At 45.2% G+C, this 65397-nt stretch overlaps 1 protein-coding gene across 1 annotated transcript; it reads right to left on the bottom strand.

Moving 5' to 3' along the window:
• Positions 1–4755: 4755 nt before the first annotated feature.
• NUP160 (nucleoporin 160) lies at positions 4756–56647 on the bottom strand. Its single transcript, XM_066583295.1, has 36 exons — positions 56489–56647; positions 51992–52100; positions 49867–50077; positions 48119–48341; positions 47957–48032; positions 46007–46121; positions 45765–45923; positions 45600–45677; positions 45402–45505; positions 44296–44380; positions 43584–43652; positions 41011–41094; positions 40033–40203; positions 37068–37167; positions 36450–36615; positions 34217–34344; positions 33817–33977; positions 31522–31655; positions 28984–29057; positions 27947–28103; positions 25667–25736; positions 24949–25047; positions 24499–24618; positions 22343–22438; positions 20837–20931; positions 20022–20118; positions 19847–19952; positions 18500–18660; positions 17282–17342; positions 17098–17205; positions 14619–14742; positions 11722–11823; positions 10124–10265; positions 6819–6944; positions 5840–5944; positions 4756–5033 (listed from the first exon to the last, which is right to left on the bottom strand). Exons 1-36 carry the CDS (start codon positions 56583–56585, stop codon positions 4944–4946), a joined length of 4203 nt encoding a protein of 1400 aa, XP_066439392.1. The 5' UTR covers positions 56586–56647; the 3' UTR covers positions 4756–4943.
• Positions 56648–65397: the final 8750 nt, after the last annotated feature.

Here is a 65397-nt window from a genome sequence, read left to right as displayed (position 1 = left end):
ATTACGAGCGAGGCCTAAGGGCCATGTTTGCATGGGCTGCGAACTGTCCGATCCAGGTTGAATTTTTTCGAAATATGGATTTTTTCATATTTGGTGCAGAATCATCACAGATTTCATCCCCTCACCTGAAGCATCGAAACCAGCGGCAACATCTACTCCAATTGGTGTGAATGTTTCTGTCGCAACAAATCTGTCATATGTGAACAGACCCTTAGGGCTCCCACCCACTGGCGATATTTTCTTTCTTGCGCTGCGAGAGAGCGAGAAAAATCTCGCATCGCAGCGCAAGAAAGAGGCCGGTATAGAACCGGCATATCGCAAGTGCTTTCAATGGGGCTAGCGGCAGCAGCGCTAGCCCCATTCAAAGCATAGGGAGAATGCCGCGGACTTCTGCCACATATCTCTTATGACACATATCTCTTAGCTATTCATTCATGAATAGCTAAGGGCTATGTGTGATTGGCTGAGCGCTCAGCCAATAGCTAAGCAGTAGCTGCTATTGGCTGAGCCCTCAGCCAATCTGCACAGCCCTTTCAGGAGGCGGGGATTTTTAAATCCCTGTCTGCTGAAAGAGCTCAGTAGCAGTGCCGGGGAGCCAGCAGGAGGACGCGGCTGAGAGCAGGAGAGGTGAGTATAATTTTTTTAAAAATTTTTTTACACTTATTGATGATTATTGGGGAAGGGCTTATATTTTAATCCCTTCCCCAATAACCATTCCACGGGCTTGCCAAAGCAGTGCTTTCAATGGGATCGGCAGCTGTGCCGATCCCATTGAAAGCAATGGAATAGAATGCCGGGGACTTTTGCCACAGCTGTGACAGAAGTCCCTGGCATTCTCCATGTTTTTTCAATGGGGCTAGCGCTGCCGCTGGCCCCATTGAAAAGACTAGCGATATGTCGGCGTCATGCTGATTTTTTTCTCGCACTACGATGCGAGACTTTAACTTTAGAATCGCATCGCAGTGGAGAAAATATCGCCAGTGGGTGGGAGCCCTTAGGGTGCATTCAGACGGCTCAGTTGATATGCAGTAAAAACCACATTGAAAATTGCACCTAAACTTGCATAGGTTCTTGCTGCAGTTTTTGATGTGGTTATTCCAGAAACCCGCAACCGTGCGATATGGGTGACAATGGAGGGTGTAGTACCCTGTTGTACCGCCTCTAGCTTAGATAGAAGATTTCATACAAGCGGGCATGGCGGCTCTAGTACCTGTTGGGCCTCCTCTAGCTTGGAAACAAGATGTGATACGGGCAGACATGGAGGCTCTAGTACCCTGTTGTACCACCTCTAGTTTGGATACAAGATGTGATATGGGGGAACATGGAGGCTCTAGTACCCTGTTGTACCACCTCTAGCTTGGATACAAGTTCTAGGCTGGATCTTGGAGAGTCTATTGATCTCGTATATCTGGACTTCTCTAAAGCATTTGGCATTGTGCCGCATAATGGGCTGATATATAAAATGAGACAGCTCGGATTCTGTGAAAACGTGTGTATCTGGGTAAAGAATTGGCTCAGAGATAGAAAGCAGAGGGTGGTAATAAATGGTTCGTACTCTGATGGGGCCACCGTTGCTAGTGGGGGGCCACAGGCCTCAGTATTGGGCCCCATGCTGTTCAGTCTATTTATCAACGACCTGATAGAGGGGCTGCACTGTAAAATATCAATATTTGCAGATGATACAGAATTATACAATATAATTAATACAATGGAGGACAAGGTACGGCTACAAACGGACCTGGATAAGCCGGGGGCTTGGGCAGAAAAATGGCAAATGAAGTTCAATGATGATAAATGTAAGGTTCTGCACATGGGCAGCAGAAACGGATGTTACCAATATACACTTAATGGGGTACCGGTAGGGAAAAGTGATATGGAAAAAGACTTGGGGGTATTAGTGGATTGTAGACTTAACTGGAGCAACCAATGCCAGTCAGCTGCTGCGAAGGCAAATAAAGTCTTGGGATGCATTAAAAGAGGTATAGGGGCGAAGGACGAGAACAGTATCCTCCCATTATATAAGGCACTTGTCAGGCCTCACATGGAATACTGTGTACAGTTCTGGACACCGGTGCTCAGGAAAGATGTCACAGTGCTTGAGGGGGTTCAAAGAAGGGCAACTAAACTAATACATGGAATGACGGGACCAGAATACCCAGAGAGGCATCAAAATTGGGATCATTCACCCTGGAAAACAGGCGGCTAAGGGGCGATCAAATAACTACCGTGTTTCCCTGAAAATACGACAGTGTCTTATATTAATTTTTGTTCAAAAAGGTTTAACTTTTTTACATGTATAGCTGCCTGGACACTATTTAAATTGACTTTTTTAATTAACTCTTAGCAGGGCTTAATTTTGGAGTAGGGCTTATATTTCAAGCATCCTCAAAAAGCCTGAAAAATCATTTTGCATCCTCAAAAATTCTGGAAAATCATGCTATGTCTTATTTTCAGGGTATGTCTTATTTTCAGGGAAACAGGGTATGTATAAATACATGAGGGGACGATACAAGGATCTCTCCCAGGATCTGTTTATACTCAGGACTGCAACGGTAACAAGAGGGCATCCGCTACGTCTAGAGGAAAGCAGGTTTCATCGCCAACACAGAAAAAGGATTCTTTACTGTAAGAGCAGTTAGACTGTGGACCTCTCTGCCTGAGGACGTGGTGATGGCAAAATCCGTAGAGGAATTTAAAAAGGGACTTGAGGTCTATCTGGAGCGGAAGTATATTACAGGATATAAATATTAGGTTAAGTGTCAATCCGGGTATACAGGCAGGTAGGAACTATTAGGGGTTGATCCAAGGAACAGTCTGATTGCCATTAGGGAGTCGGGAAGGAATTTTTCCCCCAAAAGGGCTAATTGGCTCCTGCCTCTTGGGGGTTTTTTTTGCGTTCCTCTGGATCAACAACGTAGGAGGATAAACAGGCTGAAATAGACGGACATTGTCTTCATTTGGCCTTACATACTATGTTACAAGATGTGATATGGATGGGCACGGAGGCTCTAGTACCCTGTTGCGTCACTTCTAGCTTGGATACAAGATATGAAATGGACAGGCACGGAGGCTCTAGTACCCTGCTGTACTGCCTCTAGCTTGGATACAAGATGTGATACAGTTGGGCTGGAGGCTCTAGTACCCTGTTGTACCACCCCTATCTTGGATACAAGATGTGATACGGGCGGGCATGGAGGCTCTAGAACCCGTTTGGGTCAACTCTAGCTTTGATACAAGATGTGATGCGGGCAGACATGGAGGTTCTAGTACCCTTTTGGGCCACCTGTTGTTTGGATACAAGATGTGATACGGGTTGGCACGGATGCTCTAGTACCCTGCTGTACTATCATCGTTCACTGAATGGAGGTGAAGCGCGGCAAATCTCTTCTGGCCGTCCGCGTCCATTCACTGTGACGAGGCCGTCTTTTCAAGATGAACGGCTGCCTGTATAAATGAAGCGAGAGCTCGCTGACTGGTTTCTGTTTGAGTGATTTTCCGGTGGATAGTTGTCCTGTGTGAAGCCACCCTTAGGTTGTATTCCCATGGGGCGGCTGAGGTCCGGTTTGAACTCACATCGAAACTGCACCTAAAGAGCCACGTATGGTTTTGTAGTGATTTCCTCTGTTTTCGATACACTTAGGGCTCCCACCCACTTGTGTTTTTTTAATGCTGCAATATCGCTGCATTTTTTTTCTGCAGGGGTCTATAGGACTTGTAATGTTAAAATTGCGATCGCGAAAAATCGCAATTTACCGCGAAATCGTAGGTGAGGTTTAGAACGTTGGACATTCTGAACCAGGTGTGATGTCATCATAACTGCCGATGTTATTCTGTGTAGCCAGACTAAAGCATTAACCCCCTTTAGTGACTAAGCCTGTTTGAGCCTTAATGACCACGCCAAATTTTGGAAATCTGACGTGTCACTTTAATGTGCTTTTTGCCACGTACTGGCGGATATGAATTGCGTACTCCGTGGGTGGAGGAAAAGAAAAAAATCGCAGCGGGCCACCGAAAATATGGGAAGTCACAGGCCACTGCAGCCAATCCAAGACCTCAGTGGTAGAGGGGAGCCAGGAGAGGCGAGTAGAACGGAATTTATTTTTAGTCACAGGCAACAGAAATTAAAAAAGCACGACCAACAATCATCATTCAACAACCAACCAATGCGGACAAGTCCTTACTTTAAAAGGTGAAAAAGAACCCCCACAACACCCAGAAGGGGTACGAAGGAAGTTATGAGCTGATAGTTTAGTGGCCAGTTATTACTGCTGTGGATGAAGCACCTTGCGGTCTCGATCAGCTATTACTGGTGTGTAAACACCCGGCTAGTGAAGTATCACAACCACCGAGAAATAGGAGAATGTTAGTCCGTATTCACACGGGCGAGTACAATTTTGGTCAGTGAGAAACTGACCATTTTCCATGTGATTTTCATGCGTTCACTACATGTTTTTGCGATTTGTGTTTTTAATTGATCTGCACTTCCTGGTTCTTTTTTAATTTTTTTTCCCCCATGTGATCCCCATAAGCTCCCATAGAAAATAATGGGCAATTCTTGAACAAGATTCACAAAACAGTAGGACATGCAGTAATTTTTATCTGTCAGATCGAAAAATAGTATGTGTGAATTAACCCATTCTGAGCTCTTCTTCCGTGCACGTTCTGTCCATCTTAGACTTGAACAGAACTTGCATGTGAATATTGCCGCTGTGAAGACCCCCGACCTGAAGAGAGTGAGAGCGAAGAACGTACTGCATATAATAACCAATAAACTTTAATAAACTCCGTAGCAATGTGGACCATTTTGAATACAACCAATAGAAAGTAGAAACATTAAAAAGTCATAACAAAAAGGGGAAAGATTTTGCAGAAAAAAGGTAGAAAATATTTAATTTTATTTTACAAAAAATAACAGATTTAACAATAAAACGAGAACTCCAGAGCTAGTTCCTATGGAGGCTGAGAAAATGTGTGGTGGTGGATCCAAGTACAGTGAAGTATTCGTCAAGCTTGTCAGTAAGAATCTCAAGTAGCTGGAAAGAAATCAGAAAGGGCATTTAAATACCTGGGTGTACGCAGCGGTCCCTATATTTCCTGATCCCATAATCCATGTTGACTAGAGATGAGCGAGCATACTCGCTAATGGCAATTACTCGATCGAGCATTGTCCTTAGCGAGTATCTCCCCGCTCGGGAGAAAAGGTTCGGCTGCCGGCGCGGGTGAGAGAGAGATCTCCCCTTCGGTCCTCCCCGCTCTCCCCCACCCGCAGCCGAATCTTTGCTCCCGAGCGGGCAGGTACTCGCTAAGGGCAATGCTCGATCGAGCAGTTGCCCTTAGCGAGTATGCTCGCTCATCTCTAATGTTGACCCCACCTACACCTCAAAAATATGAGGTCTCTAACATACAGTATTCCCTTTTCGAAGTCTCCTTCACGCCCCCAAGAACAGTCTACATGGAAACATGCAGGGTTTACACTGTGGGGCAAACATATGTCCAAGGTTTGCTGTGCAGCATTTCGTCACTATCAGTCCCTGGAGGACATGGCCAATTTTTATTTTTTTGTTTCTTTCATTCCCATCGCCATTGCTATGTTTCTGTTGACGGCCACATGGGGGCTTGTTTATTGCCAGAGGGGTTTATTTTTGAATGGTAGCATTTAATGCATCACATAATGTATTGCAAAACGTTTAAAAGTATTTCTAAGTGGGATGAAAGACAAAGATAAATGCAATAGGGCCTTTTTGGGGCTGGAGAGATTTGTTTTTATGGTGCGATAAACTTTAACTTTATACTATGGGTCAATATGATAGAACAAAAAAAAAATTAAAATTTTGCTTACATCTTTGTTCAGTTGACTGTTGCTATTGTCCCTCAATGTTTTCAGCAGATGATCGATGGGGGTATAGGGCAGCCAAACCAATGGAGACACTGCAGACAGAGGCCGCTAAAGAGAAAGTAAAGATAGGGGCAATTTTATCAATTCAGTTGTTTGTAAATACAACATATGCAAATACATACATTATTTAAAAAGTTTTTCTAAAAAAATCTATATCCATCCATCCATCCATTGATCAGCTTAAAGTGCCAAGTTTTCCGTGAATCCAGCAATCTGAATGACTTCCAACACGGCCAGGTCATCAGTGCTAGACTAGCTAGGACTAGGAACCTTGTGGAGTTTTGGCCCCTTCCATATCTGCACTTATTTATTGATACTGCTGGCATTAACTATAATGGGGTCTTTTTGGCTTCCGACATGTGAATGTGGCTTCTTTCCAGCAACGGTGTTGAGAGTTTACAGAGTTGATGTGATCAAGTCAAAATATCCAGTGAAAGTGATAATAGGGGTCAGAGGAGGATGTCAAGAATCGTTCTGATGAACAGACTGTGCACAATCAAGCAACCTGTCGCTAAATGCAGCATTGATTAACACGAAACTCCCCAAATTTTCAAAAATGTCTGTGACCTCCGAGGAGTGTAATATGTTCTGAATCAGCTTTGGTTTAGGGGCAGCTGGAACACGCTCGTACACCCTATAGCTGCTGAAGCAGCCCTTCAAGTAGAGAGGGAGCACTACATGTTAATCAATAGTTGGCACAGAAGAAGGAAGTTTCTGCAAAAGCAATCTGTAAAACCCTGCTTCTGCAGGAAGAGATCAGCAGCGCCCACGTAGTGCCGTTACGCTCTGTACAATCGTCAGGTTCCGACATCGGATTGTGAGGTTTATACAAATATTTACAGACAAGTCGATGGCCATTTTTCACAGACATGTAATATATATGTAGGTTTGTATTACGTGAACATTTCTATTATCCTCTTACCTCTATTCCAAAGTTTTCGTGACCTTTCCCCATTACGGCATCTACGTATTCCAGCACAAGCTCAGCTGCCTCTGCCAGGAGATCGTACTTCAGATAAAGTCGAAGTAATTGTGCTGCATCCTCTTTCTGATCAGGAAAGCAAACGTAAAATTTAACAAATCTCGGAATAGTCTAACTAAGCCAGTGGTGTCTGAGGATTAGTATTATGCTGAATCTATACAACACATCTTAAAGGGCCACTCTGGCAACATATTACTTTTAAAAAAAAATCACCTTTAGGCTGGATTCACACGAACGTATATCGGCTCGGTTTTCACGCCGAGCCGATATACGTCGTCCTCATCTAAGTTCCAAGAATTAGCCCCGCCCCCGTCTCGCCTCTCCCCATTGCAAATAGTGCAGAGCGGCGGAGAGGAGGAAGAGAGGGGGCAGGAGCTCAGTTCCTGCTCCTGGCTCTTCCATCCTCCCCCCTCTGCAGATGAGGACGACGTATATCGGCTCGGCGTCAAACCCGAGCTGATATACGTTCGTGTGAATCCAGCCTTAAGATGTCACTTGTCAGATATGGATTATTTATAAAGCTTTTCTAGTTCTTTCTAACGTCCCGTAGAGCTATTCACTGGTGTACACTTCAAATGCTAATTTTTTTTCTAAATTATTAATTATTTCTTCTTTGTATGTTATATAGCCCCCCCACCCCCCGACCCCAAGGACATTTCTCACTGAACCCTTGATTGATGAATTAAGTTAAAAAAGTAACGTGATCCCAATCTAATATACAGGTCTAACAATGAGCCACATATATAAATAATCAAAGTCTCACCCTATTGATGCCCTGACAAAGGGGTGATCCTGCACTGGAACCTTCCATCAAATACCCGAAATTCAGGTCGATCACATCGGAAGAGTGGGTATATAGCAGGGGCGTATATAGAAGTCATGGGGCCCCATAGCAAGAATTACACTGTCAGCTTTCACAGACTTCTGAATGGCATTTTATCAAATTTTTAATGGTATGCCATTCAGAAGCCTGGGAATGCTGGTGACCACCCCTATGTGATCTGGTGAGCATACTGGTTATCCCCCAGCTTTCCCACCTGTCAGGATACGACAATCCAATGTGTGTACAAGCACAGCACACGCCAACAGCATCTAAGCAGCCCTCTCTGTGTAGGCGTGGGCTTGACAGGAGGTAGAGCCATTCAATGTAGCCGGCCCCCCTGCACTCTGGGTCCCATAACGACCGGGTGGTCTGCCTACATTGTAGGCATGCCACTGACATAGGTATAGCTACAGAACGAACTATGAGCTACTGAGAGATATATATATATATATATATATATATATATATATATATATATATATATATATATATATATATATATATATATATATATTAAAAGGGCTTGTCCCACTTCTAGCTATTGATGACCTATCCTAAGGATAGGTCATCAATAGCAAATCAGCAGGAGTCCACCACATGGGACCCTCAGCGATCAGCAGTTTTTCCCGGGTTTATACCTCTATGTACGGAGCTGTTTGGCTGCTGGAAGCAGGCATCTCCATACATTTCACAGTGGTCCGATTTGGTACTGCAGGCCAAGTCCCACTGAAGTAAATGGGACTCAACCTGCAATACCAATTCAGGCCACTATGCAATGTACAGAGCTGTCTGCTTCCTACAACAAAACAGATCAGTACACAGAGACACTGACTGACCTGGGAAAACAGCTGATTGGCAGGGGGTCCTATACATAATGTCCACGGTTGATACAAAAAAAAAAAGAACAAGATACTTGTGAAAGGGACTGCAAAACATTAGCTGTGTCACATGCGAGATTAAGTGTTGCGTACCGACAACATGAGTTTACCCTCCTGCCACAGGACTATACTGAGATGCTCGTCTATCGAAAAGCTGCATCACTCAATATAGCTATAGTTTTCATGACTCGGGCACATAATTATCATTTGTATATACATTATTATAGTCAGATGATGTGAGCAGTGCAGCTCTTTTTAGATATTGGACATCATGACTGCCTACGTGAAAGTTGTGCATACGGTAGCCTGGACTGGCGGTATCCCTTCTGGTATTGTATAGTACATATGCCTGTGTGGAACTGTAAGTATGGAGATATATATATATATATATATGTAGACGATATAAGCAGTGGATTTGTGTTTGGTTAGTGCACTAATCCGTTAATACAAGGCATCATAGCTACAGTACATGCCAGTATTATCCTCCCTGATGAACTTTGTGTTGGCATAGCTAAGTGACACACGTTGGGGGTGTGACCTGTTGGCGATCTAATATTTCAGAGGTGTGAGCAGACTGTAGATATGATGCATCTGAGCTTAATCTAAATGTACCTTTTTTGTCTCAACAGCAGACTTAGGCTGGGCTCACACGAGGCGGAATTTCCGTGCGGAAATTCTGCCAGCAATTTTTATCCCGGGATAAAGCAGATAATTTGACGAGATTTGCAAATATCTCCTCCACACGCTGTTGCCAGGCCGTGCTGAACTGGACATGCCGCGTGGAATTCAAAGTTACGGCATGTCAATTTTATCGCCATTTCTCCTCTCTATGGGGAAGAGCTGGCCGCAGCGGAATAAGGTGCTTGAAAACCCACGGGACTTCAAGCTGTGGAAATCTCGCGGAATTTCCTGCGGTCCCGCTGTGCGATCTGTGCATTGTGACACAAAATTCTCACAAATATGCAACCAATAAGGTTTTCCTGCATGACACATTGTGGCATGTCCTAACTTTCTGTGATATTGCCCACTGTTTGCAATGGGGCCGGCAGCAGCAGCGGGGCCGGCACCTTTGAAAAAACCAATGGGTCTTCACCAATGGGAGAAATCCGTGATCATCTGCCGTGTCGGGGGATTCCTTCATCTCCACGGTGATGCGAGGCTGTTTTCAAGTGAGACCACCTTGCATCCAAGGGTTTCACATGACGGTGAGTGAGTTTCACATCCACAGCGTAGTAAAAAATGCTGCGAGAACATTCCCTAAGGGCTCCTTCACACTGGCAGGGGCGATATCGGACCATAAATCACAGCCCGATCACCCTTGCCAGTGTGAAGGAGCCCTTAGGGAATGTTCTCACAGCATTTTTTTTACTACGCTGTGGATTCCAACTTGGGGTTGCGTCACAACTGCCAAAAACGGCATTGTGATGGAACCCCCAAACTGAACCATTCCCTGTCATTAGTAAAATCACCATCACTCTGATGTCCGTGTGACTGGGCTTCCATTATATTTGGAGCATAGAATAATGTAGTAACATAGTACAAACCTTATAAATGATGGATAACCAACTAGGCAGAGGAATGCCGTGAGACAGCAGCTTGTCAATTACACAGCGATGGTATTGCAGGTTCTGCGAAGGGTATTTCTCTAGATAGAAAGTCAATAACCTCCATGCTTCATCTGTAGCACTAGAGGAAAATAAAGTTAGAGATTCGGTTGATTAAAGGGGGCTTTCAGAATGTGTTACCTGGGTTGATCTGCTGATCGCCCCAGATCCAGCTAAGTAACAGATTTGGCTGAGGGATGTGATGCCCAGCTAGGCAGGAACCACTGCTCTATGACACTCATATGTCCTACGGTAATAGTACATACGAACAGGGTTTGTAATCTTGACACAAGCCCTTTAAAAGGGATTCTGTCACCAGATTCATGACGTTTGACTTGGAACGGAGCTCAGAGTGATTGAGGCGGGCCGTACCGGCTTCTCCCAGCTCGCACCTCTTCTGTGTATAGGGAGAGATCTGTCAGTCTGCATGCTGAGGGCAGTGAGGCCAGCTCGGCCCACCTCCGTGACTCGGAGCTCAGCTCAGAGTCAATCATCATGGACCTGGTATCTCGACTCTCCCCCAATGGTAGAAGTCAGGGGAAAGAAAAGTCATATTGCAATCCAGCAAGCCAGTTCTTTTTGTTCTCAGGGGAAGTAAACCACCAACAGTTTTCTAATGCCGGTGACGCATGAGCATATTATGGACACACTTATGCACCTGTAATACAGATAAGTGTCCAGGCCTGACTACTTTCTTTCCAAGCTCAGAGTTTGGGTCAGGATACCTGGGGTCAGCTTGTGACATGCATGAATATTAAAGATGCATAAATGTAACCGTAATGCGTTTGTGTGTCACCAGCCTGCAGTGTATGGGCACCCTTATGCTTAATGCTTTAGGTTTGAAGCATGCACCTGTGGCCTTCTCTCTTAAAACAGGTGACAAGGCTGTACCTATAGAATACACAGTGTCACCCAGTGACTAGGCCGCTCATGATCGCATGGCCAGATTGGAGTTAGGAAGGAATGTTTCTCTTAAAAATAGGGAAAATTGGTTTCTACCTCTGCTTTTTTTTTTTTACTTCTTCTGGATCAACATTAAGGAGGTAATAGATTTCACTGGATGGACATGTGTCTTTTCTCAGCCTTACGTACCACGTTACAATTACAGATGAGGGAGCATACTCGCTAAGGACAATTGCTCCATCGAGCATTGCCCTTAGCGAGTACCTGCCCGCTCGGGAGCAAAGATTCGGCTGCCGGCGGTAGGCAGGGAGTGGCTGGGGAGAGCGGGGAGGAACGGAGGGGAGATCTCTCTCTCCCCCGTTCCCCCCTGCTCATGGCCGCAAGTCACCTGTCACCCGCGCCGGCAGCCGAACCTTTTCTTCCGAGCGGGGAGGTACTCGCTAAGGGCAATGCTCGATGGAGTAATTGTCCTTAGCGAGTATGCTCGCTCATCTCTAGTTACAATTCAATATTATTTAAGTTGCTGTGTAATTAACCGCATAGCTTGGATGTTATTAATTAGTCTCTAAATAAGTCCCTAATAACCAATTCTGATAGACCCTTGACCTTATTTGTTAAGAGCAGCAGCACCATACCTTGACTCTTTGGTGGTAACCACAGACGACTGCTGATTTTCTGCCAGCCACTTCCAACCGTCGGCCTGTGTGGCATCGCTGCCATTCTGTAACGTGATGCATCTGATGGTAAAAGCACAACAGGACAATTCATGTCTCAGGCAGGAGTCAAACTTCACTAAATATAGGGGACTTTTATACCCAAATCACTTTTATACCCTAAGTCCAGAATTACTGTTAATAGCTTTTAACTCCTTAAGGACTAGACTGTTTTGTACCTTAAGGACCAGACACTTTTTAGGGATTGAACCCTTGTGGTGGTTTAACTGGCCTATTTTTTTTCTTCAGCTACCAAAATTATTTTTGCTGCATTTTCCCCCGTGACATAGAGGGCTAATTTTTTAAAATATCTTTTTCACCGACTCACGTTTTTTAGTTTTATTGGGGATAAACCGCTACAAAAAGGTTTTAGTTTTAAACATTTATAGTTAAATTAGTATATTTACGCTAAAATAAAGTATGGTATTGGGTTCTTCATTTTGTTTTGGACGTTTTAATATATCATATATATGGTTTTGGATTACAGGGCGCATACAGCAACGGTTTTGCTTGGCCGCTGCTTTGGCTCATTTTCTTTCTTATGTGTATATTTTTTTTAAATTTTATTCTGTAATTTTTCTTTAGCCTGGGTTCACACAGGGCGGATTTGTCGCGGATTGCCGTTGCATATCCGCACTGCGGCAAACCCGCTGCGTTTGCAGTGCAATGCAGCACAAATGAGTTTTGGAAAAAAGTTGTTCTCACAGGATGGATTTTTTCCGCACAGCCGCAGTGCGGAAATGCAACTGCGGCGCGGTTTTAAAAGAAGCAGCATGTCTATTCTACTGTCTTTTCCGCAGCGTTTTTTTGTCCATAGACCTCTATGGACGCAGCAAAATCCGCTGCAAAAAGTAAGAAACGCTTGCGGATTTTTCCGCAAGAAAATCCGCAGGAAAATCCACAAGCCAAAATTAGCCTTTGAAGCGGTTTTGCCGCAGAAGCAGTTCTTCTGCGGCAAAACCACAACGGAAAAACCGCAGCAAATCTGCCCTGTGTGAACCCAGCCTTACTTGTTTATGTAATTTTTTTTTTTTTTACTATCCATGCCCCCCCATAAGACCTCTGGGGAACATTCACATGGTCTTTTTTTTTTTTTTAACATCTTTTTACTGTAGCTGGGGCATCCATAGGAGCCCCAGTTACAGGGAAAACATCCCCTGTAGTAATAATAGTCACTGGTAGAGCTGATCGGGGTCTGCTAAGATCTTGCAAGCTCTGCTGTGCCACGGGATCCCGGTGGTCACGTGACTGAGAGCTTGAGTAGTGGAAGAAACACTTCCACTTTCACTCTTTAGCACATAGCACTCATTGGAGCGCTGTGTACTAAAGAAAGGAGAAGGCAGAAGGGGTTAAAAACAGCTTCTCCCTTCTCCTCCGGGTTCCCAGTTGTTACTAACAGCTGACGATCTGACCTGCTTCTGATTGATTGCAGGTGCAGAGGCTGTAATCCTGCGCCATAATTTTATTATCGGCTGGGATTAAAGACCAGGACCAAGCACCGTAAATTTACAGTGCTTGGTCCTTAATGTGTTAAAGTAATTTAGAGTGTTTTTAGAATACATTTTTCATCATCAATTTTTTTTTTGCTGGTTCCTCAACAAGATGGATAGAAAGCGAGTAAACAGAGGAACTCTATGCAGAAACCTTGGAGTGCGGAGAGCGTCTGACCATGCGTGTCCCTCAGTACTCCACTCATTATGTGGACTTGCACACTTCAAAGGCCAATTTAGACACAACGATAATCGCTCAAAAGATGTCGCTAAAGCGACTTTTGAGCGATTATCGTTGTGTCATTTACAGTGCAAGATGATTGGTCAAGATGAGCGATCACCTTGCACTGCCAGCGAAGGATGCAGAAGACAAGCGGTGTATCCCCGCTTGTCTTCTGCATACAGCTTTTCCCGCTCCGAGCGCCCGGCTATCATACAGCCGAGCGCTTGGAGCAGAGGATGCAGAAGACAAGCGGGGTGCCCCACTGCTGTTCCCTTATCCAATACGACAAAGTAAACCAGAGCAGTACAGCTCCTCCGTGTCCTGCCAGTCATGGGGTCACCTGCCGCTTTCTGCTTACTTCCCCCTATTCAGTGTACTCTTCCTAAGGGGCCTAAGACACAAGTGGGTGACCCTGCTGGCGCTCCAGGAAAACCAAAGCAAAGAGGATGAAGATGAGGCGACTACATGGGATGAGGCATGTATGGTGCACACAATATCACCCTTTGCAGTCACCTCCCTCCCATCCTCATGTTTTTTGGGAGGCTCTTCTACCTAGGGTTTCCTCCCAGGCCTCATGCCTAACCTTCAGACCCCTCTCATGTTCCCCTAGACCACCAGTTGCAGTTTTCAGTCCCTCCTCCTTCCACATCTATAGTAGGGGAGTTATTTTGGTTCCCTCCCCTCTGGCAGCCAACCCCATCCTTTCTATGCCAGGACTACAGCCACGCCACTACTCAAGTCACAAATCTTAATCCAGCTCCCAACTTAGGCCTTGGCACCCATTTCCTTACCCTGGCGGCATTTTTTTTACCCTTTACAGCAGTCTTCTCTTCAAGACTGGGTCTCCCTCCTCCCCCCTGGATCAACTTTACTCTCCTCAATCGCAGCACGCAACCTTGCAGCAGGTCATGAATGCAATCGAGGCCGCAGCTTCCTCATAACCCTTTACTGGATAGTGTTTTTTATCAGCATGCAAATGGAACATTTTCTATGTTCTAAACAATGAATACAATATTAATCGTGGGGCAACTTCTTCAAATGCTTTACATGCACGACACACAAAAACACGACATCACTCTGAAACTAGTATTCTCTGAGTCACTTACTTGTATGCAAGGCCCTCAAATACAGGTATGAAGGACAGTTTGAAGGTTTGGCAGAGTGAAATAGCGGCATCAAACAAACCCGCCTGCACCAAGAGGGGCACCATATCCTCAGCAGATGCGTTTACTGCAATTAACATGTGACAATTCAAATTAAGTATTTTTGCAAAATTTTCAAGAGTGTAAAAATAAGTAAACACAAAAATAAGTAAAATAGATAAAAACAAGGGAAACTTGCTATATTTGTTTTGGAATACTTTTAAGCTGACTTAGGCCGCCTGCAGACAGCCGGGTCGGATCCTGCTGCGAGGATGTAGACCCGTGCCCCTGCAGAAACCTGCGTCTCACCCGCTCCCGGCGTCTCCTTTCTCTGTGATGTGCCGGCCAGCCGGTGCATGCGCAGAGCGGAGTCGGTGGGTCTCTACTGACATTTGTGTGCGGGCCACTGCAAGACCCACACAGAAATAGAACATGCCGCGATTTGTTTTGCGCGTGTGTTTTCATGCGGACAAATCGCGGCTGTGTGCATAGGATTGTGTTCATGCATAGGATTGTGTGCATGCATGCAATCCTATGGCAGCGGGCACAGGCGGAAATTCTGCTAAAGAAATTGTCTCACAAAGACCACCACTTTTACACACGATGACCATTGGCTGAATAATTGCTTGAAAGAGTGTACTTCAGCCGGCTGCACACGAACGGATAATTGGTACGGAATCCGCTGTTGGCGTCTGCACAGAGGATTCACAGCAAATACTTTTCAAAACATGCTATGGAAAAAAAAAAAAAAAAATCACTTTCCTTCACACTCGCAAAAACTAATTGTGATTTCCACAAGTGGAGGAAAAAAGAAATTGTAGCCTGTTCTATTTTTGTGCAGGCTCCGTGCGGAAGGCTTCCATTGACGTCAATGGCAGCTGTCCGACCAATGGTCCAACCACAATTCACATTACAGATAGGCTGCAGTTACCCGAGTCATCGCCTAGTGACGGCGCGGGAAATACAAATATTTGAAAATAAATAAATCTCTACCGCACATGACCGACAGCGAGCGCCCACGGTCATCCGCAGTAAAGAAATGACAGCAATGCGGTGCCGCCGGCTGGGGTCAGAGCCAGATTCTGTTGCACGCTCCTGCATGTGGAATCTGAATCGCTGTGTGCAGCTGGCCTAAAAGAAGGCTGTTCAGTGTAAACACGGCCACCAACCAGGTGATGACTGGTAAGTCGCTAGTCGTTTCATCTCAGCTTACCAAAAAATTGTCGCTGGTTGATCATCAGTAGTATAGTGTAAAATAAGAGTCATTTGTAGTCTAACAATTTGCATGTAAATCCTCTCTACAAATGATATATCAGCCAACGACTAATGAACAATCATCGCTCTGCGTAAAAGCAAACAAACCACTGTCGGTCATACACTTCAACAACTTTTCTGAGCGACTATCTGAACGATAGTTACTCCATGTAAAAGTGGTTTTAGATGGGACGACTATCGTTCTTGAGCTTTCACAAAACGAGAAATAGTCAGTAAATGGAGGTGGAGCGCACCGGAGAGGTCTACCAGCCCATCGCCTCCATTTACTGCAAACAGGCAGTCGTTCAAAGATGAGCGACTGCCTGTTTATACTGAGTGAGAAGTCGTTCACTAGTCATTCTGTTTCACTGAAATGGAACAACTATCGACTACTGAGCGACTTCTTGCTCAGTACCGTCGGGTGCCGTGTTGATTCGAGCCGGCAGTTGCCGTAATCGCTCATTCTAGCGATTATTTAGGCAACTATCTGCCCGTGTAAAAGTACCCTAAAGATGCCATTAACCCTTTCCAATCCAATTTGTATCCTGGTTTTCCAAGGTGGCTTACTCTTTTTCTGCCGTTATACAACGGCGCTATATGCTGGCTAAAGCCAGTACTGCATGAGGTGACACGTTGGATAGGCTCCGACAGCAGAGAGGCTGGCAATATACAGTAAGAGAACCCTGACTGATGTCTTCCAACATCGGAGTCATAATGTCTTTAGACGTCAGACAGTGGATTGGAAAGGGTTAAAGAACAACTATGGTTCCAGCGCATCTGTAATGCTAAGGAGTCAAGTCTTCTCTCCGACAGGCTAAACATATAATGTATGGATGGGCCAGGACTGTCAGAGAACGAGATGCTCTGCATTTTAGCTCATAGCAGGGATGGAGGGGAGATCTCGAGTGGGTCGCACACCCCTTTAAGGCATATAATAGAGCACTGGAGAGGAGATTGTCTTTATGTGTAAACAGCTTTTAAGGGTAAAAATTTGTAGAGTCTTGCACCAGTGTGTCCACAGACTGTAACAGAAAACTACGGTCCAGCCGCCAATGGTTCAGCCATATTGGACCTGCACTCTTACAGCCATATTCAGCTGCATACAAGACCAAACATATTTCAAAGTCATTATAACTTTGCAGTATTTTTCATTGCATTTCTGATGTCTCAGCATCAATAAGATTCATACCGGTTACTGCTGCTGCATTGTTATGCTTAGCCATGGTCAATCGCGAGTGGGACAGGATGTATTCCTTCTCCAAATCCCGAAGCTCCAAAATCTCCACCTGACATCCACCTGGTAAATGAAGAACAGCTATCAGTGATACAGTGAGAGGGCCAAAAGAGGGTATAAAGATGAAGAATACACTTACTGGGAATGGGCACAGATTCCCCTTCATGATTGCGTTTCGGCGACGTTCCTGAACGCTCACACTTGAAATGAAAAAGGAAAAAAATGAAAACCTGTTTTTTAAAAAAGGACTTAATATTCCTTTATGTAAAAAAAAAAAAGAACTAATCTACCAGTGCATTTTCTGAACCCCCAAATCTTTCCTGCTGCCGATGTAAAGGATGCTTTGTAAAGTCCCACAAGATATTTAAGCCATTCAAGCTGAAAAGCTTAGCATTTTGGGGCACCCATTTATAAAATGACAAGAGTTGTTCTTTACATCAGCCTTCATCCAAACATTCGGTGTGAATGATGGAGCCTTGTTGGCTTACACCCTATGCAGTATGCCCGTATCTACATTAAAATATAGCATCACTTCTGTATCTTTGTGCCATTTTCCAAGATATACTTTAAGGAGAGCTGATGAATAACTGCAGTTGTGCAGGCTGAGGCTGCCAAGCTGAACCCGATCTTCAGGTTTTGGGACATAATTTTGTCCTTGGACGAGAGGGAACAGTTCTACTGGCTGCCATTAGTCTTCTCTGCTGATGCCAATCTGAACTATTGCTTTTGGTCCTGTTACCAGCTATGCAAGATAGCCGACACAATCTCCAGACTACCTAATCTCCGCAGTGCATTTGTATACTGCTACCAGACACTTCCGGTGGGGTTTGTCATGTTGAAATTCACACATCCCAAACTCTTCTTTCCCTAGACATTTGCAATCAAGGGAGAGTCCATCTAATATGTCCATTGCTGGTAAGAAGCAGCAGGTGTAACCGCTGGCACTGGGCACACTAGGTGGAACGTTCGGTTTTTATGCAGCTAGTTACACACAGGAACCTTTTCATTTCAAGGATTCCAAATGAAAACGTATGTTTTTTTGCGATCTAACGGCATAAATTAATATTCATCCATACGACAACCCCTTTAAAAGTCACACTTATCACCTTTGAGCCCCTAAAACTACATGACAGGGCTCAAAGGTCAGGGACCAGAGACCATGGAGCGTGCGCCAGCAGTTTGACCCCTACTGCGCGTGCATCTCCCATGCGCAATCTTTGCAGGGTAACTGGCGTGTATGAAACACCGCTCCCCAGACTCCCCGTTCGCTGACCTTTGAGCCATGTAAAATAGTTTAGGGGGCTCAAAAGTGATGAATGAATCACTTTAAATAGTAGAGAATGATGTAGAGCCGTACCACAGCTCCGGGTGCAGGTTGCACAATCCAGGCATATTCAGGGCGGATAAGCCGCAGACAGTTCAGACACGCCAGGTACGCATTAACTTGCTTCTGAAGACCTACAAGGGTTCGGACTTCTCTGCCAAGACGCATCCCATATTCAAACATCACGGTGCCGGCTGAAGAGGTAAAGACAATGATGTAATTACCAATACAATAAAATAATTATTACTACAGAGCACTTAGAAAAAGCATAGATGAGGGATCACTGAACCCCTCTAACTGAAGACATGAAGTAACTCAGGCTTCAACCAACGTGAAACCCCTTAATGATTGCTTCCTGTCTGGTTCATCAAACATACATAGAAGTAAAGAAATGGAATGTGTTGTCAAAAGACGCTCCCCGACTTATACTGGTCAATGACGTCAGCCCAAAATAAAGCCGTTTCAATACAAAAAGGTGACTGTACATATTTTTTGTAATCTGTGAATTTCTGTAACACTCTAAATACTCCAGATACTTATTCCAGATAAGGGTCGATCACGTCAGCAGTGGAGGTTCGGTTTTGAACCTCCGCCATGAAATTCTGTTTTAAAAAAAAAAAAAAGTGAAATATTGCAGCATGCTGCGCTACTTTGTCCTGTAAACCGTGGGAAGCTCGGACCTCATTATAATCAGTGGTGTCCATTGGGTTCTGTCATACGACAGCTGCGTTCAGATACTGGGTGACGATTTTCCGGTCCCATACCAGAGCAGGAAACCAGAAGAATGAATGTGAATGAGCTCTAACTAGGTAGTTCTGTTCAGGAATGAAGTACCAGACACCTATGAATTTACTCTAACACAAAATCTGAATAAAGAACTAATATTACAAAGGCATAGCATAAGCTTTAGTAAAAGAAGATGTCTGCCCTTCACTTTTGGATGAAGTATAGATGTAGCAAATGTTAACTCAAAGAGTTTGTCCCACTTCTAGCTGTTTTGCTGCAGGAAGCAGTTAGCGCCATACATTGCGCAAGTGCTCTGGGTTGGTACTGCAGGCTATTGAAGTAAATAGGACTCAGGCTGCAGTACCAATCCAGGCCACTGCACAATGTGCAGAGCTACCAACTTCCTGCAGCAAAGCAGCAACAAGTGGGATAACCCCTTTAACTGCAATGTACTACAATGCTGTAAACAGTCATGTTAACAATTGCTAAATTTGAGAAAGGCAATATATAGTTGTCAATTCTATTATTTTTCCCGGAAATATGGCAGAGGAACTGCACATAAGAGTTTCAATTCCAGGTGCTGCAGCATGTGGAATACAAGTATTTATGTGGACACGGCCTCACTTTAAAGAGAAAAAAAACAGAGGGGGTTACCTTTGCGATAATTGTGCCGATGGATATGGAAAGCATAGAGGAGCTCATAGTAATTATGGGTCATCAGATCAACGGCACGCGCCCGAGCTTCAATGATATTAACAACCTGAAAAAGGCAAAACTGTTACATATGCAAATCAACTTACCGAATAATTCCGGCAGGCACCACACTTACCTCACTTTGTAAATTCACATAAGGAAAGTTAACAAGATCTTGGAGCTGTGAACGTTCACAGAGGATTATAACCAGCTGCCGCAAACAATCCAGCTGCCTGCAGAGGAGAGGAGCAGGATCATTAGTAGAAAGAAATTAGTAATCATGGAAAAAAAATGAGCAAAGTGATTACAGGTGAGAAGCACCGACAATCTGCAGTGTAAGCAGTATAAGGCTGGGTTCACACAGGGCGGATTTGCTGTGGAAATTCCATCCGGAATTTCGCCACGGTAAATCCGCCTGCGGCCGCTAATCCCGGGGTTAGCCAGCCATGTGGACGAGATTTCTCAGAAATCTCGTCCACGCGGGACGGCGAATCTGTTGCGGCAAAGCCAGCAGAAGCCGGCGTTTTGTCTTTTCTTTGCGGCCGTGCTCTCCTCTATGGGAGCGCCGGCCGCAGCGGAGAAGTGTGCCGCCAAGCCGCTTCAAAACCCGCAGCTAAGTGCCGCGGGTTTTAAAGCAACGCTTTGCCGGCGGAAATCTTGCGGTTTTTCGCTGCAGCCAAACACAGAGATTTCCACCGAGTTTCCGCCCAGTGTGAACCCAGCCCAAATTTATGAACAGACATCTCTAGCAGATGTAAAACATTTTCTATGCCACTTCTGTGGCCGATTTGTAAATCCCCCACATAAGATTGTTCTCGCCACCCTGAAGATTTTCCATGCTAAATAAATTAGTGCATCAACTGCGCGCAACTTTATTATTTCCTATTCAGTATCTTCTGACCTATGGAGAATCTTTAACATGCTCCAGTATCTAAAGATCTTTCACCCTACCTGCTATGATCTGGAATAAGTGTGAGCGCATCATAAGCTTGGCTGTTGTGTCCCAAATCCAAGTAATATTTAAAGATACGAGTCCGCAAAGTCGCCTAATGAGAAATATAAAATTATCTGATTACTTACAAGAAAGAAAAAAAAAGGAGGAACTATATATCAATCACAAGGTTGGTGATGCGTTGCCATGCAGCCTGGGGCCTATTGAAGCTTCCCAGGCTTGCCATGTATTTTAGTCTCTTAAGCCTGTAATAGGACTTACGCCCAATGTCCACGGGTGAGTTTGATTTGTGGAATCTGCGCGGGACACCTGAGCGGAAGATCTGCAAATCAAGCCGCCCATAGGGAAACATGGGCGTCCAGAGCTAGGTTAAAAGCATGCAGACTTCATTTGCAGATCTTTTGGTCTGGAAAACAAATCGCAGCACGCTCCGTTTCAGTGCGGATCCATTGAAGTCAAGGGAAGCCATCCGATCCCTGGCCCTTCCGCAATTGACATTGTGAATGGGCCGCGGATTCTGCGGGAAAGCAGGAGTTTGAAGGGAGAAAAACAAACTCTACTGCGCATGTGTGACGGCCGCCACTTCTGCACACATCCGCAGTGATGATGATAGAAGACCAGCAGTGTCCTTGGCCGCAGGTAGGGTCGGATTCCGCTGTGTGCGCCGATCCGCCCGTGCACATGAGGCCTTAATAGGCTGTCAGTAAAAGTACAATATACTGCCATATTGATGTACTGCAAGAGATCACATATTTAAGTCTTCTATGGGAAGTTAAAAGTTTAAAAAAACAAAAAAAAAAACACTTTTATTAAAGACTTACTTTTAAGTATAAAAAAAATAACAAAAAAGTAAAAAAATAAAATGCCCCAGTAACCACGCTAAAAACAAATCAAAGAAAAAGAAACAGTTTGTATCAATGCATACGTAAAAAAGACAGAACTATTAAAGTATCACATTATCTATCCTGCAAAGAGAATTCTACTACCCCCCCCCCAGATGGATACAAAAGTGATCAAAAGGAATATCATCCCAAAAAAATGGTACCAATAAAAACTACAGCGCCCCAAAGCAAGAAAACAACCTCATAGGTGGAAGAATTAAAATGTTAAGGGTCTCCAAATACGGTGACAAAAATTACATTTTAATGGTTTCTTTTTTAGAAGCAATAACGCACAAAAATATACATGAAAAGTTGCCATCCCCAGAAGTGTAGAGAGCCGCAGAATTACGTGAACATGTCCATTTTACCACAACATATATACCGTAAAAACAAAACGCAAGAAACAACGGCATAATTATAGGTTTTTCTATTTCAACCCACTTAAACATTTAAAAAAAAAATCTATACAATATATTTTATGGTCCCTCCTATGAAAAAGTCGATGTAAAAATACAAAAAAAGATGGATCTCCAAAGGCAAGAATGTAAAAAAGGAAAGTGAAAAACAGAAAAGGTCAGATCTTCAAGGGGTTAAAGAAACAAATATGACATCAGATCGTACTACCTGACTTTTCAAGTCATCCGCAGCCTCTGTAAGAGCCAATGTGGCTAAATCAATGACCAGTTCTGGCAAACCTGCTCCTTCGAGAAGACGCAAAACCTAAAATTAAAAGCCAGAATCATTGAGACACCAGAAGCAGAATACAAGTATGTAAGTGAATGAGGAGAACAGCTGAGACAATGTAGGAATCGCAAGTGAATGAGGAGAACAGCTGAGACAATGTAGGAATCGCAAGTGAGGAAGGAATTTACTTTAGGACTTTAGAAAAGTTGGGCCTATGCTTCAATACAGCAAGTGATTAATATCCATCCTGGCGCTGAGAGTCACAGAAAATAACACAATGACAGTTTATCCTAAAGGTAGGCCATCAATGTTCAATCCAGGAAGCCCCTAGAATTGTTGCTAAGCAACCCAGTTGATCAATACTATTATACTCTATTAATCAGTGCAGGAGGAATAAAATAACTTGTTACGTCCTACGAGCTCCATAGACTAACATTATGGGCTCATGGTACAGGGGTGCCGAGTCTGCCCACAAAGGCGGCGCTCGGTCCATTGAGCAAACTCCTTCACTTCATTGCGTGTGCGAAAACACATTGGGGCGTATTTAGGAAGCCCAGGATGCCAGCATTCTAGTGTCTTAAAGCTGCAATTTTGGTGCAAGCATCAAAACTGAGACTTTGAGCATGTTCACATCAGCTGCCACATTTTGAAAAAGTGGCCGTGGCCTGACTTTAGGGTGGAGGTCACACGCTGACCATCACTTTTACTATAATCTATGCCAGAAACTGGCATAGATTACATTAAAAACCTCCTCTATTACCTAGTACATGTAGGGGTCGCCAGATGAGAAACATGTATTACGAAGCTTGTGCCTCTTCATATATTTGTCGCTCGCAGCCAGGCACCAGCTTTATTTCGACCAGTGTATGAAACACCAGTCTAAGTAAATAAGCCTCTCCGTGTAGAAAAAAATTTGCCTGAGTGATCAAGCGCTGAAGTCTTTGCAGCCCATAAGGACACCATGTGACCTCCACAGCTAATCAGTGACCACAGCAGTCACTTGCCCATTCTATGGTAGTGCCATCACCAAGATGCCAGGAATATGACACAGGAACACTGCGGCTAATGACCGGCTGCAATGGTCACCAACAGTACGAAACGTGAAATGTTGGCCGCAATTAAACAGAGACCTATGGGGAACAGCAAGCACTGGATCCTGGGGCAGGCGACAGGTGAGGAAGGTTTTTTCTGTGAGTTTTAAGACTTTTGCAGCCTTGTATTTTAACCTCATTACTCCTTTAAGAAGGAGGCTATGTCTACGTTGGGAATTCTGTATTTAAACTTCGGTTACTTATCTATTATCTACAGAGCAGGACACAGCCATTTTTAGTGAAGAGTATCCTAGTGGCGTGACGTGCAATACAATGTTTAAGGGGTATTCCAGCTCTGGCAAGTGATAACATATGACTGGGAATAACTCACTCAGACTACCTAAACACAGGCAACCGTGATATCGGGGAGAGAAACTCGGCCCGATATCGCGCTCACTAACATGCGTTTTTAGGCACATACTAGCCTTTTTCAGACAAAACGGAATCCCTTTAATTCTGTGAAGTAGCGAACCTCCGGCGTGTTGCAGGCGCGTTAGAGGATCAGCAAGTGTTTCAATGGGAAACCTTGCATCGCACATCGCACGGCGTACAATGTCTTTTACTGTCCCATTGAAGACGATGCATTCTGAGGAACGTGAAAAGTTAGGACATGCCGTGATTTTTCCCCACATAGCTCATGTATATGACTTCATTCAAGAGAATGGGCTTCATATTTGCACGAGTTTTGTGCCTATTGCAAAGCACCAAATGCATGCGAGATTCTCGGTCATGTGAAACCGGCCTTACTGATTGCTGTGGATTCCCACTGATCGCGAGAATTGAGAAGCTTCAGCACCTCCCATCCGGGTGATGTGTAACTCAGCCAACTTCATTCCTAGCAAATGGTTGGGGTCCAAGTAACCGGACCATCATCGACCAGCCTAGCGATATGCCGTCACTAGCTACAGCTGGGTTACTTCCAGCATGGAAATATGGCACTGAAGGCTGACAACTATTTGCCGTACTCCCAGCACTCCTCGTGTCCAACAATGGAAAATATCTTACTTTGTTATAATACTGAAGACGGGCAGAACAAGCAGAGTCCTCTTCCTCCACATGAATCAATTTCTCCAGGAAGTCTTCGCGCTCCACCTCATTAGCCGCCTTGCTGAAGCAGTCTAGAGCCTGGAGATATAAAGAGAAGTCAATACGGTACCAGGAGAGAGTCTCCAGAATCACATTATACCCGAGATAATTCTGCAGGAAGTGCTCCGCTCCCCATCCTAATCCATGGCTTAAAAGAAAGTGAGCTGCAAAGCTCTGAAAGGATATGGCCACTGTTTTATTAACCCCCGCTAATCCCTTGTATACGAGAATGGGGGTGTTACTCTTATCCATAAGTTCATTTGGGTTTGTGCAATAAACCAACTAAGTGAACAGAAATATGAGGGCAATTCTGCGCCCCAGCAATGGCAGCGCTATATTTTGGCATCTGTGTAACTGCAGTCAACTTACCTTGTGCCCCTCACCAGTGACCAGGTAACACTGTCCCAACATAAAGAGACAAGAGCCGGCACTGACTTGACACCACGGCTGAAGAAGACACACATACTCCTGTGAATGTAAGAACAGGAGACATCACAAGGTATACTTACAACCCCAGGAGCGATAGTGACAGGGCTGTTTGAAGAATACCTGTCATGTCCTCAAAGTCAGCGGGGCCAGCTGCATAACACTGCAGCCGTGATCATGCTATCAAAGCTTATCTTTTGTTCGTATTCACCTCCGTTCCTTGGATCGGGCTGCTGGCATTTAGAATCTGTCAAGTTGGTCGTCGCCACTGTTAATGAGTGATGTCTAATTTGATGGACCGTGAACGGTGGGGACCACCCACTTGACACATTGAAAGCACCAGAAGCCGAATCTAAGGACAGCCCATATGGGGGAACGAGGGCGACTGAACAAAAGTAAGACTGCAATAGCAGGGTCACGGCTGCAAAGTTATGTAGCCGTCTCCGCTGGCAGGAAGACATGACAGGTTCTCTTTAAAACTGGTATAAAGTATATTTTATAACCAGTTATACTGGGACATTATGTCCAGTAAAGGCTTCCAATAGAAGTTGACCACCATAGAAAAGAATGCGCCACCTATGTGGCTGCTATAACAAGCGATCACCAGTCATTTACATACACAAAGACCTTAGCGGGTACTTTTTAGAGGACTGGAACCTACCTGCAGTTGGGTATACTGGCAGCTTCTCATTAAACACTGTGGAAAAAGGAAGTCGGGATTCCCAGGCCAACTATTGGTTTGATATGGTCAAGGAGCAATATTAGTTCACAATGGCCAAGGCATAAATCAATAGTAAGACTACAAGTGACTGTAGGACCAGAAGTCACCAACAGTGTCCACTAAGTGACCTCTAAGACTGACAAATGAGGGGACACATCTAACACGCAAGACTTGCAGTCCACGATGGGGTACAGTACGGGACAGTCTGGATCTATCAACAGCAATCTGTCCTCAGCGTAAGGAAGGACATCATCTACATCATAGTGAAGAGTGAACACGGTGGTCAAGAACGAGCGGTGACACTCTGTTCAATGCATACGGGGCTGACGAAAACGGCCAAATACTTCAGTCAGCCATTTAGAACAGCCCCATAGACACTGAATGGAGCGGCGGTGTGTGCGGGACCATCGCTCGGCATAACTCTGTTACAGGCAAAATGTTTAATGCAGACATTGTACAGAACAGCTAACAAGTTTTAGGTAAAGTATGAAATAAAGTAATTTCATTTTCATGCAATGCCTGCATTTCACGCTTTGCCTGTAACATATTTACCATAAATATGCTATACACTTCCCGTACATATTGTGCCCTTATACACAGGGTGACATGTTAGACGCAGATGCCCGACAAGTTGTCCCAATGGTAATCGTTCCTGAGCTTTTACACAAGAACAAGCATCGCTGAGTGAAGACAAAGTGGCCACCGGGGAAAGGTGGCAAGCTAGATAGTCGTGACTTCTCCTGTCCTAACAAGCCCCAGGAGCAGAGGAGAAACCGCCCCCCCCCCCCAAAAAAAAGATCCCCGTGTTGGCAGATAGGTGGCAGCACATAGGGAACCAAGTGAGGGGAGCCAAAGAAGACTCCATGTCCCAACACCAATTGGTAGCTGGGTCATGCTGACAGATGGAGAGACAGACCTGTACAGCCTACCTGCAAGCACTGCTGTGGTCTCCGGAGTTGTGTAAGCATGATTGCAGTGGAGGAGTGAAGAGACTGCAGGGGGCCCAGGGTGGTTCTGTCAGTGATGACTGACTGCAGGACTGTAGTAGTACATATTGGAGGAGGATGGGGGCTGGATTGTGGAATATTTGAAGACAATGGGGGTTGACTGTGGGACATAGGATGGTGATGATAGGGGTTGATGGGTGAAATATTTTTTGGTTTGGGGAAAAAAATGGGTTGCCAGGAGAGAGAGGGGCCCAAGTCCACTGCTGGGGATAGTATTTTATACTTCGCTAGTTCGGCTCTTAGAATTGCATAGAATGTCTGGAAAATGTGTGAAATATTCATCATTTCATACTTTAGCATCCCATTTTTGGCATTCTGCAGATTGCCTAGGCATTCTATACAATGACTCACTTCACACACTGACTGTAATATATATAATGTCAAGATGAAATGTTATTTCACACTTACTCTAAAACATGCAAAGCCCCATTTACACACAACGATTATTGCTCAAAATTCGTTCAAACGATGTCTTTTGAGCGATAATCGTTGCATGTAAATGCTACCATCGTTTTCTTCTCTGCCTAGCAATGATTTTTGGTTCAGCATAAAAACAATTGTTTGGCCGGCCAGCTGATAGCAGGGCTGCACACTGTGATTCACTCTACGGGAGCGCTGATAACATTGTTTTCAGCTGCTGTCCCGCGGGAGAACAAAGAAGCTGTATGCAGATAACAGACCACCTGCTGTTATCTGCATGCACGGAAGGGAGCCTCATTTACATGTAAATGAAGCTAATAAGCTACTATTGGGCATTAGTGCCCATTAGTAGTTTATGCAAAATGATCGCTCAAGCGGTCACTCAAGCTATCTTTAGAACAAATTTTGAACGATCATCTTTGTGTGTAAATGGGGCTTAAGACATCCTATAAAATACCTAGGTATTCTATGCAATGCCTGCATTTCACACTTTACCTATAACTCCTGCTCCCTGTGGTTGTGCAATAAGGCGGCCCGGGGGGGACTCGGACCCCTGTTCTAGTGATTAGCGGCAGTCCCAGACATCAGACATTTATCACCTATCCCGTAGATAAGTGTCCAGAATGGGAACATAAGTAAATAAGCCTCTCAATTCCCCGGCAGGAAAAGCGAAATGAACATGAAATTCTTTTCACGCAGTGGATTTGCACACAAGATTGTAACAGCCACACCAAGTAACACAAAGCTGTCATCTAGGGAGGACCCCTCGGACAGTCAGAATTAGTAAGGATACAGATGCTGGAGCAGGTAAATGGTGATGTCCGTTATCAGCTGGGTCCAGCTCAGGGGACTGGGTGTTTGGGCAGCTCCATACCGAGCAAAGATTTGGGATAAGCGTTTTCTGGCCACATCCTGGAAGAATAACTCCACAATGGTCTGAGGTCCGGATGCTGCAGAAAAGAAAGGGTTAAAGCGTACCTGCGTTATAAGGTGACTTTTCAGAATAAGCTGCTGAGTTGTAGCAGCATTATATGACTTGTATCCTGCACTTTTCACCAGTATTTCTCTCCGTGGGCCATAACAGCAACGTTCTGTCCTCTTTGGCATCACGTCTGTGCGAGTTATTCTGCCCCTCCTCTCTATAGACTTCTCTGGGCAGCACAAGTCATCTCTCCCCTGTATATCTAGCGCTCAGTTGTCATTTCTTTTACTAGAGACTGATGTCACTTGACGACCAGTGGGCAGAGAATTAGGAGGAAGAGAGACCCCTAGTGGCCAACAATTTATAGTCATTTTTCAGTGCAAAAATGTAATTTTAGGTGACTAAAATGATTTGTACTAGTTATCACATTGACTATCCTATTACAGAGGACCTGTCATGTCCTTAGAAGGAGTTGCCTGCAAAGCTTTGCAGCCATGGCCTCGGACTCCAGCAAAGTCTCTATTTTTACTCTGTTCCCTCCCATTTACTTGTATGGACTTCTTATAAATGTGGGTGTGAACTGGGCGATCCTACTTCTCACTGTCAATCAAATGTGACATCACCCATTGACAGTGCGGACCACCCACCTGACACGTTCACAGCTATGGGGACTGAAAAGAAGAAAAGCCTTTATGGGGAAATGGGAGGGAGTAGAGGGAAAAGAGACAACGCTGGAGTCAGAGGGGCACGGCTGCAAAGTTATATAGTCGGCCCTGCTATTAAGAGGGCACAAGTTGTCTTAAAGTGCAGTGACCATTTAAATGAGACATAGTACAGTAATGCTGGATATTCTAAGTGCGTTTAGAAGGTATATAGTCATTTTCAGCCAGGCGGACACACATGCTTACTGTATTTGTTTACTGGCGTGCAGGTCTTTGAATCCGACAGCTCCAGGACTGACAGATGCTGCAGATTGGAATCCCTGCAAACAAAAAAAGTTACTAAATAAAGCTGGTAACTGCATAAGGCCTCATGTGCATTTGCATGCATGGACTTTACTGCTGAATCCCGCAGTGAAATCCGTGCGTGCCTGCAGCCATGGAGAGGGAAAATACAATCTACTCTCCGGACGCTGCGGGGCTCTACTCAGTTCAGGCCGGATCGTCTTTCTTCCGGTCGGCGAATGTGCTTGGCATGCTGGCAGCGTGCCGCGCCGATGAGCCATGCACAGCCTTTCTTTTCTTAAACTCTTGCTCTCCCGTGTATCCGCGGCACAGCACAAAAACAGCTGCGGCTGTGTCACGGGTACGGACGGCTTCCATGGAAGCCGCGGGAGCTGTCCGTATGGGAGACCTGCAGCAAAATGGAGCATGCTGCGATTTCTTCCCGTGCGTGTGACCCGCACCCCAGGAAGGAATCCCATCCGCATGCTTCTAGCTGCCCTACGGATGCACGGATGGACATTGGGCCTAACTCGGTGAACTCACTTGCAAAACAGAATTAATAAAACCACGCGGGTGTCCCACACGCGTGATCCGCGCCCATGAGGCCTTAGAAGGAAACAATCATGAAGTATGGACAACTAAACTACCAATACACATTGGATTCACTCCTTAGGAAGTATATGAAAGGCTCAATTGAAATCTCGCTTTTTCCTTCCACTGGAGGTCTCCATCAAAAAATTCCCCGATATTCGAGTATATACCTCCTTCAGAAGCACCAAAGATGCCACTGTAAGGGCATGGATATTGACTCCCGCTGATGAAAAAAGTAACAAAAAAAAAAAAGGGATGTATACCCGCAAGATAGTTTTTTACACCATTTACCTCGTACAAGAAAACTTAGAAGACTACCTTTACTACACAGTTTTAAAAGTGGTATGCCAAGACCTGCTGACCCAGCATATGCCAAAAGTATAGTCGTTTGGTATAGGCACCTATGGACATGCTGGCACGCCGAACTTAAGATAAAAGCAAGATGTAAACAGAGCCTAATACTCATAAGTAGGAGGTGATGATGTAATAGAGGGGTGGGAGGTAGGAGAAAAAGCAGCAAGTGATGTCACGAATAAAGAACACGGCCCTAGGATACATCCACATGGGACGCAATTTCAACAGTAGATTTTGATATGGATCCACATCACAATCACAGATTAGAGATGCATCAAAGTTTAACCCAAATCTGATAACTTGCTGCAAAAGTTATCTTAACATGATGATTGACAGGCAGCAGTCGCCTAACTTTCGCTGTCAGAGCCTGTAGGGGCCTGCAGTGCTGGATTGCCGGGACTAAAGATTGGCAAGTAGAGTTTGTTTTATTATTTCCACTCATTTGGATCTGATTTTAAAACTTTTTATCTGGACAACCTCTTAAAAGTGACCCTCCGATCCAGGAGAAACAAAGATGGCCGAACCACTTCTCTGACTACTTGATACAGTCTGTGCATTAGTATGCATCAGTAGTCTGTGACTGGCCGGCACTGCTCAATCAAAGCAGGTGTACAGTGGCTTAGACTAATGATGCACAATGTGCATCCGGTAGTCAGAGAAGCTGGTGTGGCCATTTTTGTTTCTGGAGTGGAGGGTCGCTTTAATTGTATTTTCCAAAGGTATCATAATTCTCACGTTCTGCTTTGGTGTAACTTTGGTGCTTCATGCAACACGAATTTCATAAAAGTATAACAAATCTGCAGTGGAGGCTCATAACCGGCTCCAACGCAGATGTTAGCAAAGCCTAACTAAGGCCTCATGTCCACGGGCAAAAGAAGAATTAAAATCCGCAGCGGATTTTAACTCTTCTCCTGCACGTGGATCCGCACCCCATAGGGATGCATTGACCACCCGCGGGTAGATAAATACCCGCGGATCGTCAATAAAAGGGATTTTTTTAAAATGGAGCATGAAAAAATCTGGACCATGCTCCATTTTCGTGCGGGTCTCCCGCGGGGATGGCTCCCGCAGGCTTCTATTGAGGCCTATGGAAGCCGTCCGGATCCGCGGGAGACAAAAAAATCGCAATTTACTCACCCGCTCCGGATCTTCCCTTCGCCGTGGCTCCATCTTCTCTCCGTCGCGGCCGGATCCTTTTTCTTCGGGCCGGCGCATCCGTCGGGCCGAAGAAAGAAGATCCGGCCGTGACGCAGAGAAGATGACGCCGCGGCTAAGGGAAGATCCGGAGCATGCAAGAGGTGAGTTAATTCTTATTTTTATGCCTCATGTCCGCAGGGCAGGTGGGACCCGCTGAGGATTCTCCACGGAGAATCCGTAGCAGGCCTGATTTTCCCCGTGGACATGAGGCCTAAAACTTCAACTGAGTATTCGTGACCATCCAAGGGGAAGGAGAAACGTTTTCCATCTTACAGTAATGACATATAAAATCCAAGCATTCATTATAAAGGAGCAGCTTTCATTATAGAAAAACCAGCAATGTAATCTGGGCCAACTCACAGTGTATCCAGAGGGATCGCAGAGGCCACACACTGACTACTCCAACGGATGACGTAATAGGACAGCAGCATGTTAACGGTGCGAGGTATATGCTCCAGCTGTAATTGGAGGAGCTGATTTTCTCCAGCAAATGCCTGTTAGGATAAACATACAGTGACAGATTTACCAATACTGTGTAAAATGCAGATAGTTTAGGACTAAATGCGCCAAATTTATCAGCAGCTCATGCTGGATAATGAATCTCACAAGATTTTTGTACTGTAAAATCTCTTTCTTGTCTCATTCACTGGAACACATAGCTGAAGACTGTCGGTATAGTTACTGCCACTAGGAGGCGGACACTGAACAGAAAGAGTGTTAGCTCCTTGAACTAACCATACCCTTCCTGCAGGCACCAAGCTAACCTATTTGCATGCAAGCAACAGGAACAGCCAAAGTAGGATATGGAAACAATTGTCGTCTTGGACCGGAACTGGGGGACCTGTGATTTGGGATGCAAAGTGATCAAGCGATGGCAGAATGTCCTGAAGTTCTAACGCATTTATTGTTATTGTAGTTTCTTTTCTAGTCCAAGTTCCTTGCGCCGTGAGATTTCGCAGAGTACCCCCAGACAAAGAGACTGGCATTTGTGGCGAGCACCTGTCATTGGAGTGTGAGAAAGGAGCATCGCAGATGGATCAGTGGGAATGCAGCTACGAAATTAGGGAGTGGTGAAGCTTCAGAGATGTTCGGAGAGAAAAGGCCTACTGGAGACACCAAGCATGAAATTGGCCAAAAGGAATCGCCTCGAAGGAGGAGTTCATTAGCCCCAACATTCTCATGTGGCGATGAACGGTCACAGGATTCTGAGTTTGCAGCGGGCACACCTGCTACTGAAGAAGTAGTTTTTTTGATAACGGTAGTACAGTGGCCTGAGCTGTATCGAATAATAGATCCAGAAAGTCCAGACGCTGGGATGACGAGAGAGAAGATTTGGTTGAGGATCCATGCAAACCTGGACAGGATGTTCAGAATGATGTGGAAACTCTCCCCCGAAATAGGGAATGGGCACCATCCTCCTGGAGTGGGGGGAGCTATTACCGATGGCAGAACCTATGTAAAAACTATGGTGGCCTATTGACAGCCCAATGGAATGGTCGTGAATTGATAGTGATTGAACTGCATGGCAAAGCGAAGAAAACGCTGGCAGACGGAAGACATAAAGATAGGCATCCTTGATGATCGACAAAAACTCTTCCGGTTCAATGGATGCAATGATGGATCTCAGTAACTCCATGTGGAAATTTCGGACTTTCACAAACTGATTCAACATCTTCAGGTCCAGAACGGCCATCCTTCTTAGCTACCACGAGAGTGGAATAGAAACCTGCAAAACATTGAGGTCTACCTCCTACGGACACTAAGCTAAAACTGGTTAGTTTGCTGCCTGCGGAAGGCGCATAGCTAGTAGGAGGAGTGACCACTCTTCCTGCTGAGTGTCTGCCTCATAGTGGTAATAGCTATACCCACAGTCTTCAGCTGTGTTCCCCCAATGAAACAGATGAGAAATGTCTAAATTGCTTTAACAAAAAAAAAACAACAAAAAAACAAAACAGCTGATATGGCATGAAATAAAAAGAGACCATACTCACCTGTCTTCAGCCCCCTAAGACATAGCTGATCGGCTACAGCAGCCGGTATGTACGTCCGACGGAAGTCAGATGACATTATCCAAACTCCTGGAATCAGCGTTCACATCATGGGTGCCACGATGCAAGGAGTTCAGGACAATGATGCTGCGGCCTCCAATTGGAGGACGTTGTCACCTGACTTGCAATAGATATACTTACTGGCAGCCAAAGCCTGAAGACAGAGGAGTGTGGTTTGTTTTTATTTAATGCCATGGTCAGCTGTTGAATTTATTTTTTTATAGTGTAACATCCCCTTTAATAAGCCACACAACACGTGCACCAGAATTCTGCCTGAATTTGACTAGAAAGTCTGGCACAGAGTCAAGTCCATAGCATTTCCATGTGCACTTTTTCCAAAATCATATACATTTCGTTAGACCAAAACTGTGCAAATCATAATACTAACCATCTGATAATCCCAAATAACATTACAAGTGGCAATGGGTACCAGCAAGTGACTGACCAACTTGTAACTGAAGTCTTCACTGATACAGCAAACATCAGTTTACAGCAGTATGTAAAAAGGGGTAGTACTTCCACCATCTCAAATTCTATGGATATACCATAAACGTCCAAGATGGGACGACTCCTTTAACAAATGCACACTGATGGCTGTCTGACTTACCATATCTCCCATCCTTAGCAGGTGCTGCTCCAGGAGGAGCAAGGCACGGCAGATCATGAACCGTGTGAGCGAGATCTTGCAGACCGCCTGGCACACAATGCCAGCAGCTGTGGTACTACCATAGAGATTGGCGAGGTTCATCCGCACGTTCAGAGGCTGACCTAGAGTTAGAATGCAAAATAAATGGATACTGATCATTTCCAATCTAAACTCTGACACTTATTGCAGCTTTCCCAATACTTATAAGGCTAAACCTATGGAGATTTACACATCTACATAACAGCCATAGAACGCACAATTACAATCACCTCCAATTACACAAATTGTGCGACACTTTGCAATCACTGTCAAATGAAACATCTAATTATTGAGCATGTATAGGAAAAAAAACAACTCTTACTAGGCTCCACGGTTTGGTCCATTTCCATTGAGGTCTCATAATCCATCTCTCGAAGCAAGTTGGCAATGGCCGACAGGGGATTTCTGATGTCCTGCAGCTTATTGTTGATATCCTCCATGAGGTTTTCACTGTAAAGAGCAGAAAAGGAATTCATTTTACTTCACACCAGATAGTGGGTCGTCAGGCTCCCCCGTTACCGGGGTCGTTCCCCTTAGTATATACTAGGTGTGGCAGATGGCTGATAATCATCTTACTGGTAGTTTAGTTCTAAGTATTCTGGGCTTGCTGCGAGACATCAGCTCTCTATAATCAGCCTTCTTGTATATTACATAATAGCCAATCTAAGCAAGTAACGCTGCAGTGTAAAGCATTAGTGTGCGCTTCAGACTACAAACAGATCAGTGGTTAATAGCGTTGCCCAGGACTAGAAAAATAACGAGTCTGCTGTATTTCGAAAAACAGCGCCACATCTCTCTATGGGCTGCGTCTGGCATTGCAGATGAGCTGCTGTGATACCAGACACTGCCCATGGACATACGTTGTGCTATTTCAGCAGTCCCTTTTTCTAGTCCTGAACAAGAGCCCTGAGCTGGATTCACTGATCATACCCGTGCCTTAAAGGGGCTGTGCCATCTCAGCATTGCTTTATTCACAGGATAGGGAATAACTTGCCGATCAGTGGGGGTGCAACCATTGGGAACCGCAATAATCCTGAGAGTTTGTCCTGGAGCGTCACAAAGTTCTGGCAGCTGTGGCTGCGCGAGTTCACCTCTACTCCACTCACTTTAGTAGGTCCAACGGAGATTGCAAACACTTGAACATTGCCATTTCCAGCAGTTCGACTGAAGTAAATGGAGCAGAGGTGTGCATGGCCACAGCCTGCAGTATTCCAGGATGTAATATCGGGATTGTCAGACCCACACCAATCAGCTTATCCCCCTATCATATGGATCGCGGGGCCATATTGCTCCATATATCGCAGCTGCTGGCACACGCGCCACTCATTGGAGCTGTTAACCCTTTAAATGCTGACAGCGGAATTTAAATCCCCGAACAATGTTCGTGGGTCCCATACACACCCCCCCCCCCCCCCCGTCATGAGATCGTAGGTTGCCATGCTGGTGTTATGGCAGCCAGGGGCCTTCTGAAAGGCTTGAAAGCATGCCTGTCAGATCGCAGTATAACGTACTACTATAGCATTTCATCATACTGCAAAAGCGATCAAAGCATCGCAAGTTCTTGTTCCCTCTAGGGACCAAAATAAAAGTAAAATTAAGTTTTAAAAAGTTTTACTAATTATTAAAAAAAATAAAAAAGTAATAAAAGTTAAAAAAACGAAAACCCTTTTGCCATATTTGTAATAAAATAATCTAAGTAATAAAACAAACAACATATTTTGAATCGCTGCGTCCGTAAAAGTCTGCTCTATCAAAGTAGCACATTATTTAGGCCGCACGGTGGATGTAGTCAGTAAAAAAAACTAAATAAAAAAATAAAAAATGCCCGAATTGTGCTTTTTTGGTCACAGTTTCCAAGAAAAAAAAAAATGGAATAAAAAGCAATCACAAAGTCATATGTATTCAAAAATGGTACCAACGGAAACTACAGGACGTCCCGCGCAAAATGAGCCCTTGCACAACTACGTTGACGGAAAATTAAGAAGGTTATTGCGGTCAGAAGGCGGCGACAGAAAATAATTTAAAAAAATTATATATCTTTGAAAAAAAATTAAGTACAGCAAAAAAATAAATAAATAAATAAACTATACACGTTTGGCATCGTAGTGATTGTACTGACCCATAAAATAAAGTTATCAGCATAGAAACAAGACGCACTCAAAGATGGCAGAATTTCTTTTTTTTCTGTTATTTCATTCTACTTAGAATTTTTTTTTAAAGTTTTTCAGTACATTAAATAGTACCATTAAAAATACAACTCGTCCCGCAAAATACAAGCCCTCATGCAGCGACGTCGATGGATAATTAAAGGAGTTATGATTTTTTTAAAGGGGGGAGGAAAAATACGAAAATGGAAAAAAAAGGGTCATTTCCTTAAGGAGTTAAAGGCTATGGATAATGAATAACTTGCTGAAACTGGAATACCCCTTTAAAGGAAAGGAAAAAAAAACCAGCATCACTAAAAGGGAAAAATCTAGAGGCAGATTGACAAATTATACACAAAAGTATGAAAAAAATAAATAAAATAATACAGTGAAGGTCGGAGTGGCACTTACACATCGTTTGCAATTAATTCTTCCAACACTTGTTCTGCAACTTTCTCTGGGGGTTCTTGACGGCAGCAAGCCCTCTCAATCATATATGCCATATCTATGGTTATGCTATCTCCAATCATACGTAAGCACTGCATCAGGTAGATGGTGTCACTAGCCAGATCCACATCTGCACAAAAGTGGAAACAAAAATGAAGAAGCATATAGAAAAAGAACAACACACAAAAAAGTAAAAAATACAGAGCAGTTAAGGCTCTCTCCACATCCGAGTCGGAGCCTTCGCTGGAAACCTCTATCATAGATACGGTCCAAATCCCATACAAGGTAGAGCATCATGCTGTGTCCAGTGAGATGCAGGGCAGCGCGAGAGCAACTTGATGGACCCGAATATAGTCAATGGGGCCCGCCAGTCAACGTTCAGAGCCACGAGTCTTAGAATTTCTCTCCTATCACGAAGTGGAGCAACAGAAATCAACATGCACAGATGTGAAGAGAGCCGACCACAAACATGGGGCATAAAGAAAGAACCCTCATTTTGTACACAAGAAGAGTGTATATGCACTATGAGGCCTGCAAAGAATGTGCATTCATCAGCATTTTGGAGGAAACTAGTGGACATACCGTCTGAGATAACACTTTCATCCTCGGTGAGCAAATGCTTGGCTGGTAGCAGGTACAGATGATCCATTAAGGAACAAGGGGCCAAGAACGAGAGAAATCCCTGGATGAGAAAACGGAAGGTAAAAAGTTGCAGTTCCTCTAATAACGGTCGGCCTCCCACATATCAGAGTGTTGGCATCTTGCCATAAAGGCGCCAACGCCTAATAGCCCTTTTACATGGCCAGACAGTCGTTTAAACGACTGCACAAGCGCCGACATCACCGCTAAGGCTGTTCGCACTCGTGCCGAGGCAGAGCGTTTACACTGAAAGACTCCTCGCAGGCTTCTCGCTCAGCGCTTCACCTTCTACGTTTACACTGCCGCGATCCAGAGATAGTTTTTTGCTGACAAAGTCAGTGATAAGGACAGGTGAGCGATTTTTTTGCATTTACACGTAACGATTATCGCTCAAATTCATTCGTCTGAACGATTTTTGAGCAATCATCGTTACGTGTAAATGGGCCATAAGGGTGTCTTCAGACATGGCGGAATATTCCGTGCCAAATGACGCATGTCTACCACGTGGATTCTGATGAGGATTTGCAGCAGATATGCAATGGCGATTTTGCCATTGTAAAGCCGCAACTATTCCAGCACAAATCCGCGTCAGACATGTAGATTTCGGTAAGATTCCTCCACGTGTCAATGCATCCTAAATGTAAGTTGACATGGCAAAATCTAATGCAGATTTTTCAGCTCAGATTCCACCTCTGAAAACCATGGCAGAAAGCCACAGCTAAGCCACAAATTTCTGCAACGGATTTTGCAGCCAATTAGCATGTAGATTTAGCCCCGTCAACAGGTAGAATACGCTGCGGAATTTCCGATATGATTCCATGTGATAAGCCCCTTCTTAACAAGGATCCATGTGCAAATTTTGTCCATTGACAGAGCTAAATCCAGGGGAGCATGCATGGCCTTATAAGTCTCCTTACTCACCACTTATGTGACTCCAAACACCTTGCTGGTGCGCTCCTAGAGATGATATTCTTCCCAACCCACATTATAGGCCTTTCACTAGCCAAGCCAGAAAAGTACTGCACACTGATGAGGGGCAAACGCCCCAAAACAGCTGTCTGTGTATGGTTTTCTGACTTGGTTTTGAGGCTTGGTTTTCAATTCCCAATCATTGTTATAAAGACTTGTTTCCTGCAAATCAATGAACCCTTGAATGCTTCCATCCAATAGGTGGCGCTGCAGAGGTATTGTTCCATCCTCTGTGGCAAAATGCATGGTGGAAGTTTGTGACTCAGCTGTGGATTTCAGCGAGGTTTTTAGAGGCAGAACAGAATCTAAGATTTGCTTAAAGGAACGGTAAATCTAAAGTATGAATTAACACCAGCTGATTAGGCGCTATTGTTCCCTGTTATCAGCTTATCAGGTTAGAGAAAGATCGGCCATGCTGTTCTTTATTAGAACTGATAGTTCATGTCACAATGTTGCAATTCCATTAAACTCTACAAACCAGGTATTGAAGCTATTTTGTATGTACCCTCTGGACTTACATGTAATGTCTCTAGGGTGTTCCTCCATCATGATCATGCTGTACTTTCTAATAGCGTATAATGGTAACTGTGGAGGTACTTACTCTGACACGGCAAAAACACCACGTGGCTTTCCAGCTGTTACACAATTACAACTAACAGCATGCCCAGGTTGTGGAACATTGCTACAAGTTCGAATGAACATGGGCGGATTTTACTGAGGAATCCACGGTGGGCGTCTGCCCGCAGGTTCCGCAGCAATGTCCGTCCATAGCAAGCAATGTAAAAGTGATTCTTCCATGCACACAAGTGGAAATCACTTGCGATTTCTGCTTGCAGAGGAAAAAAATGCGTCATGCTCCTTTTTGGTACGTTTTCTGCACGAGCGTTTTCCATTGAAGTCAATGGAGCCATCCGACCCGCAGCCCATCTGGAATCTCAATTCCGGATTTACTGCAGGCAGCCACGACGATGCGGGGAAATCTGTACTGCGCACATGCACCGGCTGGCCCATCCGCAGTACAGAGAATGAAGAAAAATGCAGGTACACAGGGGTCAGATTTTTGCCCCTAAAAATGCAGGCAAGAAAACAATTTTTTTTTACTAATGCGTGTTTTTAGAGGCTTTTTTGGATGGATTTCTTTTCTTTTGCAAGTCACACGTTCTTTACATACTTTGTAGCATTTTCATTTTCTGTTTTTGAAAAATCTACGCAAAAAAAAAAAATCAGGAAAAAAAACCCCTGCAGTTCTACAGCCTGCTGCAATGGTAAAGAGAGAAGCCATTGGTCCAAACAACGCAAAGGAAGGAAAAGCAGTGTTTGTGCTAGACTTCATACTTTACTGCTGACCTACCACTAGCATCCTGCTGCAGCATTTTTTTTCCTGCCACAAAAAAGCCAAAAAATGTGACTAAGACTACCTGCACTCGAGCGCGAATCTGAAGCGAGATGCACAAAACTTGTGTGACTATGAACCCCATTCTTTTGAACTGAGTTATTCACATGAAGGATTTTTCTTCCTCCTAGCGATGCTGAGGGTTTAAGAAGTCACTGCTCGTCCTATTTTTTGGCGTTCTTTTGCAACGCCTCGCCCATTGTTTTTAATGGGACCTTAAAAGACAGGGCATGCACTCGATGTGATGACCACCCCCCCCCCCCCCACTGAAAACAATGGGAAAAACACTTGTGATCCTCTGACGCGCATATAGCACACGCCCGGGGATCCCAATTTCACAGAAGTGATGCAAGGAGTTCTTAAATAAAATCGCGCATAGAAAGAACGTTGGAAAGCGCGATATCAGGAAGAGTTTTTTCAGCCCGATATTCTCGCTTGTTTGATTGTAGCCTAAAAGCACAAAATGTTTCTGGAACACACCGTGTGAAAGCGCCCTTAAAACAGAAAAATATTTTGCTCTGAACATTGCAAGAACTCAAGATTCACCTTTCTGAGCAGACAGACCATGCTGGAGTACGGGTGCACCATTAGGGCAAGCGGACGAGACAGTTCATCCTGATATTGCAGGCAGCAGGTATAGAATTTAGACCATGATTCCACTTGTAGATCCCGGAACTCATCCAGGTCCATCTCATAATCCGTCATCTGACTGTGCAGCTGGAAAATAGGAATGAGGCTGTAAATTAAGTTACTCGGACATGACATGAGCAATACAGGACCTTCATGCCCATTTTATTAGAACTACGGCGATTTCCCAAAAATAAGACTGTCATATTTATTTTTGCCCCAAAAGAGGCACAGTGTCTTATTTTCAGGATGGGGTGAGAGGGGGCTTATACTCACCTGGTCCGCGGCATCTGGGTCCCTGGCACTGCTGATCTCTGTTGGCAATGTGGCAGGCTGTAGTGTCCTCTGCATTCACACAGAACTGTCCGTCTGGTGACAAGGCTTTGAATACCCCGTCTCCAGCAAGCGAGTGCCTTGATTGACTCACGATCGCCGTGGCTCAGCCAATCAGAGCCAGCGCTCAATGAGCCAATCACAGCCATTCAGTGTTGCCATTCACCGAATGGCTGTGAATGATCGAGCGCCGGCTCTGATTGGCTGGCGCTCGGTCTAATCACAGCACTCGCTTACTGGAGGTGGGGTATTCAAAGCCCTGACACCAGAAGGAGAGTTCTGTGTCAGCACAGAGGACACAACAACCTGCTGCAGACCCGGGGACCAGCAGGAGAGTCTCAGACGCCGCGCAGCCAGGTGAGTATTGAGGTTCGTATTTTTTCGGGGGAGGGCTTATATTTCACACCCCCTCCTCAAAAAAATAGAGGTAGGGCTTATTATTTGGGCAGGTCTTATTTTGGGGGGGGGGGGGGACCGTAGGATTACACTTAGACAGTAAATGAGAAGTTGTATAAATCAGTGAGGAAATAATTCTGTTAGAATATTCAATATGGAGAAGCTCACGTCATTCTCTACCACTGCAGTGACTTCTTTCTTCATTTCTTCCCAGGACAGATCCTGTAACCTCCCAGCGTTTCTTTGATAAATCTTTCAGTAAAAGTAACAAAAATATATTAGAAAGTCAGTAATATGAAAAGTAGGAGGGAAAATTCAGTTTTACAATGCACATAATGCAGACAGTCCATGGGTGTGAGGTGTAATGTCCGCGCGCAGATTTGATCTGCAGAATCCGCAGTTCAAGCCACCCATAGGGAACCATGGGCGTCCGCACTTCAATTTACACATGCAGATTTATTTTCCAAATTCCGCATGAGGAAAACAAATTCGCAACATGCTCCATATTAGTGCGGTTCCCACAAGGACGGCTTCCATTGAAGCTAATGGAAGCCATCTGATCCTCGGCCCATCCGCAATTGACATTGTGGATGGGCCGCGGATTCCGGGGGAAAACAGGTATTCAAAAAAAAACAAAACTACACGTGCGCTGGCCGACACTTCTGCGCATATCCGCAGTACAGAAAAAGGAAGACTAGCAAAGGTACGCAGGGTCGGATTCCGCTGCGGGATCCGACCGCCCATGTACAGGAGGCCTAACTAGCGGGTATAGCAGATACTATGAGGTATGAATACCATTTTTCAAAGGTGAAGTGGAGTTAAGCAAAGTATATGCAGCATCTATCTGTGCCCTTAGTCTATCGACATACGTGCCAGTAGAAAATATTGGCGTAAACGTTAACATTGTCATAGGGACAAATTCATCAGACACAGGCCCACAGTGTGTTCTTCTGGCCCCCGTCTGGCTGCTATGTGCAGGCATACCATTTTTTCTGAGTTTTGACTGAGTTTTGATATACAGAGTGCCACCGCAAGCAAAACAATGTATATTGTGTGGTATACATTATTGTTACAATGGATTCTTATGGTATCCATCCCAAACCTCTGTCGGACAGACATCCTGAGGGATGCCCGAAGGAAGCTTCAGGCTCTATGTATACAGAGAGCCTTATACCCAATTTAGACGAGCTGTTGGGCAAATGATGCTCGACAGCGTGTTGCAGTGACGCTCGCTCCTATGCTGTTACATGGGAGTGAATATCGCTGCCATTGCTCACAGTGCTGCCGGCATGGAGGCGGACAGGCTGGAGAGCGTTCTCCACCAGCCCACCTCTATTCACTGGATATGGGGGAGCAGGGAATCTCAGGTGACCCCAAGGCTGGCGGGAAGTAGAGTGGTTACGCCACGCTGTTCGGCTTTGTCTTCTTGGAGGAGGGAGTAACAGTGTGTCTGAAGCAGCGCTGCTCACCCTCCTCATTGAGGGACAACCAAGGAAGTTACCTCATTTCTAATGCCCAGCCAGAGGGAAAAAAAAGGAAAAATAACAAAAAAGGACAGAATGCCTACAGAGCAGGAGGTCTGCCTCCTAAGGCAGTGTCCACACGGAGCTGATTTCCAGCAGGCATTCTGCTGCAGGTTAGCCGTGGAAAGCCTGCCTCCAAACCTGCACCATTTGGTGCAAGTTTTAGCGCAAATTCCTGTGCAGAACTCACTCCCTCATAGAGAAGAGGTGAATTCCACAGCAGAGGCGGTGATAAAATGGACATGCTGCGGAATTGAATTCCATACCGCAAGTCAATTTCTGCACAGGTTTTGTGCGGGTTATTTCCGCAGCTTGTGGAAGAGATTTTAAAAATCTCCGCCACTCTGCTATTATTGTAAATGCCGCAGTATTTCCGTGCGGACGGTCCACACTGAAATTCCACCCCATGTGAACCACACCTAGGGACACTAAGCTAAAACAGATTTAGCTCAGTGCCTGCAAAAGGGGTGTATAGCTGGTAAGAAGTCTTTTTGTGTTTAGGGTCGCCTCCTAGTCGCAGCAGGTATACCCAAGATCTTGCTGTGTCTCCCAATAACATGGATGACAAATATTGATCGCTAAGATGTGCAAGCAGTAGAGATGAGCGAGCGTACTCAGCCACGCCCCTTTTTCGCCCGAGCGCCGCGATTTTCGAGTACTTCCGTACTCGGGCGAAAAGATTCGGGGGGTGCCGTGGGTGAGTGGGGGGTTGCAGCGGGGTTTGGGGTGGAGAGGGAGAGAGAGAGGGCTCCCCCCTGTTCCCCGCTGCTACCCCCTGCTCCGCCACGCCTCCCCCCCCCACCCCCCCTGAATCTTTTCACCCGAGTACGGAAGTACTCGAAAATCGCGGTGCTCGATCGAGTAATTACTCGAAACGAGTAGGTTCGCTCATCTCTAGCAAGCAGCAATACAAAAAAATGTATTCCAATAAAAGTATCTTATGTTCTATCTAAATAGCTTGACTATTTTATGAAATAAAACTGCGATGAAAAGTCTGATGTTACTCCTTTATATATAGGCCATTTTTTACTTAAGAAAACACGAGTTATATATGAAGGCGTCAGAGTCAGGGAAAACTGAGTTGATGGAGGTTTGGCTTACCAACTCCACAGCCCTGCCCACTGTGTATTAAAAAGGTGGAGCTTTAAACATACTCTGTTAATAAAAAACATATCGCAATGGTAATTGATGTCTAATGTCATTCAAACAGAAACTTGCCTGCAGTGCTTTAAGTAGAGCAGTGATGGTAAATCTTCCCGGGGAGAACAAATACTCCAGGTAAGTCTCCTAATAGTAAAACAGCAAAAGTAGACAGAAAATCAACTGGTTTCCAGACAAAGTCACCAATATGAGTAGAAGGTGTCACCATGACAGGACCATTGTGATCAAAGCAGCTAAAACAAGCCCCGCAAACACTCCACTAGTGGCCCAATCATGAACTACACGTGATCGAGGCAGGAGAACAATCTAAAACAATCTACAGATCGTCATTCAAGCGCTTGAATAAACACAACATGGTACGGGCACATTGTTGTTTAAGGGTCCTGGATGAAGCTAAGGGCGAAGCATGCGCAGGGATTTCCAGCCCCTCGGTCACATGGTGACACTTTATTCTGGTTGCTCCTATCGTAGGTTGATATAAGCAGGATTATCTTTGGGCACTTCATATATGTGTGATGCATTTCCCGATGTATTGATGCTGCATTTCCTTCATGTTCCGTTTTTTAAATAATTGTTTCAATAAACACCTTTTTAATGATAATTTCTGCAGTCCTGTATTGGACATTGATTTTGGGGTTATTTTTTTAAGTGTGTCAAACATTTATGCAACTTAGTATTAGGTTATCCATCGATCACAACAAATCTTGGCTCCCTGTGCAAAAATGAGAACGCTGAAACGGTCCTGTAAACAAGCAGCTCTTTAACTAACCCGAGGGTCTTGTTCATCTCCAATGTTAAGGTCTTCATCAGGCAGCTGATTGATGAAAACTTGGTTCCATTGCCCGGCTTGGTTACTGGAAAACAGTCAGTGTAGTTGTGTTAGATGTAGCAATTGTTAACATGACTGGAGCATCATAACTACAATGTACTACAATCAAGATATATCAATGCATTACAGACTGTTACCATCTTTTTGCAGTCCTCACTGGGAGCAGCACAAGGTAGTGTCTGTCACAGCCATATCTCTACTGTATGTATCTGTGCAATAGTTTTGGAGAAACGTACATTTTATCCGTAGAGGACTATGATGCATAAAGGACTACTTGAAGAAGAAGTAGTCCTGGATATTCATGCAGGCTAGCTACACTCACCCTCCTCCTCCAGCCACTGATTGACAGTTGTATGCCTACTACTGTGCATAGTCAGAGAGCTGCCAATCATTGGTCGGATGGTGGGGTGGGTGTGGCTAGTCTGCAGCTCATAAATATGCAGGACTAGTTCTCTGTCTGGCTGCTACTAATAAAATGCAAGTTTCTCCCAAACTACTGCACAGATACATATAGCAGACATATCACTGCAATCGGCATGCCTGTCTCTGCCTTATGCTGCTATCAGAAAGGGCTGCAAAAAGATGGGGACAGATTCCCTTTATGCGTCAGGTTAGCGTTGGCTACATCTGTATACAAAAGAAAGCAAAAATCAGAGAGAATAGAACAATTCTGTAAGAAAAAGTTAGACAAGTACAATGCACAACAGAAAAAAACAATTCTATAAACAGCAACTCTCCAATGTCATTTTATATGGAATACATACAAATACTTCCCTAAAAAGGACTCTTCCTTTAAGAGATCCCCTTCTCTAAATGAGGACCCCCTGCATGTCTTCAGCAGGGGCAGCTGCAGGAGAAATACAGTAGTAAACGACACCCACGAATGGACGACCGTGCAACATATAGTCATGCCAGATCCTCCTAAGTGGGTGAAACTCTTCGCAGTGACTGCCTGTCCTGCATAATGAAGAGTGGGCTCCAAGCAGAGGATATAGATGTAGTCTTTTAGCCAAAGGATATATATAATAACTACAAAATGTACTTACTGTTCAAAGTTAATGTGTTTCACAATGGTTTGCTTTTCCTCATCAAGCCACAAAGCCCAAATGTCTGTGGTTGTCAAAGTAAACATGAAGTCCAGCAAGGTTTCCTAAAGGCAAAAAAAGAAAGAAGAAATAAGCAACTCTGTATAAATTGGTAAACCAAAGCAGAAGACAGAATTGTAGAAAACACGGCTTACTGACCTGATTTGAGAATATTGAAGAGACGTGATCTAAGCTGTAGCGATTGTTATCCGCACTTACCAACTGGAAGACACAGAACTGCAGGACGAGACATAAAATCAGCTACAATATCTATCCGGTGATGAGCTAGCCTCGCTAAAAAGGAATTCCTCAAACTGTATATACCTGTCCTTGTTTGGGTGCGTGTAAGTATACCCCAAGATAAAGTCCTATAGATGAGGAGTGTGCAAGTCTTAATTTGTGTCCAGTTCCCGGGATCTGACGCATTTCTTTACTGGTCGGCACAAACTCCAGCATATCTGATTCCATTAGGCACGTCTGGTCCTGGAATATACGAAAGTGAAGAATGAATATTAGCAGTTTTCTACATCCTCTCACCCTTAAGGACTGATAAAGAAATCATTTACCTTGTAAGACCACAAGCGCAGTTTATGATCCTGACACAATGCGAATATGAATGCGTCATTTTCAAGGCAGTGAACGGCCAGACTCACAGGAAGATGTGCGGGGTCCTGGTCTCCTCTACGGGCATGAAAATAAACATTAGTAAGGTATTCCCAAATTCTTATTTGGTCATGATATACATTACATGCTTAAGGCCGGGCTCACGCGGTGGATTTAAATTGCGTATTACGCGATCGGCGTCTGCACGAACGATACAAGATAATACGCAGGCAGTAAAAGGCATGAACTACTGCGGGTTAGCTCAGACGTGCGAGTAGGAATGATGGATGCTGTGAGCCGAAGAAAAATCCCAGCATGCTCTATTTTAGTTTGGATTCCACGCGGACGGCCTCCATTGAAGTCAATGGCTGCGAGTGTTCCATCGCCCATTCGCAACTAACATTGCATATGAGCGGCGGAAACGCTCGCTACTTCATAGGAAGATAGATAGAAAAGCTGGAATGCTGGCAGGAGAGGAGCAAGAGATCTGTCTCCCGTCCAGACAAACGCTGTGCATGGTATACATCCACGCGGAAAAATGATCGTATCTGCGATCTTCTGTGACCATATGCAATTACTTTCCACAGTGTATTGCTTCGGAAATCCACATACGAAATCTGACCGATTCGTGTGAGGCTCGCCTAAAAGTATGTGAACAGATTTACCAATTACAGCCACAAAAAGCTGCCCACTATCTCTGGCAGTTCCACTTAAATGAATGGAGTAGTAATACACACACATGTGACCCCAGCTCCATTCCTGCAGGGTCACTTAAGACCCTTGCTTCTAATGATTAGTGAGGGTCAAATTGGTCAGACCCCACCTTATCTTGTGCACAGAGGACAAGTTCCTTTCACAAGTCCACCACAAGACCCGGAAGGGTTGAAATGTTGTCTCTTCTCCACATGGAGTCAATAAAAGATTGGTGATTTTATGATACACCATGTATGCTGCCACTTCCTGCATGGATACTCTGGAGTCCACCACCTTTAAGAAGCATTTGATCATCACAGGGAGTCATGAGCTGCACAATGACATGTACTAACGAACTAATGACTTTCAGTGGGACACGTTGATAAGATCTGCACCTTAGTTTTTCATATTGCCTTGGTACCAAGCTTCCACTTATTTGATCCAATTAATCTTAAAAGTGGTTGTCTCATCAGTCAACTTCTTTAAAGTTAAAAAACAGTAGTCTACTGACCGCTATTTTCTATTGCCTGGGGTCCTATAGGGAAAACGCAGAATTATATAGCAACCATTCAAGTTAATAGCCATCCGGAGTAGGAAGGCCAGAGCAAGAACAAATACTTCTTAGTTGAGTCCTCTGGCTGATAGAGCTGGTTCCCAAGTGGGATACACATCTATGACGGCCACATGCACTTATATAATTAAGAAGAGACTACATAATAGACTGTAGACTGATACTACATAGACAATCTTATTTATTTTCATCTGCTATCATAGTTAAAGGGCTCGTGGCCTGCAAAAAGTTGCAGCCTGGAGTCATGTCGCTTAGCCTGGCTGAAGGAAGGCAGCTGAATTGTTCGACTTCTCACCCAAAACTGTGCTGGCTATAGTCACCTTGCACTCTTGTGCTTAATGCTATTCTACAGACTCATTGATGTGGCTCAGCAAACTTTGTCAAAATATAAGAACTTTCAGAAAACTTTTTTACCCAAATTATGCATTATTGGCCAATTGGCAAAACTTTTACCCAGCACAGTATGCAGGCCAATCAGCTCCAATCTATTGTGCTGGTTATTCTGCGCATTCTTCAGTAACTGGTTGCTGCAGCGGCTATACAGCCCATGCTAAAGGAGCCAACCTTTTACTTAGTATTACGTTGTCAACCATGAAACTAGGCATGCGAACTAGGCTGGCACAATGTAAGAGACGTAAACGATACTAACCTTATAGCTGTTGGTATGAACCCGGTTAATAGTCTTCTAACCGACATTTGCTTCAGCTCCACCGTAGTCACCGTCCCTGAACAAACAGCCATTCCATAGTTAAAAAAGGACATCTGTCGGTGCACATAAATAAACAGCAATACGGTCTGCTCGCTTCCATACCTGTAACACCGTACTGGGGCATCTTGACAACAAGGATCCCACCAGAATTGGAGGGAAAAGCAAAAAGTGTCTCCCCCTCATTGCTGAGCCAGGCGGCGGTGGCGGTAGAGCTCTGCGAACGTCCAGGCAGCGGAGGGATCACGTAACTGTTAGCGGGGTCGCTATAGTTCATCTTCCCGACGTCAGTAAATATGGATTGCACCTGATTTTCTGCGATCACCTCCTAAAAGCAAGCAAAGGAGAAGAGAATCATATTAACACCTAAGAAAGGTCTGTGCAAGTTGAAAGCCAACAAATCTGCTTAAGGCGACCTTCACACAGGCGTGCACGATGTCGGGCCGTGAATCACCGCCCGATTTCATGCTCGCCAATATGCAATTTTGGAGCGGATGCGAGGCATTTTTGTTTCAAACCTGCATCACTTCGGGGAAGAAGCCGATAGCCGCAGTGGTGGATCGCGGAGTTTCTTACACTGTTTACAATGGGGAAACCTTGCACCACACTGTGTGTACCTAGGAGGTTGTGCAATGCTGCCGCTGGCCCCATTGAAAACAACAGGCGATGCGAGAGCCCAAGATAGGGCATGTCGCCATTTATTTCTGGCATTGCATTACGATGCGGTGAAATATTGCGCATGTGTATGATCCCATTCAAAAGAATGGGGTTCATATTTGTGCGTCTCTAACGCACAAATCTCGCCATGTGAAGCCAGCCTAACTAACAAAAACAAGGGATGTTACTGAGTCATGAACTACTTTATGCCTCAACTAGTCTCTTTTGGCTTACGGCTTGTTCACACTTGCATGACAGATTCTGTTATTCGGCTCCGTCCTAGAAGCCGAACTACAGCAAAATTGGAAGTGCCGGACAGAACCTTTGCATCTAAAATGGGTTCCGTCTGGCTGCCATTATGAAATCCGGCATTTTTCTGGATGAAATAGCGCTGCCTGCAGTGTTATTTCATCCCAGATTTTAGTGGAAATCAGTAATAGATGCATAGTTACAATGAAAATGTGAACAAAGCCTTAGTGCATAAAACCCAATAACTAGACAGAGATTAGTAGTATTTACAGCGTTTCCTTGAAATTAAGACACAGTCATATTAATTTTTGCCCCAAAAAGGCTACAGGGTCTTATCATACTTCCCTAGCAGGCGCCGTCTGGGTCCCTTCTGCTGGTCTCCGGAGTTGCAGCAGGCTTGCTTGCAGTTCTCAGCCACCGACAGAAGATCACTTCCTGGTAACGGGGTTCATAAACCCCGCCTCCAGGAAGCAATGGCTGTGATTGATTCTCGAGCGCTGTAGCTCAGCGAATCAATGCAACACTCGAAGAATCAATCTCAGCCATCGCATTGGTTCATCGAGTGATGCACTGATTGGCTCAGCTGCGGTGCTCGAGAAACAATCAGAGCTGTCCTTTGCTGGAGGCGGTGTTTACAAACCCTGTTACCAGCAAACGATCTTTTGTCGGTGGCTGAGAACTGCAAGCAAGCTGCTGAAAATCCGGAGACCAGCTGGAGGGACCCGGACAGCGCCTGCTAGGTAACGTATTGCTTTTTTTTTTTTTTTATGTAGTGTAGTTAGGGCTTATTATATCAAGCCCCACACCCTGAAAATCAGGGTAAGCCTTATTTTAGAGGTAGGTATTCTGCAAAAATTCATTCTGCATACCTCAGCACTTTTATAGGGTCAAGGAACTCCATGTCGGGGTATAAATTTACCGGAGGGGGTGCATGGCAGGGCACTTACACTTCTATATAAGCGTGAGGGATGAGGTAGGACCAGCCTGTGAACCGTCTGATTGGTCACAATCAGGATGATCACGTTACTCTGCGTCTCACAAACGTGGACTCCTCCAGGCAGGATGGAACAGTTGAGGATTCGGAGGCGGAGGGCATTATTCAGGAGGTTGACATCCAAAGACTCCTCCACCAGCTCTAACGTGTTGGCATTAGAAGTCCTGAAAAAAATAAGAGGAGAATAGGAAAAAAAAAGCATGAACACTTGGGCTCCATTTGGTCACTCACAAGTGACAGTACAATAGCGGCATGACAACGACAGACATATAACCTCGATGAGAAAAAAAGTTGTGCCGACATCCCAAGCTGTCTGTCACATTTTCAATTACAGGAAAACATTGAATTGAGACGAGGCGTCACTGCAGCGACATTGCCTTATGGTGTGTTCACACGTCGCTGATTTAGTGCAGATCTGCAGCACATTTCATGCTTTCAGTTGAACTCAATTTAAAGGGTGAAATCCGCTGCAGATCCACAGCAAAATCCCCTACAAAATCTGCAGCAAGTCCGCTACATGCGAACATACTCTTAGGGTGCTTTAACATGTAGATTTGGTACAGATTTTCAAAATCTGCACCATTTGGTGTGAATTTGCATGCAGATATGCAGATTTTAGTCATTCAATTGAAGGGCAATCGGGAACCTGCTGGGGATCTGCTATGAAATTAGTGTCAAACCTGCAAATTTTGATGCAGATTTTGACACACTGCTGAAAATCTGCAGCAAATCTGCTACAAGTGGACGCACCCTTAGGCCTCTTTCGCACAGGCGACATTTAAGCGCTCCGATAGCCGCGCTAAATCACCGTTATCGGAGCGTTAAATTGCGTGAATGAAGAATTAGCAGTGACCAAGTTGCGCCTGTTCTCCGTGAGTTTACATGGCAGACTACGGCGTCTTACAGTGCACTGATGCCGCAGCCCCCAAATCCTTGGGCCGCCAAAATAATGAAAGGCATCTAGCAGCGGGGATGAAGGGAGTCCCAACAGTATTAAACTCCTTCCCCTCCCTTTGCCGGACGGCTGGCATAGTCTCCCATAGGAGTCTATGGAGCCGCCGGCGTTGTGCCCTCAAAAGATAGGACAAGTCCTATTATTATGTAGCTGACTTTGTGCGGATTTTCTTCGATGTGGATCTGTAGCAGATTCGAACCTTTCAAATTGAAGGGGTGAAATCTTCCGCAGATCTGCTGCTGCTTAAAAAAAATGCTGCAGATCCACACCATTGGGTGCGGATTTTATCGTAGATGTTAGTGTGGATTTCAGCCTTTAATTGAATTTAAATTAAAGGGGTGAAATCTGCTGCGGATCGGCTCCAAAATCCTTACCAAATGTGCAGATTTGCTGCGGATTTCTCCCGCTACGTGTGAACGCGCCCACGTGGGGGGAATTTGCAATGGATTTTCCACACAGAAAATTTGCAGCATTTATAGTAGCAGCAATGTGGATGACCGATTTCAGAATCGCATCGACATGCTGCAGAAATTATCTGCTCTAAATCAGTACGAACTTTGACCTGAGGTGCCTAATTTAAAACTACAGCATGTCAATTTTAGCAACGAATTTGGTGCAGAAAACATGCAGATTTCTGACTTTGACTTCAATGGAGAGGCTGAAATCCACACCAAAATCAGCCGCTTCAGATTTGGGGAGTAGATTTCCGCAGATTATGCAGCTAATCTGGAGCAAAAGATGCAACAAATATGTAACAGCAGCTGCATGTATTTAAGACAGATATCACCCTCAGAAACGCTACAGATCTTCAAGAGGAAAATCCACCGAAAATCCTCCCTGTGTGAACATGGCCGAAAGTGACAAACTGGAAGTGAGGAAAGTAGCCGTGTCAACAGTTGTGACCACCCGGGACCCCAGCCAATCACCAGACCACCGCCTGAAGGCACAGCTACATTTACGGACATGTTGCTGGACAAATATTGCAGGGACAATGCCCGTCACTAGAGGGCAGTAGGTAATTGTTTCTGCTGTGGTTGGACCCATAGTAAAAAGGAAAGTCCTAAAAATAAAAGTATATTGACAAAAAAACACTTTATTAAAGTAGTAATAACAGTTTACTCACCAGTACAAGAAGCGATTCCTTGTGGTGGACAGGAGCGTGCTGCTCTCCCTGTAGTAATAACCCCCGGAGCTCTCGCTGTATTTGGGGCCACCAATCACAGGACTGACATCTACAATGAAGAGAGACATTACCATGAACAGATGGAACATGAGGGCTCGGTACAGCCGACAACAGGTGGGACTGTAGGGACCATGAAGGTTTCAATATCTTTAGCTACATGAACACTTTCTGGAAAAAGGGCAAATATGGTGTGAAATTATGGTCCCAATAACATGGAAAATCACCCGTGTACTGGGACGCACGGCACACCGTGGAGGGCACACATCGCATAGTAGCATTTACAACTTAAAAAAAAAAAAAAAGTTTTGCATTTCCTTCATGTTACTAATAACTTTCACCCAGAGTTACATCCTGTATTATACTCCAGAGCTGCACTCACTATTCTGCTGGTGGACATACAGGGGGTGGACAAAAATATGGAAACACCAAAGCTATGGTCTGCTTCTTTTTCATCACAACCCTACACATTGATCGTCCATCTCTGTCAGATCCGGGTTTTCCAGTCTTACTACATGCGGTCCTAATCTTGGACACTGTGCCTCTTGACGCAACAAAACCCTCCGCTACCAATTGCCCACGTTGGAATTCCGTGGTCTCTGCCAAATTCGCTCACGATTGCACAGACCACTGTCTCGAAGACAAATGATGCTTACCGTGTGTTGGCGCTGTTGTATAGATCATTGCATTCTGCCTCCTAACCCCGCTGTGGTACACATGTATGGATCCCGGACCATCAGGAGGGATCCGCATGGGATTATCATCATTGGCACTGAGCTGCCCTTGTGGTCTAGTTACAATTTCCTGGTAGCATTGTGAAATCTGATTTATAACCCCACATAACTTACGGCGTGCATTTGGTACGGTGTTTCCATATTTGTGCCCACCCCCGTACATTATGTACCTAGTACATACCCTGACCTACAGCTCGTACGGTACTTCTTGTACAAATGGTACGATTACAACTCACCCCGCAAACAAAAGCTCTCAGATGACTATGCTGATGGGAAAAAAAAGAAGCTATGGTTCTTACAAGGTGCGGACGAAAAAAAATGAAACTGCTCTGGTCTTGAAAGGGTTAACAGAAATCCATTAAAAAAATCTGGAAATCTTACGCAACAGTATAAGAAAACGGCCAGTAAGAATGAGGTTCTTTTAGACGAGCAGATTCTTGTCTTGAACGAGCCAGTGCCGCCGCCACTAGCTCATCCGCTCTCGTGCGGCCCGTTCACACAGCAGATACATCGCCGGCTCGTTCAAAGGCGAATCGTTCAGTCGCCGTATAAGCGAAGTAGCGCCACTGGATGAGCGCTGCGTAAACCGAACGAGAAGTGAGCGAACCAAGGACGGTTTTTCATGCTGGCAGAAAATGAAAGATGAACGAAAAGGAGTGATTTTCGGCCTTCGTCAGATCGCGCCATCGTTTACTGTCGCTCGTTTAAACGATTTTTTGAATTATAATTAATCACTCCGACTAAAAGCATGAGCAATCTCTGAAAAAGATAGGCAGTCCCCCTGCTGGCCTGTGAGCCGCGACATAACATATATTGGTTGGCAGGCAAAAGACTGCCAACCAATGTACGTAACCTCACGAGGAGAAGGATCAGGCAGCTGGAGGTGAAGTGACCCCCCCCCCCCCCCCCGGACTGCAGGAGATGGGAGAAGATGGAGAAGGTGAAGATCTGGTAAGTAGACTGACAGGGGAGGAATAGATAAGTATAGAATTTTTCTTTTTAGTGACAGAACCCCTTTAATTCCTCATGTCCACAGGCTGATCGGATGCTGTATGTGGGAGCCTGCAGCGGAATCCGCCCCTGCCTGCGGCTGAGGACACTGCGGGTCTTTTACTTACCCATCCGGGTCTTCTCTCTTCTTCACTGCGGATGTGTGCGGAAACGCCGGCTGGCGCGCTACCACACATGTGCAGTGGAGTTATTTTTTTTTAATTGCTACTTTCCCGCAGAATCCGCGGCCTATCTGAAACTGAATTGCAGACGGGCCGCGGAACGGACGGTTTCCGTTGACAAATGGAAGTCGCCTGTGTGGGATCTGCAGTGAAATAGAGCGTGCTGCGATTGTTATTCTGGACCAAAAGGTCCGCAAATCAAATCTGTATGCTTTACTTCACCTGCAGACGCCCGTGTATCCCTATGGGCAGCTGGATTTGCGGGTGACCCGCGCAGATTCCTCAAATCAGGTCCGCCCGTGGACATTGGGCCCAAGACACCAGTAACAGAATTCGCTGTGATGAGATCCGCAGAACCCATTCATTCAAGAACTTTGGCGCTGGTCCAAGATGAATGATGTGATCCACTGACATGAACCCAGAACCTCAGGAGATTACTGACTGGATCTCCCCTGCGCCTTCACAGCTAGGGGGACTCTGTGCGATAGATGGTCCACAGTGCCCCTCAGCTTTTAGGCTAGGGCTCCATGATGGCTGCGGCCATCAATGAAGGAAAAAGTTGGGACTCTCCATGATTTTAACACAGCTTTTCCCCTCTCAAACAATGAGGGGAATTACAATTCCACTGAGTCACATGTCCATAAGAAGCCCCGCCCCCAACTTCCGTATCTCCGAAATTACGCAGCATGTCAATTTTATCGTAGTTTCTGCTGTGAAATCGACCTCTTCTTAACGAGGGGGTGTATTTGCACATGAAATTAGGATAAAACCCGCAACAAATCATACAGATTTGGAGGCAGGCTTTCCGCTGCTGATCTGCGGCAGAATGCTTGCTGCGGACACTCCACTGTATATCAGCCCTGTCTATAGCCATGTGGTATAACAGCGCACATACGCATTGTGACAGTGTTTATTATGCGCCCATAGAGAACCATAGGGCTCTATCCCATGTAAAAAAAAACAATATACTCTCATCGGATCCATTCGCCGCGTGTATTGTGCGCATAATACGCAATTAAATGACGCTCGTGTAAGCCCGCCCCTAGTGGTGAGGTCACTCGCTCGCACAAGAATCCGCTCGTCTGAAAGGACCCAGACATGTTCTCAAGCACAATACGATCCTCCTTTTTCAAGAGCGGTCAGACACGGGAAAACTGCATAGATTTGGCGCAGCCGCATAAGATTGTATTCACACCCTGCAGTGAAAACCGCACGTGTTTTTACCCACTGCGGCGAATCGCTACAAATCCGCATGCAGCGTTCCCAAGGTGGTTTAAACCCCACCGTATGAATCCCGCCTGAGGCCGCGTTCGCACTTTGCGTTTATTGGTACGTTTCTGAAACGCAGCAAAAAAAACAAACAAACAAAGGAAACAAAAACAAACCAGCCGTATCCGCTACGGCCGGGGTCAGACGAGCGTTTTGTAACACGGATCCGTAATACAGGCGTGTTCGAGATGGCGCTACGGCCGGGAATTTTGTTTTTTGCAGGACAAATACGAATCCGTATTTTTCCGATGGAAACAAATAACAATACGGAGGCGAATACGGGGAAAAACAATAAAAAAATGCCACGTAAATACATTTGCTCCTTATTACAATACGCAAAATATGGAACTAAAATACGCTTGGGAAGCGACCCAAATCCGCGTTAACACTTTGTGTATCTTATGCGTTTCTGGATCGCTAAAAAAAAAAAAAAAAATACGTGGTTTTAACGCTTTTTAAAAAAAATTGGCTGTTTTTTGATGCGTTTTTTCTCCCCTGCGTTTTAGAAACACGCAAGAATGCCGAGTGTGAACACAGCCTTATGAGTATACAGCCCATATCCGCCTACACAAGGAGTAATATGGCGTATATGCCTGTATGAGTAAAGCCAGGCTCACATAACCGCGCTAATATGGCATATTCCGCACACGGAATATGCTGTGCCAATCTCCCATAGGCAGCCATGTTGCCACTCACACGAAATGCGCAAAACATAAGCAAGAAAAATCGCAGCATGTGTCATCTTAGCGCGTATAACCTGAGCGTACACGCCAAGATAGCACATGGCGATGGGCGGCACGCAGAGTCGTTGCATGCTCACTGCGTGTCTCACGTCGCAAAGTTTGGTTGTGCGAGCCCGGCCTAATACGGCCCATATCCGCCTATATAAAGGAAGCACCACGGCCCGTATCCGCCTATATAAGGAGCAATGCAGCCCATATCCGCTTACATAAGGCGTAATATGGCCCATATCCACCTATATAAGGGGTATATAGACCGTATCTGTCATGTCTTTGATACAATTGGGGCAGAATTATGAAGAGGCCTAAAAGAAAACCTCTGTTGCCCCTAGCAACCAATCACAGCGCAGCTTTCATTTTAGCAGCCCGGAATTGCAACTGAAAGCCGCGCTGTGATTGGTTGCTAGGGGCAACAAAGGCAGTTTCACTGTTAGAGCCCTTTATGAGTCAGCCTCTCCGGGCATGCAGGCCTCCAAATGCTTCATGTGACCACGTGCTCCCCGCTGACATGTGACCGCTTATTACCGGGGTGAAGCGTGAGCTCCCGGAAATTCCTCCTGACTTCCCGCTCGGCCGCGCTCAGTTCGGTGAAGCTCCGTTCAAGCACCACAGAGGCCGCCATGTTTCCCGAGCGGGAGCTGCCGCCGCTGTTTGAAAGGGGGCGGGGCTGGCCGCTCAAACGTTCCGCTTTGCAAATGACAGGGGTGCAATGCAGGCTGGGTAGTGAGGGAGGCGGCGGCCATGTTTAGTGCTGGCAAACTACTACTAGACCTCGTGAATGCCAAAATCTAGGAGAAAATGGAGGCATGAGCGCTTTAGAGGGCGATATTATGTTTATACTGTGGTGCTAGCTGACACAAGAAAATAATAGCTTATGTGCTTACCTTGCAGGGTTGTGCCCACTTCTTAGGGTGCATTTGCACAGACGTATTTACGCAGCGTGTTATGCGCATATTTTTTATACACGTAATATGCAGTAATTAGAGCCCTTTTCAATGGGTTCATTCACAGCTGGGTATTTTTCGTGTGACTTTGCAAAAAAAAAAAATAGCATGTTCTATCTTGGTGCGTATTACGCTATGTAATATTGCACTGAAATCAATGGGCGTGCGTCAATATGAAGGAAACGTGTATTCGCTACGTATTTACACAAAATCAATGGGATTTTGTGCGTTTTTTTATTTTAACTTGCAAATACGCTGCGTATGTGAAAAACTGCTGATAAGCAGAAACGCGCGGTATCACAATATTTCAGGTGGTGAATATGCTGCGTATTTGTGGGCGGACATACACAGCCACGTGAATGCTCCTAAGGCTGGGTTCACACAGGGTGGATTTGCCGCCGAAATTCCGTGCGGAATCCTGCTGCGGCCGCTAATCCTGGGATAAGGTGCAGCGGGTTTTGAAACCGCACTATTTCAGCGAAAATCTCGCGTTTTTCCGCTGCGGCCAAACCGCGAGATTTCCGCCAGGACTATGACCCGTGTGACCCCAGCCTAAGTGTTTGGTCTTCCAGGTGGAGCTATTATGTTCTTCATACTGACGTCTCGGTCATGGAAGAACTCCCCTCCATGGATACCCCCTTACCGTGGGGGAGGGGCTTGTGTGCTCGGATACTGATCAAAGCTCTGCTGGGTGTAAGTAGGGCCGCCCATGCCAGACAGGTTTCAAGTGAGGAGGAGCCAGACTAAGCATATCCACCAAATGACGGGCACGCTCGCCTTGGTTGGCAACTAGCCTAAGGGTCATTTTAGACAAGCCGGTTTATCGTTGAGCGAGCGAACGACGCCATCGCTGGCTGGTTCGCTCTCACCATAAGTGAGTGGGCCAACAATGATTTTTCTGTCTACACAAAACGACCGAGAAGTAATTGATTGTCGCGCGTCCTTCGGTCATCGGCGCGTGTTTAGACTGAACGACTATCGGACTTTTTCACTCGTTTGACCGATTTTTCTGAATGATGACCGTTCTGTCTAAAAGCCCTTTAAGGGAAGTATAACTTTGATGTAACATCCTACGACCCAGGGACCATGCTGTCTCCGTCCTAGCTCATTACGCCATGTCGGATGTCAAGGGTGGGGTCAGTACTGCGCACGTTGTGCTCCACCTTCCACTGCGCCAGCCTCTAAGTTGTGCAACCAAGCTCCGTGCCCTGTAGGGTTGCATCGAGGAGAGATGGAGAAAGATTCACGAAAGAGCAGCACCGGAGTCAGGACACACTTCCCCGGAGAAAAAAATCACAAGACGTAAGGTCCGGGAACGTGGAGGCCAAGGAAGAAGTTCACCATCCTCATGACCAATCCATCTGTTTGGTAGTCAACTATTGCTCTCGCTTCAGGCGTCATCATGACAATGGGGGGGCACCATGTTGTGTTGGAAGATGCAACCTGGGATTTCCTGTTCCAACTGTGGCTGAAGCATATCTGTAGCGTCCGGGTACGAAATTCCCGGGATTGTTTCCTCCTGGAAGAAGAAGGGGCCGCACAGTTTCCTACAGGTTATAGAGTAGAACACATTCACCTTGGGGGAGTCGCCCGTACGCTCCACGTAGAACGGTGGCTTTTCCCTCCTCCAGAGTCTGACATTACATTTGTTGCCCGGAAGGTGTCTTCATCTCTCAACTCTCCATGAAGCCATCGCTTTCCATTACAGTTTGCAGACTCTCGCAGAAAGAACGTCGCCGCGCTTCATTGTCTGGTTTCAGGGCCGGTAACAATTGCTACCGGTAGGGATAACATCACAAACGTTTGCGCAGAATCTCCCGCACAGTCGCCGGTGGGACGTCTAATTCTCTGTTCGCTCTAACGGATTTCTGAGGACTTCGTGTGAGACTCGCACGGACGCGCTCCGCTGTTTCCACACTTACCGGTGGACGGTCGGATGATTTTCGCTGACGGAGGGAACCTTTTTTCTCAAAAGTGGAATACTGCTCATGAATTTGTGCACCGTTGGGTGGATCTTTACCAAACTTTGTTCAAAAATGGCGTTGCACACTAATAACAGACTGGTAAACGTAAAAATCAAGGACACACAACGCTCTCCATCTTTATAGGCAGCCATTTTGTCTCATTGTCCCCTAGCGGCGATTACAGTAGAATAAAACTTTTTGGGGTCTCAGTAAGCAAAACTTTCCAGCAGTAACACCATCTGTGTTGGCCATAACAGCCAATCACAGTGCAGCGTTCATTTCTCAAGCGTACTATACAAAATAAAAACTGCGCTGTGATTGGTTGCTGTGAACATCTCCCCATGGTTCCAATTATAATAGGACAGCAAAATATTGAATTTATAGCTAAAAATAAGCTTTAATATACCAACAGTGAAAACCCCAAAGCCCGCGACTTTAATTCCATTGTGTTACAGTTTGGTTGACGATTATCTTTGTCAGTCGGCACTAGTGATGATCGTTACATTGATTAATATGTCAAGGAAATGTAAATTTGAAAAATTGTAACTTTTCATTTTCTTGAAAAATTGGGCTCCGATATCTTGAGTTTATAACAACTGATAATCCGACTGCTTGACTCTTTTCGTATATTGGTGTGCGATGAATCCAAGCAACCCAACAATGACCACTCCAGACAGGGAAATCACCAGGGTGTTCACATTCAGAGCGGGCGAGGCTCCTTGATCTGATGGGGAAAAAATACCAATTAGAATAGATATATAGGTAGACTATGGCTGCCTTCACATCTGAGCTGGAACGTCTGTCTGGAGGCAGATCCGGCATAAAACACTGGAAGAAGTAGCGCAGCATGCAGCACTTTTTCTTACAGTAAAATGCCGGGCAGCTTTCGGGAAACCGAACAGACCCCATTATAGTCAATGGGGTCCATCTGGCGCTGTTTGGTTCCGTTAGCTAGGGGATTCCCCAAACGGAACCCCCACCACAGATGCGAAAGCAGCCTCACATGTTGGCCACTCAGTAATATTTAATATATGGATGGGGTAGGTTTGCAGGAGCCATTTTTACTTAGCAGCTCTCCTCTCTGATTCAGTGGAGTCCAGTGTGTTCTAAAAGGATATATGGACAGAGCTGGTCCTTATGAGACTTAACTTAAAGGGGTTGTCTGTAACTTTTACTATTGTTGATCATTGGGGGTCTGCCACTAGGGTTCCTTGCTGATCAGCTGATCGCTGAGTCCGCTGGCAGTGCGGACGGCGCTAGAAGCAGATAGAGCTGTCAACATTGCAGGGGACTAGGTTGTTATTGCATTGAATTCGATGTGAGCTGTACCTGCAATACCAACCTCGGACACTGAGAAACGGACAACGTTATCTGCTTCCAGAGTTATCCACACTAACAGCGGACCTGGCGATCAGCTGATCAGTAGGGATCTTGAGCTGCCATCAACTAATGATAACCTATCTTGACCGAAGATAGGTCAGCAATAGTAAAAGTCCCGGATAACACTTTTAAGGGTGCTTTTACATGGAACGATCTGTTGGACAACAGATGCTCAACAGGCCCCCAGCAATAATTCTTCCTGTGCTTTTACATAGAAACGAGCAACGCTGACCAAATAGACGGAGGGGGTTGGGGATCATTTGGGCCCGCTCACCTCCATTCACAGTAAGCAGGCAGTCGTTCATGAGTGAAGGACCGCCTATTTACATGGAACAACGAATGAGCAATGAAAGACTTCTCACTCGTCGTTCAGTCGATGCCTGCATTTGCACTGAACGATAATCGTTAAGATTCTCGCTGGATCGCGGCAATGCAAAATGTTTTACAAGGCTTACCATATGCCATTTATAATACTGGTGACTTCTTATGTTACGAAAGGGCAATTGGTGTTCCATAGTCGGCAGGGCTTATCTGCCACCTCTACACCCAATATAGCTATGCCCCTTGTGAACAGAGTTGCAGTACAAGGCTCAGCCACTAAAAAATGTACGGAGCTGTGCCTCATAAACAGTGAAGAGCCCAGAGTGCTTGACAAGAGCAGCAGGCCCTTCATTCAGTCGATTTGCGTTGGTGCTGGGAGTTAAGGCTGATTTACACGCAACGATTATCGCTCAAAATTCCTCCAAATGATGGCTTTTGAGTGATAGCGATTGCGTGTAAATGTGTGCCATTCGTGCTTTCTTCGTCCATCGCTGAGATCAGCTCAGCATAAAAGCCGTCATCCCTGATAAGAGGGACGGCATGCTGTGTTCTCCACGGGCAGCGCTGAAAGCATTGTATGCAGCCTGCTGCCTGCGGCAGAACAAAGCAGATGTATTTAGAGAACAGATCACCCGCTGTTCTCTAAATACATGCAAATAAAGCTAGTTAACTACTAATGGGCTGATTAGTCTATTAGTAGCTAATGGAAAATGATCGCTCAAAACTGTCAGTTTCTGACGAATTTTGAGCGATCATCTTTGCGTGTAAATGGACCTTTAGTCCCCACCATCACATATCCTAAAGTTCCAGAAAATCCCTTTACGTTTTCTGGTTCTTACCTCCTTTGCTAGGAGATTGTTTCTTCATTCTGATTGGACCCTGGGAGATGAAGTGCTGCTGGGACTCTGAGGTTAATGATCTCCTACGTCTTAGGCTATTAGAGTCTTCCAATGATTTTCTGATACAGCCTTGGGTGCAGCGAGTACCCGGATCTCCAAACTTACATAAGATAACAGTGCAACTAATATAAACCTAAGGATTCAATCACGAAAATGAAACATAATTAGTGTTTTGCACTATTTCCACTAGGTAGGACACACGGCAGAACCTTGTGCACGGAGCGTGTATAGTTCCTAGTTCGAAGCCGTACAACCAAGCACTACAGTACTGACGGACTTCATGTGTATAGTGATATACAGGGTGCAGTCAAAAAGACAGATCCGGCACTATATCTCAATACTGGTGCCCTATATTGAAGTAATAATGGCGTGTTTGATTAGGAAGGTGTGGATGCGTTATATGAGGGTATGATGAATGGGTCCCCGGAACATGGAGTTCAATTTTGTATTGTGGCCCCTGTAAGAGATAGAAAGTAAAACCCAAGTGCAAAGTTGAAGAGTAGCATGTGAGAAGGAAAATTGATTTGAACTATGGTGCTGGAGGAGAATGCTACGGATACCTTGTACTGCCATGACAACAAACAAGGTAGTGTTAGATCGCGTCAAACCGAAAATATCACTAGAAGGCAAAATCATCGCGGCTCACTTGGTTTGGCCACGTGATGCGCGCTAACTCACTGGAAACAATACTGATGCTGGGCAAAGTCAGTGGAAAGAGAAGATCAGGAAGACAAAGAACAAGATGGCGAGATACAATCAAGGCCACCACCAACATGTTAATCGCCGAACTGAAAGAAGCGGTAAAAGACAGGAATGCGTGGAGAACATTGATCCATGAAGTGACCGAAGGTCGGAGGCGACTGAACGGATAATCATCATTATGCGAGAAGCAAAAATCCACTTTCCACATGTTTCTAAGTCCCATGGGACCGCCGCTATAAATGAAGTAAGGAAAGCGTACTGGAAGTTACCTCCTTCTTTTATGGAGCCGTTGGACAGCGCAGTCCATGACTGACGCCATCGTTGCGGGACCGTGTTGGTGAACAGCGAAGCGCTGATTCAGTGCAATGCAAATTACGGCCTCTTTCACACGGACGACACGATATCACAATGCCTTCCTTTTCATGTACGCCATTGTTATTTCACTATAGGACACCAGTGTTGAGATGTAGCGCCGGATCCGTTTTTTGACTAAACCTTCATAGCAATGCTAGGGATGGACTAGCAGAATCTGAAAGTGCGGAAAATAGCAGGACACACACTATAGTAAGTATAGTGATGGCTTCTCTCTCATCCGTGCTTCTTCCCAGCTATGGGGGTTGAATTTTTGGATAATCCATGTCAAAAAATCCACATCTAAATTTCCCCACTTACATGCATTGCCGACGAAGTGTTAGCGCATCCTGTCACTATGTACGTAAGGCGGCCAAATCCTGAGAGAACTATCAGCATGCCAACATGGTGTAATGGAGGGAAGTGTGGCACTGGTATACCTAACACATTGTTGAAGACACATGCAGAAAAAAAGGCCAGATGTGGAGTGACATCATGATGGTCCTTCGTCCCCTGGACTTGACTTGACGCACATATAAAAATTCACAACTTTATATCAAAATACACAGGACATATATATGGTTTTCAAGAAGCCATGACATTAGATATACAGTTTCCCTGAAAATAAGACATACCCTGAAAATAAGCCCTGCCCATATTTTTCAGAGACTTGAAATATAAGCTCTACCTTGAAAATAAGCCCTAGCTGCATAACATACAAAAGCAATATACTACCTAGCAGGCTTGGTCCAGGTCCAGCTCTGGCAGGCTTCTTGCAGTCCTCTGCCACCCACAGGAGATCAGTTCCTGGTTTCAGGATTCATAAATCCCGCCTCCAGAAAGCGATGGCTGTGATTAGGTCTCGAGCGCTGCTCAACAAATCAATGCAGCGCTTGATGAACCAATATGATAGCCGTGATTGGTACATCCAGCACTGCATTGATTGGCTGCGCAGCATTTGAGAACCAATTACAGCCATTGCTTTCTGGAGGAGGGATTTATGAATTGACCAATCAATGCTGTGGCTCAGCGAAGAGCAATGAGAGGGACGTGAATTGAGCCTGCTAGGTAAGTATAATAAGACATCCCTGAAAAGAAGACCTAGTGTCTCTTTTGGGGCAAAAATTAATATAAGACAGGGTCTTATTTTCAGGGAAACAGTAGATAGTAAAGGGGTTTTCCTGGCAGCACCCGCTCACAGTGCTGGGATATAACAGGGTCGGAGCGGACCCCTGTGTAGTGGCGAGCGTTTGTAATTGCAGGTACACCTCCCATTAATTCTGCTCCGACCCCGATGTATCCCAGCACTGACAGTGGGCGCTGCCTGGAAAACCCCTTTAATATTTATATCTGTATTTCGTTTCATGCCTGTCTTGATAATTTTATATATATGTCCTATTTATTTTAAAATGAAGTTATTAGAGATGAGCGAGCGTACTTGGCCACGCCCCTTTTTTGCCCGAGTACCGCGATTTTCGAGTACTTCCGTACTCGGGCGAAAAGATTCAGGGGGCGCCGTGGGTGAGTGGGGGGTTGCAGCGGGGAGTGGGGGGGGGGAGAGGGAGAGAGAGGGCTCCCCCCTGTTCCCTGCTGCTACCCCCCACGCCTCCCCCCGCCCCCCGGCGCCCCCCGAATCTTTTCACCCGAGTACTGAAGTACTCGAAAATCGCAGTGCTCGATCGAGTAATTACTCGAAACGAGTATATTCGCTCATCTCTAGTCGGTAACCATTTCTAAATGTGCGTCTATGATAGCCTTGTCTTCACATTGATTTTGAGTCCCCTTTGTATGGGGACTTATATAGGGTTTTTAGTTATTCCTTACGCTCATTGTTGAAGAGGCATCCATTAAATCAAAAAGGAACCCGTTCTTGTGATAACTTCACTCTACGCATAATATACAATGGATAATGTATAAACTCACTAAATATTAGGAAAAACATGGATCCCCTATATAAGATGATTCTAGATAGCCCCGTACCTTATATTCAGGATTCATTGACATTTACTTACTTCACTGTACTTTCCAATAAATGCAAAAGCTTCCATTCCAAACTGGTACTGTGTCCGTGATGTACCGTAAACCACTAACGTTTCATCCTTTATGCAACTGCAACATTAATAATGTTAGTTAGGATTATCAAGCAACATGTTTGTTTTTACGTATCTATAAGAAGACTTGTGCGACACATTAAGGGCGAAGTCAAGGAGCGTATTTTTGCACGCACCTATGTGCGCAAAACAAAATGGATCTGTTAGAACCATTGGTTCCCTACATAGTGTTCAGATGTCCGTCTTTTACAGGCGCAAAATACTCGCACCTGCAAAAGATAGGACATCCGTGCGCCGGGAAGTTCCATGCTGTGCATAAAATATCCCTGCGGGGAGTCCCCTCATCACTGAAAACAGTGACAGCACTGTCACAGTGTTTAGTGATAAGGGGACTCCCCGCGGGGATGACAGAATCCCCTGTCACAGCAGTGGAAGTGGATCGCAATGATCTTCCCATTGTTTTCAATGGGGCTGGTTCTGCAGCCGCCCCATTGAAAGCAATTGGAGGCAGGCAACCCCCGCAGTGATTTTTGGGGAAGGGCTTAAAATATAAGACCTTCCCTGAAAATCATCCCTAGCTGCTGTAAAAAATAAAAAATATATATACATCACCTTCCGTCCCTGTCAGGGCTCCGCCGCGTCTTCTCACTTGGTCCCCGGCACTCTTCTGAGGCACTTTCTGCTGGCCGGGGATTTCAAAATCCAGAATGTCTCCAGAATGTGCTGGGTCTGACTGGCTGAGCACTCAGCCAATCACAGGCAGCGCTCAGCCATTCATTGAATGACAGCTGGGCGCTGCCTGTGATTGGTCACAGTGCTCAG

This window comes from Eleutherodactylus coqui, chromosome 11, assembly GCF_035609145.1.
Source record: "Eleutherodactylus coqui strain aEleCoq1 chromosome 11, aEleCoq1.hap1, whole genome shotgun sequence".
Classification (NCBI taxonomy): Eukaryota; Metazoa; Chordata; class Amphibia; order Anura; family Eleutherodactylidae; genus Eleutherodactylus; species Eleutherodactylus coqui.
Note: the sequence above shows the minus strand (reverse complement) of the source record. Positions and strands in the feature narration are given on the sequence as shown.

Excerpts from the sequence above, each read along its gene's own strand:
- NUP160 (XM_066583295.1), bottom strand. The coding sequence starts at position 56,585 with ATGGCGGCCTCTGTGGTGCTTGAACGGAGCTTCACCGAACTGAGCGCG. Across the intron at positions 41,095-43,583 it reads CTCTACTTAAAGCACTGCAG|ATTTATCAAAGAAACGCTGG; the intron begins GCAAGTTTCTGT and ends TTTTACTGAAAG. Across the intron at positions 10,266-11,721 it reads GTTACCACCAAAGAGTCAAG|TGCTACAGATGAAGCATGGA; the intron begins GTATGGTGCTGC and ends ATTTTCCTCTAG.